The following is a 72,089-nucleotide window of genomic DNA, read 5'->3' as shown; positions in this document are numbered from 1 at the left end:
AATAAAGGGACCAACACTTGTTTATTTCATTACAACATTACACCACTTCTCTCTAAAACTTCTCTCTACATTTATTATATGAGTTTTCAAGGATTATAAGCCATCAATAACATTAAGACAAGTGAATCAAGGATAAGGGAATCATCAAGGATCATCCAAGTCAAGAAATCCAAATGGAGAAAAACTAGGGTTTTGCTCAAAGAGGAGTATTATCAACCAAAGCTTGTTCCTACAACTTCTAAGGTAAGATTCATGATTTTTACATGATGTTTAAGGTATTGGAGAATTAAAATACATGGATTGTAGGAAATGTGGTCAACTAGGTCATGAATGGTGAATAGTGACATTTTGAGGAATAGTTTGAATTGAATTATGAATGTTGTTGTGTTACGATATGAATGTATTATAAATGGTACTAAGATCATGAACTCGACACTTTAGACGAATGGACGAAGTTGGAGGTCATGACCATAAATACGGGAGAATTAGAAGCAAATTGAGAAATCTAGATAATGTGGATGATGTGAATGACTAATGGCCATTGTTATGATATTAATGTAGGTATAGACGCTAGCATTGGAAGGAAACGTGCAAGTGTAGAATAGTCCGACGAAAAGGTATGTAAGGCTAACCCTTCTTTCATAAGGCATGATTCTTGGCCAAACTTCTAATTCCTCTATATGAGTATGTTGTATTCAAGTGATTGACACTCCGAGCTCATAAGCTCACGATCCTTAACATGTACTACGATTGTACTACGCCCCTCATATGACGAGTAAGCCTAAGATATGGATGTAGCAATAATGACGAAGATAGTGATGACGATAATAATAATAATAATGATGCCAAAGGTGCCTACGGGCTATTATACTTATATGTGCCTATGAAGGGCTATAATGATACCCCGAGCTTATGACGCCGGGTAGGATATATGTATATGATTATGTATAAAGAATGTATACGATTACGTAACGCGCGCACACCTCTGCAGATTGTACAGATAACCCTGAAGCCTTGGTAGGGCCAGGTAGAAATAACATTGAGCCTTGGTTGGCTAAGTACGTATGAAACACCGAACCTTATGGTCGGGCACGCTATGTATGTATATAAGTGCATGGCTATGTATATAATATGAATATGAATGTGAAAAGACTATGTATACGAATACAAATAAGGACATGTATGCGAATATGAGCCCAAGTAGGGTACGAGCACTATTATGAAATACGCATGAGAAATGGAAAGTTCCTATGAAAGGTAGGTAAGCGCCACGATGATGACATTATTGTCTTCCCTCATGTGCCACTTCATATATTGTCTATGATGCTTCTATATTGATGTTAATCACACTTTACATACTCAGTACATTCTTCGTACTGACGTCCTTTTGTTTGTGGACGCTGCGTCATGCCCGCAGGTGCACAGGGAGACAGACTTGATCCATAGCTGTCTATTTGGAGATTACATATTGAGCTCCATTTCCTTCGGAGCCATATCTTTTGGGTACTCATTCTTTTGTGTATATAATTATGGGGATAGCGGGGTCCTGTCCCGCTAATGTGATATGTTATACTCTTAGAGGCTCGTAGATATGTGTGTGTGTGGGTAGATGTGTTTGGCCTTGTTGGCCTATGTTTTGTATGTCATTTTGTCGGCCACGTGGGCCCATGTACATTGATGTGGCATAAATGCCTACGATGATATAAATGGGTTGTTGTCCAGATGGGACTAGTTGACGAATGAATGGAAATGCATGTATAATTAAGTGGCTCACCTAGATGTAAGTATAAGAGTAAGCTAAGAGGGTGCTCGGGTGGGTTAACACCGGGTGCTCGTCGCGGCCCCGAGTCGGGTCGTGACAGATTCCAATAATAGTGTGAGTTGTTTTACAAATACAAATACAATACAACACTTTAATCAACAAAAGAAACTAGTCTGATAAAATTAAAGGAGGAGGGATAGACTAGGGGTGTACCAAACCCCTAGTTAACCATTTTTACCCATGGTTGGGCCTTCATGTCATTTTCACCCATGACTGGGCCTTCAATATATTAGCTTCCCTTTCTTTAATCGGACTCAATAATTTTTGAAGGAAATTATCCTACTGGGCCCCTGGCCTAATAGGGTGGCTAGTCTTCGGCCTAAATGGCCATGCAGTAAGAGGGGGAAAGAGAAAAATGACCCAAGTTAGTCTATGTTTTCTGAACCTATCGCGTATATCATTATACATATACACATATATCAAATTTGTTACAAGGGACACAATTAAGGAACTCGACTATCTACTATTGGCCTCACTAATTTGGAACTCATACCATACAAGGGAAAAGGTTAGCACCACTCGTATTCCCGACGCCGCATAAGTTCCAAGGGGTTTCATGAACCCCAGGCATGGCTGGACTTCGGGGAATGGCTAAGACCTATCCTCCTAAACCACCTCAATTGCCCAAACCAGTGTGCCATAGGATATAATCAGAGCCTCAAAATTGTGCATAAGCATCACCACGCACAGAAGTAATTTAATTACAAACAATACTAAAAATAAACTCAAAATCATAATAAAGAGACTGAGGGGGATATGGCAATGTAATGATATGAAAAGTAACATAACAACTTCAAAATATTTAATATAGATGATGCAAACAAAAGCCATCCTCTTTTTCTTTGACCTTTGGGTTTTAATAAAATCTGGCCCATTTCCAATTAAACCTGAACTAGGCTAGGCCCAACTGCTTTCTAAAAGAAAATTCGTTTGAAAGTTTAGAGCTTAGGTGAAGTTTCTATCTCCTTTACTCATGTATACATCCTATCTATAACTGAACTGTTCCTCTGTATACACATATCATACTATCATATACACATGTGATGTGTATATCAAGTGTATACCATGTGTATATCCCTCTTCTTTTTCATTAACCTATGCATATTCTGTGTATGTTCATACTCTATGAGTTTAACTTTTAGACTCAAGATCATTTCACTCACCTAATTAGTCCCTGCCCCTTAGGACAGCGTTCAAAGATAAGACCTAAGCTAATTCAAGTCTAACTTAACTCTTACACATAACAAATAAATGATTCACCAGCTTCACATGTTAGTAGACCTCATAGTAGTAAGTGTGAGAACTGCTTAATGTAATAACAGAAACACAGTAGAGAGATGCAGGTAAAGAGAGAAATTCTACAACTTATGAGCACAAAGAAGGGGTGGAACACTAAGAAATTTGAATTAAAACAACATTAAATGAACTGAAACTGAGCAAATTTAGATTCCCAGAGAAACCCACATAAATGAGCCATTGTTTTAATCAACAGTAGTAAGACCATATACACAACAAGATTTCATGTGAGTTGCCATTTAAGTAAAAAGAGAAAGGAGCAGCTATGCTTATTACCAAGCCTTATAGAAAAAAGAATGACATAAGGTTTCCAACAACTCTTTGTGACTCAGAATTTTCATAACTCCTAAAAAAAGGACACTCATTACTATCAGCCTTAAACTAATCCATTCCCCTTAGAAGGAAAGCAAAACTCACCTTATTGAAATAACCAATTTCTTCTTCCTCATTCCCTAAATTCCCTTAGACATTCAAACAAGTTAACTTTTTCCCACCCTTGATAAAATGGTGAGATCAAAGAAGATCAATGCACCCTCAGGACAGGAATGCCCCCCATGTTCCATAGGCTGTATCATGACACCCCTCATTTGGAGGGTAGGTAATATGGGTCAAGATTCCCTGCTCCCTCTTTGAGATGTCTTTGAAAAGACCACCCTATGCCAAGTGGTTCACAAACAATTTTAAGAGTACTCACAACATCCTCAAATAACAACATTAAACCAGTTTCAGCTTATCACTTATTCATTATTTGAAACAGACTCAGTATCTAGTTATTCCATCCTTCAGTTCTAATCAGGATAGGACTTTAGACACACAATCAATATAGAGACAGACCTCATTAAACAGAGTACACCTTTGTCTTCTCAATCCAAATTACACCACAATGCATATTAAGGTCCAAATGCAGCAGTTAAAGTTCAAAAGCAAGAATTCCCACCAATCTTATCTTAACTAAAAGGTCCTCTTGCTAGATTCAAACTATTTCTAGGACACAACACAGACAGGTCAATTATAAATATATCATATAGGTTTTATTGAACATATTCATTCTTAAACAACACAAAGCAAGCAAGTTTGAACTCTGAAACATAGATATAGGTCCTGATAAATAACTTACTCCCAAAACTTAGTCAATATAGCAGTTTTTAACCCCTTTAATCATGGCAGAAAATGTGACAGACCTTCACACTTTGTTTTAACCTGGTTTTTATTATTACGCCTCTCGTTTTCATCGTAGGAGAACTTATGGTTTCCTAGTTGGGTATGCCTTTGGAATAGAGACCCGTGCCCGAGTTTTGGAGATAGCAAGTGTCTTACCCCGTGCACAAAGGTACGAGCAGGTATTCCTGGTAATTTACAGGATTAGAAGTTGAATGAATCGACGCAATCCGAACTGATTTGGGAAATCTGCAGACATCAGTCAACATCGACAGTCCGTCGACATGTTGACGGACCGTCATTGCGTGTCGTCAATATGTCTCTGTAGTTTCTATTTCGCAAGCGCAGGTCGACGGAGCAAGTCGACAGACCATCGACACGTCGTCGGGTCATCGACCCGCTAGTCAAACCGCCCCACTGGAACTTTCTTGAACCCTCTATATATATGTGATCCATGACTTTATTTCTTATTTTCTCAACTCCAAATCGGAGAAAGCCCTAACATATTTGCTCCCAACACTTTCTATCATATTGGAGGAATTTTAGTAAGATCTGAGCTCGTAAAACCCGAGCTTATGAAGAAGAAGGTTATTCCTGGGGTTTCATTAAAGTTGTGAAGCTTGGGAAGTTGGGGTTGAAGTAGATACTTGGAATTTTAAACCCCTCAAGGTATCTAAATGATTCTTACCTTTGTATTTAAGTTAATTATCAAGAGTTTTAGTAGCTTTAAGTAAAGAGAATATAGTTATGAAAGTTGTAAGTGAATAAGGGTCAAGTTGGACTTGAGGGCTAGTTTGAGGGATGATGTGAAGTAGAATTGATTATATGGTGATATGTAGGAAGTGATATCGTTATTGTGGATATTGTTGTTGATATTTGGGTTTGATTAGAATTGAGGGGTTATTAATCTTATAAAGGAGATGTTGCCCGAACTGCATAAGTTGTAAACTAGATTAAGGTTGGTATATGAGTACGTTCTAGTATAACAATTGGTACTTGGTCTTGTGTTTAGATTTTTCAAGCTCGGGATAGTAGTATAGCTAGCCTAAGAAGCAGATAAGGTATGTTAAGGCCACCTATTTTTTCTTTTGGCATGATCCCATGATATGAACCAGCAAGCGAGTAAACGAGCTTCCATATTACGCTACTCTTAGAAGAATTATGAGTGCTTTAGTCTTTGATGTTCTTATACCCCGTTGATGATTGTTCCTTCTGTTCATCGGTCCAGTTCAATGTATACAGTTTATTCATGCATTACATTCATTCACACACACACACACACACACACACACACACACACACACACATATATATATATATGCATATTGAATTATGACAAGAAGGTGTTATATACGTGAATATTAGATGTATATGGGGTATGGGAAGAGGGATAGGCATTATATACGCATTACCACCTGATCAACTGGTTCACAGTGATGATGATGATATATGGATCAGGCTGTACATTTCTGGGCATTATTAAATGGGATATGGATCGGGCTGAATGTTCCTCAGCACTATGACCTCTATTTATATATGTGAGCATGGTTGTATTGAGAGCATGCATATTATGAGCCCACAGAGGCATTGTCAGAGATACAGACTCATACACATACTTTCATATACTAGTCCATACAAATGCATGCAGATAGTCAGTTTGACTTTTGAGTTTCAGATTCCATTTGTGATTCTTATACATATGTTACTCTTATGCCTTATATACTCAGTGCATTATCCGTACTGACTCCCCTATTGCTCGGGGGGTTGCATCATGCCCGCAGGTTCAGGTAGACCGATAGGTGGTCTAGCTCAGTAAGATATCTATATCCAGCAGTGGTCAGGGTACTCCATTTGACCTGGAGCTGCAGTCAGTTTTGGTATGCCCTTTTTGAGATGTATATGCATATGGGTATGACCGGGCCCTGTGCCGTCCTTTCTACAACTTTATACTCTAGTAGAGGTCCGTAGATAGTTGTATGTATGTGTTAGATGATGTAGCCTTGTCGGCTTCCATTCTTTTGTGTACAGTATACCACCTTGGTTGGCTTACATTGTTCTTTCAACTTGTTTATTTATATATGCATACAGATTGTATATAGTTCATGGTGTGGTCCTTTTATGAGGCAGTATAAGATCCGTTTAAGTTACTTATGGGCCCTTGATGTTCCTTCTTGTCCAGATATGAGTGTAGGGTGTTTGGTCGCTAGAGGTCAGACACTCGTCACGACTCATCGGTTTGGGTCTTGACAAAAGTGGTATCAGAGCAGTTCCGTCTTAGGGTTATCTACAGACCATGTTTAGTAATTCTTGTTTATGGGTGTGTTGTGCACCACACTTATAAACAGGAGGCTAAGGACATTTAGGAAAGTGTGATTCTTTCTCTCCTAGATCATGCGATAGAGCCATGTGTTAAGAGTTCGTTTTCTAATAATTTGTTTCGATTTCAGCTATGCCTCGCAAGAAAGCTACAGCCGCCCAGAAGGGCAAGAGAGTGGCTGGTGAGGCCACTAGCCATACGCAGCGGGCTACCAGGGCTCGAGGTAAGTCTCAGAGTGAGAGCCTATCTCAGACTTCACATACCCCACCTCCAGCACCTGACCCAGTGCCCACAGTTCTTCAGCCAGATGCACCGGACCAGGATGTGCGGGATGCTGTATAGTTATTGACCAGGTTGGTAGCCGCTCAGGCTTAGCAGCAGGGGGTTGGTGTTGATCAGGCAAACCGAGCGGGTAGTGCGAGGGTTAAGACTTTTCTTGGGTTACACCCTCTAGAGTTTTTCGTGTTGAAGCAAAATATGGATCCTCAGGACTTTATTGATAGTATGCAGAGGATGCTGAGGGTTATGCACGCTGATGAGGTTCAGTCAGTGGAGTTAGCTTCGTATAGACTTCGTGATGTTGCGTTGCAGTGGTATCAGGCATGGGAGCTGTCTAGGGGAGAGAATACCCCTCCAGCCATCTGGCGAGAGTTTTCAGATGCTTTTATTCGCCATTACTTGCCACCAGAGGTCCAATAGTCTCGAGCAGATAGGTTCTTGCGTATTGAGCAGGGCAGCATGAGTGTTTAGGAGTATTTTGTACACTTTGATTCTTTGGCTCGATATGCCCCAGCCATGGTGGCTGAGATGGAGGACAGAGTTCATCATTTCGTGGCTGGTCTAGGGCCACATTTGATAGATGAGTGTACGACTGCTGCATTACAGCCGGGCATGGATATTTCCCGTATACAGGCGTATGCACAGAATTTAGAGGATCGTAAGCGCCAGCGGAGGACAGAGCGTGAGCGCAACCGGGGCCATGTTAAGAGGGCAAGATTTTTAGATATGGTGGGTGAGTTCAAGGGAGGATAGATATAAAAGTATCCCCGGTAATCATTTCATTCAGCAGGGAGTGCACCTCCACGGTTTCCAAGACTTAGGTTTTATCGGTCTTCTTATTCAGGAGCAGGCCAGAGCTCCAGAGCATCAGGCTCTCAATACTCACCAGAGTCAGGCCAGGTGAGGCCACCCTTGCCACGGTGTTCTCAGTGCAGTAGGCTACACGCTGGGCAGTGTCAACTGGGATTGGATGGTTGCTATGCTTGTGGTCAGTCATGCCACAAGATGAGGGAGTGTCCTATGAGGGTTGGTACAGGCATCGTTCAGCCTACGGGGTCCATAGTTGGTTCTTCTTCCTCAATACGCCCTTTAAGTCAAGTTTCTCAGACGCCAGCAGGACATGGTAGAGGGAGGTGTGAAGCATCTAGCTCCAATGGGCCTCAGCACCGTGTTTATGCATTAGCTAGTAGACAGGATCGTGAGACGTCTCCTGATGTTATTACAAGTATATCATCAGTTTCCTCCCATGATGTATATGCACTGATTGATCTAGGTTCTACCTTATCAAATGTTACACCATTTGTTGCTGGCAAGTTTGGGATAGAGCCCGAATCGATCAAACCATTTGAGGTGTCTACGCTAGTTGGTGATACAGTCATAGTTAGGCAAGTATACTGAGGCTGTGTAGTGATAGTTTGCAATCTCCATACCCTAGCAGATTTGATTGAGTTGGACATGGTTGATTTCGACGTTATTATGGGCATGGATTGGTTGGCTCCTTGTTATGCTAATGTCGATTGTAGAACAAAGTTAGTTCGATTCCAGTTTCCTGGCGAGCCAGTTCTAGAGTGGAAGGGTAATACTGCTTCACCGAGGGGTAGGTTTATCTCCTACCTTAAGGCAAGGAATATGATCAGAAAGTGATATATCTATCACCTAGTTCGGGTCCAAAATGTGCAAGCAGAGTCACCGACCCTTCAGTCTGTTCCTGTGGTCAATGAGTTTCTGGAAGTGTTTCCAGATGAGCTCTCAAGCATCCCACCAGAGCGGGACATTGATTTTACTATTGATCTATTGCCAGATACTCAGCCAATATCTATTCCTCCTTGTAGGATGGCACCCGCAGAGTTGAAGGAATTGAAGGAGCAATTGAAGGATTTGCTAGAAAAGGGCTTTATTAGGCCTAGTACATCGTCGTGGGGAGCACCGGTATTATTTGTAAGAAAGAAAGATAGATCCTTATGAATGTGTATTGATTATAGGCAATTGAACAAAGTGACTGTAAAGAATAATTATCCGCTCCCGAGGATTGATGACTTATTTGATCAACTACAAGGTGCCAAATACTTCTCGAAGATAGACTTAAGGTCAGGATATCATCAGGTTAGAGTGAAGGAAGAAGATATTCTGAAGACGGCATTCAGCACTAGATATGAGCACTATGAGTTCCGTGTTATGTCATTTGGGATAACTAATGCTTCGGCAGTATTCATGGACTTGATGAATCGTGTATTCAGACCCTTCCTAGATTTGTTCGTCATTGTGTTTATAGATGATATTCTGGTTTATTCACCGTTAGAGGCTGAGCATGCAGAGCATCTACGAGCAGTGCTTGGAGTTCTTCGAAAAAGAGAGCTATATGCGAAGTTTTCCAAGTGTGAGTTCTGGTTGAACTCTGTGGCTTTTCTGGGTCACATTATTTCAGATGAAGGCATTAGGGTAGATGCCCAAAAGATTGAGGTTGTGGAGGATTGCCTAAAGCCCACGACCCCAACGGAGATACGTAAGCAGGATATTATAGAAGGTTCGTGGAAGGACTTTCTTTTCTTTCAGCGCCATTGACTAAGCTGACTCAGAAATCAGCTAAATTCCAATGGACAAATGCATGTGAGCAGAGTTTTAAGATATTGAAGGACAAGTTGACTTCAGCACCTGTTTGACTCATCTAGAAGGAACAGATGACTATGTGATATATTGTGATGCCTCAGGTATTGGCTTGGGCTGAATGTTGATGCAGCATGTAAGGTTGTTGCTTATGCTTCTAGACAACTTAAGAAGCACGAGAAGAATTATCCAACCCATGATCTTGAATTAGCAGCGGTGATTCATGCTTTGAAAATGTGGAGGCACTACTTATACGGTGTCCATGTTGATACCTATACTAGTCATAAGAGCCTCCAGTACATCTTGAAGCAGAAGGACTTGAATTTACGCCAGAGGCGATGGCTAGAGTTGCTAGAAGATTATGATATTGATATTCTCTACCATCCTGGGAAAGCTAATGTAGTAGCCGATGCCCTTAGTCGTAAATCCATAGGTACCCTATCACATGTGCGGCTAGAGAAAAGAGAAATGGTCCTTGAAGTTCGTCAATTAGCTAGCCTCGGAGTTCGATTGTTAGATTTAGGTGATGCAGGAGTTACTATTCAAGAACGGCGGTGTCATCTTTGGTAGCAGAGATAAAGGAACGTCAGCACGAAGATCCTATTCTAGTTCATTACCGAGATACAACACCTCGAAAGGAAAAGACACCCTTCGTAATTACAAGTGATGGAGTACTCAAGTATCGAGGTAGATTATGTGTTCCTGACGTTGCAGGACTTCGTCGGTAGGTTATAGGGGAATCACACTATTCTTACTACTCTATTCATCCAGGCTCAACAAAGATGTATCATGATCTCAAGGAATTTTATTGGTGGGATGGTATGAAAAGCGATATAGCATAATTTGTCGCTCAGTGTCCAAATTGTCACCAGGTCAAGATAGAGCACCAAAAGCCCGGAGGTTTACTGCAGGCTATGGAGATTCCGACTTGGAAATAGGAAGTAATTAATATGAATTTCATTACAGGTTTGCCCCGTACTCAGGGGAAGTATGATTCCATATGGGTTATAGTTGATAGGCTTACCAAGTCAGCCCACTTTCTACCTGTCAGAACTACTTATTCAGCTGAGGATTATGCGAAGCTTTATCTTAAAGAAATTGTACGACTTCATGGCGTTCTTACAGCCATTATTTCAGATAGAGAGGCACAATTTATGGCTAAATTCTAGAAGTCTTTTCAGAATGAATTGGGGACTCAGGTGAGTCTTAGTACTGCATTTCATCCGCAGACAGATGGACAAGCGGAGCGTACTATACAAACCCTTGAGGATGTGCTTAGAGCTTGTTTTCTTGATTTTCAAGGCAGTTGGGATGACCATTTTCCTCTTACTGAGTTTGCATATAATAACAACTACCATTCCAGCATTCAGATGGCTCCTTATGAAGCTTTATATAGGTGGAGATGTAGATCGCCTATAGAGTGGTTTGAGGTTGGAGAAAATCAGCTAATCAGCCCAGATTTGATACAGGAGGCAGTTGACAAGGTGAAAGTTATCCAAGAGAGGTTACTAGTGGCGCAAAGTCTACAGAAATCTTATGCAGATAATCGGCGACGCAAGCTAGAGTTCGAGGTAGGAGATTGGGTTTTTCTAAATATCTTACCTATGAAGGGAGTGATGAGATTTAGCAATAAGGGTAAGTTGAGCCCTCGATACATCGGGCCATATCAAATTATTCGCACAATGGGGAAGGTGGCATATGAGTTAGAGCTACCATCTGAGTTAGAGTCTGTGCACCCGGTATTTTATGTGTTTATGTTCCGTAAGTGTATAGGAGACCCTTCAAGAGTCGTACCAGTAGATGATATTCAGGTGACCGAGAAGTTATCATACAAAGAGTTTCCAGTGGCTATATTAGACAGACAGGTTCGTCGATTGAGAACCAAGGATGTAGCTTCCGTTAAAGTTTTGTGAAGGAATAATAATGTTGAGGAAGTGACTTGGGAAGCGAAAGAGGCAATGAAGATTAAGTACTCGTATTTGTTTCTGGCATTTCAGGAGGTTCAGTCTGAGGCATCATCTTCCCCAAGTATTATTTCATTTTCAATTATCGTGATTGGTCGTGTGAGGCCATGGTATTGTATGTTGTAGTATGCGGCCCTGTGTGGCGTCATTTTGGTTTGTTGTGTTCAGGTTGGATTGGTGTATTTACAGGGGAAATTCTACTGAAATTTTTATAGCCCATGATTTGTTTGAACATTCGAGGACGGATGTTTCTAAGGGGGGAAGAATGCTACGCCTCTCGTTTTCGTCGTAGGAGAACTTATGGTTTCCTAGTTGGGTATGCCTTTGGAATAGAGACCCGTGCCTGAGTTTTAGAAATAGCAAGTGTCTTACCCCGTGCACAAAGGTACCAGCAGGTATTCCTGGTAATTTACAGGATTAGAAGTTGAATGAATCGAATCGACGCAATCCGAACTGATTCGGGAAATCTGCATACAACAGTCAACTTCGACAGGCCATCGATATGTCGACGGACCGTCATTGCGTGTCATTAATATGTCTCTGCAGTTTCTATTTTATAGGTGCAGGTCAACGGAGCAAGTCGACGGGTCATCGACCCGCTCGTCAAACCGCGCCACTGGAACTTTCCTGAACCCTCAATATATATGTGACCCACGAATTTATTTCTCATTTTCTCAACTCCTAATCGGAGAAATCCCTAACATATTTGCTCCCAACACTTTCTATCATATTGTAGGAATTTTAGTAAGATCCGAGCCCGTAAAACCCGAGCTTGTGAAGAAGAAGGTTATTCCTAGGGTTTCATTAAAGTTGTGAAGCTTGGAAAGTTGGGGTTGAAGTATATCCTTGGAATTTTAGACCCCTCAAGGTATGTAAATGATTCTTACCTTTGTATTTAAGTTAATTATCAAGAGTTTTAGTGGCTTTAAGTAAAGAGAATATAGTTATGAAAGTTGTAAGTGAATAAGGGTCAAGTTGGACTTGAGGGCTATTTTGAGGGATGATGTGAAGTAGAATTGATTGTATGGTGATATGTAGGAAGTGATATCATTATTGTGGATATTGTTGTTGATGCTTGGGTTAGATTAGAATTGAGGGGTTATTAAGCTTATAAATGAGATGTTGCCCGAATTGCATAAGTTGTAAACTAGATTAAGGTTGGTATATCAGTATGTTCTAGTCTAATAATTGGTACTTGGTCTTGTGTGTAGATTTGTCAAGCTCGGGATAGTAGCATAGATAGCCTAAGAAGCGGATAACGTATGTTAAGGCTACTTTTTTTTTTATTTTGGCATGATCCCATAATATGAACTAACAAGTAAGTAAACGAGCATCCATATTACTCTACTCTTAGAAGCATTAGGAGTACTTTAGTCTTTGATGTTCCTGTACCCCATTGATGATTGTTCCTTCTATTCATGGGTCCAGTTCTATGTATACAGTTTATTCATGCATTACATTCATTCACATATATATGCATATTGACCCCGTGACCAGAAGGCGTTATATACGTGAATATTAGACGTATGTGGGGTATGTGAAGAGGGATAGGCGTTATATATGCATTACCACCTGATCAGCTGGTGCACAGTGATGATGATGATGATGATGATATATAGATCGGGTCGTACATTCCTTGGCATTATTATATGGGATATGGATCGGGCTGAACGTTCCTCAGCATTATGACCTATATTTATATACGTGAGCATGGTTATTATTGAGAGCATGCATATTATGAGCCCATGGAGGCATGGTCAGAGATACAGACTCATGCACATACTTTCAGATACTAGTCCATACAAATGCATGCAGATAGTCAGTTTGACTTTTAAGTTTCAGATTCCATTTATGATTCTTATACATATGATACTCTTATGCCTTACATACTCAGTACATTATCCGTACTGACTCCCCTATTGCTCGGGGGACTGCGTCATGCCCGCAGGTTCAGGTGGACCGACAGGTAGTCCAGCTCAGTAAGACATCTATATCCAGCAGTGGCCAGTATGCTCCATTTGACCCGGAGCTTCAATTAGTTTTGGTATGTTCCTTTTGAGATATATATGCATATGGGTATGACGGGGCCCTATCCCGTCTTTTCTACAGCTTTATTCTCCAGTAGAGGTCTGTAGACAGTTGTATGTATGTGTTAGATGATGTAGCCTTGTCAGCTTCCATTCTTTTGTGTACGGTATATGTAGCAGCTCGGTTGGCTTACATTGTTCTTTCAGCTTGTTTATTTATATATGCATACAGATTGTACATAGTTCATGGTGTCGTCCTTTTATGAGGCACTATGAGGTCCGTTTAAGTTACTTATGGGCCTTTGATGTTCCTTATTGTCCAGATATGAGTGCAGGGTGTTTGGTCGCTAGAGGTCAGACACTCGTCACGACTCATTGGTTTGGGTCGTGACATTTATTAGCATAAAACCTCAAAGGTACCCCCTAGGCTCTAACCAAACATAAGGCCTCTGTGAATCCCACAGCCATGGGAATCAGGTTTAGGAGAAATGGAAACCTCAGGGTCCTGAAAGAGAAACAGGGTAGGGTGAGGTCATCACCTCCCCATCCCTCTCCTGAGTCTTGCTTTCAGTAAAAATGGAACAAAAGCCCCACTGGTCACTACCTCCAGTTCATGCGTAAGCTCACCTTTTACTCTCCTAAGGCAACCTTAACTTCCTACCTCATCCTTATGCCTAGTGGCAGCCACCAAGACCTTGTGGTTAAGACTAGTTTGATACTGCCTTTAAATCAAGTTCCATCTAAACATCCTAGTTGACCACACAAGTTAACAATTTCAATCAATTCAACCTAGCGTCTCAACTATGCAAACTATTTTGAATTCCCTTTAGACATTACTACTTTGAAAAGATTTGAACATCTTAATCATTATAAGCTGAAGTTTAGACTGAACACCAATACTTAGATTCAAATAGCTCCTTTTACTGGTTGATTAATCATTTTTAACAATCAAAGAGTAATATTAGGGTTCAATTACTATTTCAGTGTCACTGGAGCCCTTTAAAGACTCAAACATGGATCATATACTAAAAGGGAAGGGTCTTGTGACATAAAAATCTAGGCTAGATCCTGTCCTAACAAACAATCATGTCACACAATCATCCTAGTTATATCTAGGTGTTCTAATTAATCTTCAATGGTCTTACAACTTCATAAGCCTACACTAGCCTTTAATGGATCACTTGGGAACATATTATCAAATAAATAAACCTTAGTCTCAACTTTTACTTTTTAGAACTTCTATTTCATATTCTAGAATGCTATTTATTTTATACCTACATTCAGTATATAAGATACAACTAGTCAAGATCATTTTTTAAGCCAATACAAATGCAATCAGACCCCATTTAATCCTACTCTAGTGCCTTGGCCACATGAGACTCATATAAGTACTTAGATTCTTTAAGATTTGTTTCAGTCCAACCATGATCCTTTACTTGTCCTAATCATGACTTATGCTATTTAATTGATATAGGCAGAGTATATAGACTTAGGAAAGCAGATTGAAGATTCAGATTTAACATAGTCTCATCAAGAAAATAGCAACTGCCTTAAATTATTCAAGATGGATTATCACAGTACCTTAGCAATCTCTTACATTCAAATAGGATTAGTATTAGTCTAGAAGTTCACTAAAATTACTATTATTAATCATGTGATCATATTTTGTCATGTTTAAGGGTTTTGCAGCCAAACAGAAACTTCAACATCTAATAAAGCATACAACAATCTGTACATCCCTATTTATAGAACAACATCAATAAATTATTTGGACTCACACATTCAATCCATATTAACAACCATTATTAAGGTTAAACATGTCAGTTATGAAAACAAGAAAGCAATCTATATTTCCAAACATCTAATGAATCTTCAGCATCATTTGGAATAGCACATTACCACTTAATTGAACCAAAGACAATCTAACAACAAACGAACATCAAACAGACCATTATCACATGACAAACTATTGAAAAGTAACATAAATGAGCAACAAGATAGAATGTTACCTTTTTAAAGTGCAGCCGTGGTCAAGATTGAACTTGAAGCCTTTTGTGCTTCCAAAACCCACATCAGCCACACCAGACTCAAATTTTTAGAACTAAGAAAAACCTCAACTTAAGTCAAAGTTTTAAAAATTTATACTGAGAGGCCTGAATTCGAAGTTTCTAGCCTCTTTTTGTTTTTTCAATTTTTCCGACCTTGTTTCATGGTGAGGGTGGGGTTCTATTTATAGAACCCCAAATATTGTTCAAAGCCTCAAAATGATTATGTGGGATAACTAATCTTTCCCAGAAAATTACCTTGTAAAGCAAATCTATGGCTCAAAATGTTTGAAACAGCAAGTGAATCGTCAAATCCGAGCCTCAGGGAACTCTATCCTAACCATTCACCCCCAACCCATGGAAATCGTGTAAAATGAACACAATACAACAAAATAAGACACCAATAATCAACTTTGACTAAATAATTTCAGAAGAAAAGCAAAATAAAAAGGATCTGTTACCGATTTTGGAAAGATCTGGGTAAAAACAACCTTTGAATTAATTCGTTGCATGTAAATAACGCTGCAAAAGCTGTGCATCTTACATTTGTTCTGTGATTTTGCCATTTTTGGGACGAAATAAAAGGATAAAGCAGGCGGCGGCCCTAGGGTTTGCAAGAAAAAGGGATGAGAGAGAAAGGGGTGAGCAAAGGGTCATTTGGTTCTGAATAATGAAAAGGGGATATACCCCTTTAGTTGTACGCGGAATTGGACCAGGTCTTTGGCCTATTTTGGGCTGGACTCGGTCTAAGCCTTAAAAAAAGACTGGCCCCGTTTTATATATACAATGTATACATATACATGTATACCTAATGTATATACGTACGTATAAAGTAAAATAGGTAACTTAATAAACGGATAAATATTAAATATTTGATTGTTGGTAATAATATTCCAATTACAAACAAATTAGGGCATAATTAACCTATTAAAATATTTTCAAAATGGGAAAACTATGTATATATAATGTTAAGGAGAAATATTTACGTAACGTGACGATATTTTTCCTTATTTACAAAACATAACGATATTTTACGAAACATGACGGATTTTCATATATTTTTCATTTTTCAATTTTATTTTCAGAAAATAATTTTTTTTTAAAATATTATTATTTTGTATTTTTTTTTTTTTGCTCAAAGGCTTAAAAAATTACCTCAAATTTTTGTGTATGAAATGTGTATACGTAAGCAAAATTTTTAATATAGTTTTTCATACACAAAATGTGAATGAAATTCTAAGTCTTGAGCGAGATATACACATTTCATACCATTCTCATACATAAAATTTTGAGCGTAATGTTTAAGCCTTGATCGAGATATACACATTTTATACGTTTTTTATACACAAAATTTGAGTGAATTTTTTAAGCCTTGAGCAAGATATACACATTTCATACACAAAATTTAAGCGATTATTTTAAGTCTTGAATGTTGTATTAAAGTTGTATACAATGTTGTTGTAATTGTATTAATTTTAGAGAAATCTAACATGAACTTTATACACGAAAATGTGAGCGAAATTCTAAGCCCTGAGCGAGATATAAATTTCATACCTTTTTCATAGATACAATTTTGAGGTGATTTTTTAAGCCTTGAACGAGATATACACATCTCATACAGTTTTCATTCACTAAATTTTGAGCGAACTTTTTAAGTCTTGAGCGAGATATACACATTTCATACAACTTTCATACATAAATTTTTGAGCCAAAAAAATAAAAAATAAGAAAATAACTTTTTTTAAAAAAATTTACTTTTTTTTTTTAAATTTGTTTTAGGGTTTGAAATGTTATGTTGTGTAAATAGAAAACTATCGTCACGTTTCATAAATATTTCTCCTTAATATGTATATATACGTAATTTACCCTTTAAAAATGACCAACTGCGTAATGGGCTTAATTTTGCGAGTATGGCCCTAATTGATTCTAATCCAACTGATTATTTCAATTATGGCCATATTTGGCCTCATTAGCATATTTTAAAATTAAATTGCATTAATGACCTTAATTAATTTGAGCCAATGAATTTGGTTATTTCAATTAAGGCCACTAAGAGGCTAATTTTATAAAAATCACACCAATTTCTTTAAACCATGAATTGGTTAAGTTAATTGTGGTCATAACAAAATAATCAAATAATTTAAAATTAATTTGCAATAATGACCACCTAATTGATTAATTAAAATATTTATAGATAATTATAAATAATTTTGACAAATTATGCACTTATATAGGAATTAAAGATTAAGGGATGAAATGGTTAGTTATTTTAATTTCTCAAAACTCCTTGAATTGAAAGTGTTTGCTAATTTTGATTTTTGACAATTTAAACAATTGATATAAATGATCATTATTTTTTTAAACAAAAAACCCTTTTTCCTTGATTAAATCTAATAAGTATCTCATGAATGTCATAAAGGGCTCCAACTAATTTCTAAATAATTTGTCATGTCATAAAAATCTTTTTACCAATTTAAAGGAGTAAAATATTGACTTGAACAATTTATATAAAATTATCTAAACCCTTTAAAGTGCACAACTCATTTTATTTATTATCCAAGTATTCTGAGTGATTAAATAAACTACCGGAGGTAAAAAATTAGGTGTCAATGCACCAATGTTTCAAAGAGGAGAATCAATCAACAAACCACTAATTAATCAACAAACTACTATACTTTAACGGAAACTACTATCTGCCATTGTAAGTAGCTGATTTATAAGGACCCCAAATATCAATATGAATCATTTAAAAAAGTTCTTTATTTTTAGCAAAACTGTTAAGAAAAGGCTTTCTAGTCTATCTTGCTGAGGGACAATTACCACAAGAATAATCAAGACAATTTGTAATTAAAATGGAACTGACATTTTTCATTGATATGAAAGGCATATGCCCCAATCTAATGTGCCACAAACTTTACATTAATGATGGAGCTTACAAGAATTGAAATAGAACTAAAAACTGAAGTACAATCACTAAAATTAAAAACTAGACTTAATATCTGCCTTAGAAATAAAGAAGAATTCTGGTTGGTTAGGTGAGGAAAGCAAGTCTCTGTCCTTAGCATTACCAAGAACTAGAGGGGTCTTCACTGAAAGGGTCTGCATTAGACAATAAGAGAAAGAAAACATCAGATTGCAGAACATGTATTCACAAAATTTATGCACTGAGACGAGCTTAATCGTAAAAGAAGGAAAAAAAATAAAACATTGTTTAGGAGTAAATCTGAAAAAAGTGTCACTGTGCCTGGATGAGTCAATTTGACTCTGAAAGAATCGGGCAATTTAATATATAAAAGTGACTTTAAGAGTGTAAGATATTGTCACGACCCAGCTAGGGGCCGTGACGGGTACCCGGGGCTAGCCACCGAGCACCACTCGTGCTACTACTCATCTTGCTCATTTAATGGTCTTTTATCAGCTTTATACTCAAATTGTAGGAAAATCCGATTTTTATATGGAAACATAAATACTTTTATATGCATTTGCCTCTCAGCCATCAAAATAATATATACATATAATAGCATCTTGTGAGACCATCTAACCCACACTGCGCATCTACGAGCCTCTACTAGAGTGCTAAACATAAGGACGGGACAAGACCCCGTCATGCCCAAAAATACATATACATGAATATACACAAAAGAATCGTCATAAGCACCTCCGAACAAAGGAGTGCTTTCAATCAGCTGACAGCTACTGCTGGTCTGGGTCGAGCTCTCCTCCCTGTCTACCTGTGGGCATGATCACAGCGTCCAAAGAAAACAAACATCAGTACGAATATTGTACTGAGTATGAGAGGCATAAACAAGGAAATAAGGCAACGATATACCAGAAGCATCAATATGGAATAACTGTATCTGACTGTCAAGTGTAAAAGAAATAATGCATGCTGGCTTACTCATAGTCATCATCGGGTCATGTGTGCATAAATATATAAGCTGCCCACCCATATAGGTACGGTGTAATAATGTATAAGCTGCCCGTCCATATCAGATCGATGTGATAATCATAACATTAGCCTGCGTCCAGGCCTCCTGCGTCCGGGGTATCATCTCATGCCGCCCACTAGTGGTGTCTGCCCATGCCATTTGGCCATGGTGTATCGTATAGCTGCCTACCTTGGCGGTGACTGCCCGGCCAACTAGGCGCGGTGTCATATCATCATCATACATGCTCATCATAATATGCTTATTGTAACATACTTATCATAATACGTGCATAAGGCTTACGAACAACTTTACTTTATCGGGGTGACGTAAGGTCGTGATCCCCCGATTTCATTATGGAGCAATTATTGACATCCTGCCTCACCTTGAAGGAACTAACATATAAGGTGAGTGTGAGCAATAAATAACATCATGCCATTTTAGGATCATCATATCATATCTCTTATCTTATATTACCATTCATAGATATAGGCTTTTAGCTTTCCGGAATATAGGAACTCATGAAGAGGAAGAAAAATTATGCTATGACATTCATGCCATTAGAAAGAAGGGACTAGCCTCACATACCTTTGACGTTTAACTAAGCTATAGTTCGCTTGTTCTCCTTCGATATCACGTTTCTACCTTCAAAAGAGAATTCGCATTTACGTTAGTTAATCGACTATTAGAACGCGCTACTATTTCTAGGGAAAATTGGGTGGAACTTCCTTTGGTTATACTAATCTTCCCATATTCTATATCAACTCCCACACGCTTACAACAACATTCACAATATCGCAATCAACAATCATCATTTATAGACATTGACCACAGTCCACCATTTCTCTTCAATTTCTCCACATTTATGGTTAGTGCTTACTATCGCGTCTCCTCATATCTAATACTTATTTCATGGCCTAAATTTCATTTATAACGTATTCATAATCACAATACTCCAACATTCATAATCCAACCCAACTACTATCCAACCATGACACTATTCACTCACAAATGACCCATTTCCTATGTCTTTTTACAATTCAAGTATCTTAACCTTCCAATACCTTAAAAAACATGTTTTAGTCATGAAACTTACCTTAGATGATGGTTGAACAAACCTTGAATTGAATTACTCCTTTAGCACCAAAACCCTACTTTACATCCTTTGGGTTTTCTTGAGAAAGATGAATTTTAGTGTGATTCTTACACTTGATTTCGTGGGTTTCATGTAGTTGATCACTAATTTCCTTTGTTTTTCTTGTGATGAAGAGTAGAGAGTATTCTAGAGGCTTCTTGAGAGAAATATCATGGAGTTGAAATGAATTGGATGAGGTTAGGTCTCCTTTTAATGACTTAAAATCTAATCCGGAATGAACAGTGACTGAAGTGCACAGTGGTCGTAAACCCAGTTTACGGTCCATATTCCAGTTTACGGGCCGTTTATCGTGGTCGTATTTAAGCATATCAAAAACAGAAAGGTAAGCTGAGGATCATGGCGATTTACGATCGCAGTTTACGGGCCGTATTTCAATTTACGGTTCGTATTCCAAGTCGTATTTAACCATTTGAACATTTGGCAAAAAGTTGAAGTTTTGTGAGTTGGAATATGACATGGTGTTTACGGGCCGTATACCACTTTACGGTTCGTATTTCACTTTACGGTCGACTGGGCCAAAATGCAAATCTGCAACTTTCAAGTCTTCAAAACCTATAATTAGTCATTGTGGAGCATAACCTTATCCCTTGTTCCCATTGCCTTTGAAATCTTACTTAAGGTCCTCAAACGTCGTTCCCTTCTCATTAAAACATCGTATGCTCGTATTCTTCGTTAGTCTATTCGTTGTACGTTCACGGGGAAATTTCTGAGGTATAACAGATATGTGAAAAATTCTAAGCTAAACGGCATATGCTCAGATGCCCCCGAGTCTATTAGCCAAGACTCAATGTTAGCATGAGCTAAATAGGCAACTAGGTCCATGAAAATGTAACCAGCACATTGAACACCATTAGCATAGATCTCTGAAGAAGAACCTTCAATTTGAACTTCACTGCCAGTCTGCATATGTTGGAGGACATCTATGATCTGGTTGATTTGATCCTGGGAGAAAGATCCCATAGGCTGTGTTCAACTGCTGATGACTGCATTGCCCCTCACATTTTCCTGAGACTTAGTACTTTTAGTAAATTTAAAATCAGGTGGAAAACCTATAATCATGTAGCATTTATCCACACCAAGATCTGGCTTCTTACAATTGGAACAAACTAAATTCTTCTTCCTTGCCTTAAAGTCAAGAATTAGAGTACCACTAACCTGTACCAAACTGTTGAGTAGGCAGAAAAGAACTAGAATCACCACCAAAATTAGGATTCATGTAAGCTTCTCTTTGTTTCAAACAAGGTTGACATTAGGAAGAGGGGATATAATAAGGATATGTCTCCTTACAGGTCCATAAGTAACATTTAAACACATAAGAAATTGCACTAACCTTCATCTTGCAGGGATCTGTTAATCTTTCCTTACCTTTATAAGTACAGGCACAAGAGCAAGTCACTTTGGTATACAAGGTATCCAGCTCATCCCAAATCTTCCTGATTTTAGGATAGTATCCTGCAATGTCAGTTGATCCCTGAACCAAGTCACTAAGTTTCTTTGGTAGGTGGTATAACTTAGCACCATTTGACTGTTCAAATCTTTCTTCAAGGTGCTCCCGCAGATCCTCGGCAGATTTTGAGTAGATTACACTTTCAGGTATCTCATTTGAGAGTGAGTTGAGAAGCCAAAAAGTAACTATGTCATTCCAAGAAGTAACTATGTCATTGCACCTATTCCACAACTTCATATTTGGAGAATAAGAAGCAGGAACAAGGTGTCACGACCCTAATTACCGATCATGCTGGCACCTACCTTATTATCACTAGTAGGCGAACCCTTACCCATTAATCATTAGCAAATTTCAACTTCTTTAATCATTTATTAACAGTCAATAGATAAGTAAATGAATGAATAAATAAAACAAGTCATAACTAATAGATAATATAAATGCGGAAGTCTTAACTATTACACCCCCAGAATCTGAAAGTCATCGTACAACAACTCTAACCAACAATGTCTCAAGAACGAAATATATCTCAAATATAATAACAAATAATGTCTAGAATGAAGACTTCTGGAAAGAGAGATCTTCAGGTGACATGGCATGGGTAGAAGCTCACCCTCGGATCTGATCGAGCAAACTAGCTTCAAGCTAGAGATGCAGCCTGGATGAAATCTCTGGAACACAATCTGCACTCAAAAAGGGTGCAGTAAGGTAGTATCAGTACAAACACTATGTACCGGTAAGCATCATAGGCCGACTAAGATTAGTTCATGCATATAAGCATAAAATCAACAAGACAAATAGATAGGCGCTCAATACTCAAATCCAAGTCACAGAACCTCTCATAACAGAGTCACAGCCTAAGATGAAGCCTCTAAACCACAAGTCTATCAAGTTTCAATAATCTCACCTGATAATCATAAGTCCAAGTTTTGTCCCTAGGTAGAGTCGCTAATCCACAATTAAACTCAGTCAATGGTCATATTGATATCACAATTGGCATTCAACATCCATATCAAAATCAGAACCAAGCGAGCATATAATAATGTAGAATAAAATGTAATGATATGCAATGCAAAATGTGATAATGTGCAATGCAATGCAATGCACTGGCCAATCACTCGAACTGTACACACATGCTAACTGATGTCATCGCTCAATAGTCATGACCTGCAGGGGACCCATGGTGTCCATGTACCACTCGTTTCGGATTCACTCCTCGGACCTGAGCATAAACCTCCGCTCCGAAAAGAACCTCGGACGCAGGCCATATCAATATATCCCTTATTTTCGGAACGAACCTCGAACCACGCGCCATAATCTAGCTCACATATGTGTCTTTCAATATATCTGTACATAACGGTATTTCCTGCCCTTTTATTATCCATGCTCAAATCATCAGGTACTATGTATCAAATAGTATCACAAGTTCAACAAGAATATTATATTAACTTCTTCACTAATTTCATATCACATTGTATGTCTCAACGTATTCCAGTTCATTAGTATGTATGGACTATGAGCAATTAGCAATATCAATGTCAAACACAAGGCGTCATGCCACAAGTCTTCCAAACCATTTCCATCATGCATGAGTATATGAATGCATAAATGAGTGTAAACATGGTAAATCAATCCAAACCAGTAAAGCAATAGTGAAGGTACAAGTCACAAGCCACAAGTCATATCAAGACTTGGATCAACTCAACCATGAAATGAATCATACAAACCGTCTCAACCAATATAAGAGTGTATGCCCCTCTTTACTTCCTCATATAGCAAGTACGCCTCATAACTAAGTCTTGTATCACCATGAAACTGCACTCTTCTATTTATTATCATCAACAGTAAATCATACATCAAGTGTTCATATACGTACTATCATAAATATATAAACCACAATTCAGGTCTAAACTTAGTATACTTTCTTTCTCCGATAATATATGTCACAATAAGAGAGAACTGAGTGCAACACGACAATTTAGGCAATAAGTCTAATCACAATAACAGGGCAACAAGCCACTATCAACAATAATCAACCTAGTAGAAATCCATCCCGAAACGCCACAGAATGAATACAACTAAACCTCATATTTCAATACATAACGTAATGGCGACGAGCCCACAAAATCAGAAGTCATACCAACCTAGCTAATATCCATCCACAACACCATGTCCGACGATCTAATCAGGCTTTCTCCCGTCCATTCTACACAACACATACGTTTCGCTAATCAAAGTCTAACTAAAGTAAGCCATAACCTACCTAGAATGCAGAACAGGAGCCAAGAACTACTCCACACGAGTCTTCTATTTCCGAAGTGCCTCATAACGGTCAAAGTCTAACAATATGATGCTAAGTAAGCAACAAACAATGTATTTAAACAAGAACAACAATTTGGGGAGGAAGACCCACTTACTTCTACCCTCTTCAATGGATGAAACCATCCTTTAATGGTGAATTTATCATAACTTCTATCTCTACATTCATTAACCTTCAATCTATGGGTTTCTAATCAATTTACCCTTCCAAACATATTTTAGGATAAAATTTCCGTTTTTATTAGAACCCTAAGTCTCAACATGCAATTTCAACCATAAGAAATCAAATTAACTTCCTAGAAGGTGATAATCTATACTCCTAGATGACTAATCAACAACAAAATCAATAACCCACCTATTATTTAAGGGTTTACTAATTCTAGGGTTCTAGGATTTTCACCCACCATTGATGGACCTTAAAATAATTATGGAACTTGAAGAAGAAAGGAAAAGGAACAAATAAAGATGGAGACTTACCCTCCAAGATGCTTTCACCAATGAATGGAGTGAAAATTGCCTTTTTCTCTCTTGAAAACTAACTTTGGGGTCTTAGGAATAATGGTTAGGATTTGGAGTATAAAAAAAGAGCATTCTGCCCACGTCAGTCGCTGGCAACGGTCTCCAGACCACTGCAGCGGTACCGCTATAGCGGCCTTTTGGTCGCTGCCAGCGGCCTTTTGGTCGCTGCCAGCGGCCTTTTGGTCGCTGCCAGCGGCCTTTTGGAATAGTCCGTACTAAAATGGTCATATCTCCCTCATACGGAGGACAAACGCGACGATTCTTTTTCCTATAGCTTCGTCATTTCAATAAGGATCTAATGGTTCAAACCTCACCCCAAAAAGGTCGGATGATCAATATGGAGTCGTTTCTATCCACTGTCCTCCGGCGAAAACACTGAATACGAGCGCGACAAAACCCAAACCCATCTGAAACTCTTTGGAACCTCACCAAAAATTATGGACAAGTTTAAAATCATAATAATAACATGTTGGAACTTCCAAAACATTGACACAGGGTCATCCTAACCCAACGTTGACTGTGGTCAACTCTAACTAGCTAACTTAACTAGTTTCTCCCTCAATGACTCAATTTACACTCAAACCTTGCGGAAACTAACCCAATGACTTCATTAAGTCATGTATCATACTAACAGGACTTGGGGAAGGGTCAACGGGTCAAAACACAATAACGACCAAATGGGTCGTTACATTAGATACTAATTTACCCATCGTTCGTCCTCGAACGAAGAAAGGGAGTTCGAAGGTTGACGATAACCCAAAGACACGCATCAGAACCCCACGGAAGCCTCCACGGCAATAAGTGCGCCCTAACCACTATCCGTTCATCTTATCAGACAAAGCTTCTTATAGCTTAGCTAAAAGACCCAGTTTCTATATTTCTGTACTCGAACCTACCACAGGAATTGCTACAACACGTATGTGTCATCTAATATATCGAAGTTTGATCATACTAATATATCGAAGTTTGATCATCTAGACCCTTATGATCACCAATGCAAACAACTACTCTTTCTTAGGTCAGTAAACTAAGATTTCATATCTCAACACGCTTTGTTTAATACTACTATGTCAACCTTTTACCTATCAACCATTCAAGGCAAGTAACAGTTTATCACGGACTTACCCGAACCTCTTTGTTTCTATCACTTACTTAATACTACAAAAGGACCACGTGAAACCCAAAAACCTTTTATATTCCACCAACTCATTTACCCTTTTTCCTCGAGATTAATTCATTAGCACACTTTCATAACATCCCGTCCTATCGGAGCTGTTTAACATCCCTATATTCCTCACATTATGACAAATTTACTATTTATCAAGAAGTCACAACAATATATCAACTCTTAGACCATCTCAACTACCATCATTTTATTACTTATTCCTCATATCTATCTCAACAAACTAGGTTTCATACACTTGCTTCACTAAGTTCATACTTACCCCTTTTCCGACTTAGACAACTAGTTTAACTAAGATCACTATCACTTTAATACGACGGAATTTAACTTAGAGACCGCGGAAATAAGCCTTACCTTGGCAAGATGTCGTACAACTCGGGAACACCAACCAACAAACATATAAGTAAGCTCAATAACCACATAGGTAATTACGAAAATATAATACAATAAATAATATCATCTCTGACCAGCCATAAGTAACACAATCACCACTAAAGTCTTCATTTTTGTTATCCAACCAATGTCCCCTATAGCATATGACATGCTAGAACTTACCAATTCATAACATAACCCTCGAGTCGAGTTCACATTGTACAGCCTCAACATAACTCTCAAATTATTAGCTCTTGTTTCGAACTATCCCCCTTTTTATCCTTAATCAATCTTAGTCTAGATTGGAGTTTAAGCTTATAATTTATTACCTCATGAAATCCCGTCTTACTATAGGCAAGACTCACCAATTAAACTAATATTTAAAGCCTATTATTCAATTCTCAATGCTAAGTCCAACTAGCCCCATACATTTGCACCATTAATTCAAGCCTGAGATGATAGATAATCATAAGATAAGGCAAGGGAACTCACCCCCAGAAGAAACAAATTCAAGTTAAAAAGACGGCTTACTGTTTTCCGTCGACCGCTATTGCGGTCGTTACGCCTCTGCGGCGGTCTCGCTATATCGACCAATTGCCCGCTATAGCAACATCGCCATAGCGGTACATTTCCCGCCATAGTGGACACCCGAATAATAAACGACCGCTGGTGGCGAGGGACTCACTGCTACAGCGGAACCGCCACAGCGGTATACCCTCCGCCACAACGATACTACTGAGGCAGTAGCTCACAATGTTTTCACGTACGATTTTTCACTCCACCACCCAACACTTCATTCGAGGCCTCACACACACAAACAAAACATGCATATTAATGTAAAAACACCATACGGACTCACCCGTGGCCTCGGAATTCCCAACGGTCTAGTTTCCTAAGTCACCCCCCAAATGGACTCAATACAACCAAATTTCAAGTCACAACTAGAAACTGAACTTGGATCATGCATCCGAACCAAGAAGCTGCATTTAGTACCATACTAGGCCATGCCATAACACAAACCGCTCGCATAAGTGTTTATGGGAAGGGTTTTGGCCATTCGTGGCAGAATAAGACAAGGAAGTGCATATACCAATTGGAATCATCTAGATACCAATTTGAATGAAGTAGCACGAAAGAATGAAAGAAGTGAAAGTTTCCTAACTGTCCTATAGCCTCTCGCAGATAGATACGAAGCTCTTTGTATCGATCCACAAGACTCTACTAGACACGTCCTTGTACAATGAGATTTATGAACCTAGGCTCTGATACCAACTGTCACGACCCTAATTACCGATCGTGCGGGCACCTACCTTATTATCACTAGTAAGCGAACCCTTATCCATTAATCATTAGCAAATTTCAACTTCTTTAATTATTTATTAACAGTCAATAGATAAGTAAATGAATGAATAAATAAAACAAGTCATAATTAATAGATAATATAAATATGGAAGTCTTAACTATTACACCCCCAGAATCTGAAAGTCATCGTACAAGGACTCTAACCAACAATGTCTAAAGAATAAAGTATATCTTAAATATAATAACAAATAATGTCTAGAATGAAATTAGACATCTAGAAAGAGAGATCTTCAGGTGGCATGGCATGGGTGGAAGCTCACCCTCAGATCTGATCGAGCAAACTAGCTTTAAGCTAGAGATGTAGCCTGGATGAAATCTCTGGAACACAATCTGCACTAAAAAAGGGTGCAGCAAGGTAGTATCAGTACAAACACTATGTATCAGTAAGCATCATAGGACGACTTAGATTAGTTCACGCATATAAGTATAAAGTCAACAAGATAAACAAATAGGTGCTCAATACTCAAATCCAAGTCACAGAACCTCTCATAACAGAGTCACAACCTAAGATGAAGCCTCTAAACCACAAGTCTATCAAGTTTCAATAATCTCACCTGATAATCATAAGTCCAAGTTTCGTCCCTAGGTAGAGTCACTAATCCACAATTAAACTCAGTCAATAGTCATATTGATATCACAATAGGCATTCAACATCCATATCAAAATCAGAACCAAGCGAACATTTAATAATGCAGAATAAAATGTAATGATATGCAATGAAAAATGTGATAATGTGCAATGCAATGCACTGGCCAATCACTCGAACTGTACACACATGCTAACTGATGTCATTGCGCAGTAGTCATAACCTGCAGGGGACCCATGGTGTCCATGTACCACTCGTTCCGGATTCACTCCTCGGACCTGAGCATAAACCTCCGCTCCGGAAAGAACCTCAAACGCGGGCCATATCAATATATCTCTCATTTTTTGAACGAACCTCGGACCACGAGCCATAATCTAGGTCACATATGTGCCTTTCCATATATCTGTACGTAACGGTATTTCCTACCCTCTTATTATCCATGCTCAAATCATCAAGTACCATGTATCAAATAGTCTCACAAGTTCAACAAGAAGATTATATTAACTTCTTCACTAATTTCACATCACAATGTATGTCTCAACGTATTCCGTTTCATTAGTATGTATGGACTATGAACCATTAGCAATATCAATGTCAAACACTAGGCGTCATGCCACAAGTCTTCCAAACCATTTCTATCATGCATGAGTATATGAATGCATAAATGAGTGTAAACATGGTAAATCAATGCAAACCAGTAAAGCAATAGTGAAGGTACAAGTCCCAAGCCACAAGTCATATCAAGACTTAGATCAACTCAACTATGAAATGAATCATACAAACCGTCTCAACCAATATAAGAGTGTATGCCCCTCTTTACTTCTTCATATAGCAAGTGCACCTCATAACTAAGTCTTGTATCACCAAGAAACTACACTCTTCTATATATTATCATCAACAGTAAATCATGCATCAAGTGTTCATCTACGTACTATCATAAATATATAAACCACAATTCAGGTCTAAACTTAGTATCCTTTCTTTCTCCGATAATATATGTCACAATAAGAGAGAACTGAGTGCAACACAACAATTTAGGCAATAAGTCTAATCACAATAATAAGGCAACAATCCACCATCAGCAATAATCAACCTAGTATAAATCTATCCCGAATCACCACAGTATGAATACAACTACACCTCATATTTCAATACATAATGTAATGGTGACGAGCCCACAAAATCAGAAGTCATACCAACCTAGCTAATATCCAGCCAAAACACCACGTCCGAAGACCCAATCAGGCTTTCTCCCGTCAGTTCTACACAATACATACATTTCGCTAATCAAAGTCTAACTAACGTAAGCCCTAACCTACCTGGAATGCAAAAAAGGAGCCATGAACTACTCCACACGAGTCTTCCATTTCCGAAGCACCTCACAACAGTCAAAGTCTAACAATATGATGCTAAGTAAGAAACAAACCATGTATTTAAACCAGAACAACAATTTGGGAAAGAAGACCCACTTACTTCTACCCTCTTCAATGGATGAAACCATCCTTTAATGGTGAATTGATCATAACTTCTATCTCTACATGTTGACACCCAATTTCGTCCCTCCTTTATTCCAATTCATTTTCTTGAGCTCCTAAGTTATTAATAAATCAAATATCTTATTTTTCGCCCTTACTTTATTATAATTTCTACTACTATATTAATATTGTTAAGTATTAACACGTCGTACATCGCTACTTACTTATTATGTATTGATCATAAGATATAACTTAGGTAATATTTTTACTCTATTATTACTTTGCTTATCTTTGATATACTAATGATAAGATTATTATATTAACGCTAATTACGAAATTTATTATTATTGTTATTATTATTATTATTAATACATAATATATTTGATATAATTTAGAAGCCCAAAATATTAATTCAGCCCATTTTTTTCAACTTACCAGCCCACATCCTAATAACCTAATTCGGCCAGCCCAACTCCAGATCAGCCCATCGCTATTTACCCGACCCGGCCCACCTTCTTTAAGACCTACCCGTCGTCTACAATCAAAAGAAAAGGAAAACCTAAAGAGAAATTGAACGCGCCGCACAGCTCTTTTTCTCTTTTCTCTTTTCTCCCTTCACCATTTTTGGCTACAATGCAACCCTCTTTCACCATCACAGACTGCTACCCCCATTTTCGGATTAAAGCAGCCACGTCTCTCCTCTTTCCCTTCCATTTGTAGACGACTGCCATACCCCCTTTCAACCATGGCAGATCCTTGCCACCCCAGTTTCATGCAAACACTTGCCTCTCTCCTCTTCAACGAGCCAGTCAACACAAATGGCAAAAAAAACTTTTGAAGTTTCTGAAAATATTTACTGTTAAAAGATTCGATTTTCAATTCGAACGGTTGTTGACTCAGAACCAAAATCACTCCAAATCCCGCCCAAAATCAAAAACCCTACTTTCGTCCTATATATACGAGCATTCGGAGTTCATTGAAGGAGGATTTTTCGGGTCTCAAAAACAGTAGCTGTATATTATTCAAAATCATCATATTTTCATACAGTCGAAATTTTGGGTTTATTTTTGGGGGGAACCATTACTTATACTTGAAATTATTTGAGATAAACGGAATGTCTTTTTTTCAAACAAGAGTATACTGTTTCTGCTGATATCGAGATTTTCGATTCGAAAGATTTTTTCGAGTTCGAGTTTGTCGTATTCGAGCATAGATTCGAGACTCCCACACCCAGTTCACTGTACCCAAAACAGGTCGGCATTGTCCCTCTTTTGCTCTATTTGTTCTAAATAACGTACTCTAGTATGAATGTAATTTACTTGGGTTTAGATATGATGAAATGATTATACCACATGTCGACGTTGTTTGTTGATTTGATTTGGTCTCTAGTTTATGTTCAGTGTTCAGTTCTGTTAGCAGCCATGTATCAGACCTAGTTCTATTTTCAATTCGTTAGTATGTTTATGTGAAAATAAATATGTCTTAGACCCTGATGCCGGTTGTATCCGACTATTTTGTTTGTGATGTTCATGAAATAAATCATGTCAAGGCTATTTCTGGTGATCTGTTAAGTTGTTTCAATGGGTTCAAATGCTAGTTTATTTTCCGCTTTAGAATCTCATCCTGCTAATCTGTTTATAATTTGTGCAAATTAGTCTTAGTTTCAATCCCGCTTGAAATGAAAGGACTAGTTTTCCTTTTAACTCATTTGTATGAATATGCAAAGATAATTGTCTGGTCCTGTTTTGGTCCTATTTGAATCAAGTTTGAAGCTTTTGAGTAATTGCCCTCAAGTGAATCAGTCACTAACAAATTTGCTCCCCAACTTTACAGAAGAATGCTTCTCTTTAAGTCTATAACAAGTGTTGTTCACTGGATGCTTTCCCTTTATGAGTTGATAAAGTTCTAGACGAGTTCTCTCTTGTTTGGTCTCCAACTTGAACATTTTTTTTTGAAATTGTTAGTTGTATTAGCATATGCAGTACCTGGAAAATGAATTTGAAGCAAATTGTTACCTTTTTGTGAATCTGTTACTTTGCCTGCCATAGCTTTAGGGTATCCTGGCAGCAAACTGGAAGAACCCACAATGTAATTTCTAGGACAAGATGCAATCTGAACTTTACTCATCCATCAACTTTGCCAACTAAATATGACATCAGACATTCACCTGTGATTTGGTTGCAAGAAAAGTATAAAGGTGCAGCTTTGGCATATGCTCTCCCAAAATCACCTAACAATCCTCAAAACAAAAGCAGAGACATACCTCTACACCCCACACAACTGTTCGTACCCTATTAACTAAGGGGAACTAACATAGAAAGAGAACTTATAAAGAGTATATATCAGTCTGAATTGGATAGTCTTCCCTTGTACCAGCTTAAGTATTAGTTGCAGCTTAGTTGTTTCAAAACTGTAGTAGATTAGTATTATTAGTTTAGTCCTAAATACTTCATCCTCCATCTTTAAAGAACTATTTGTTTAAGTGTTCAATTATGTGTTTACCTTTTCCCTATATGTTTGACTGACTGTTTTTGCAAGAGGAAAGGAAAAATTTTCAAGTTTGGTTTTAGTTGGAATAAGTTGAGTCTTACCTCCACTTCATATTATACACACTCCTAAACAAGACCCTCCTGCCTCTTGAATTATTTTTTTTAGCATAAGTCCTTTAATTTTCTTCTTTATCCTCTATAATTATTTTAATCGGGTTTTCTTCCTAATCCTTTTCATTTCTCTTTTGTTTTGCATGAACTCTGGAGCCTAAGAGTCTCATTTTTGAGACTCGACTACACCATCACTGAACGATGCCTACACGTTCTGGTCCAGCCTTTTATATCGCCCATACAACAACTATTAAAGATAAAGTCTTTTTCGAGTCTGAACATGGATCCGAATTGTTTTCCATACTATTGTGCATTGTTGTCTACCTGTTGTGTGACTAACCCTTATTCCATATTTGGTGTATTTGACTATTAAGAAGTAAGCTGCTATATAGTACAGTCGAATTTCACTTAAGATTTTGTTGTAGTTAATAATGGGTTACGTAGGTTTTGCATGAAATACGACATTTAGAATGTAGTGAAAATTGAGCAGGTAATTGGTTATTTTCATTCACCTTTAGGTTGGTGTTGGGTTAAATATTTTCACTGAAAGGATTTAGATTGCAAGTCAGCCCTCATTTTTTTACAAACAAATATAGTCTTCCTTTGAATACAAATTGATCTTCAAGTTAATTAGACGTTGCATTCATTTAATGGAAAAGAGGCTTTTGTGGCTATAGGATCGTTTCAGTTTCTGTGCGTCTGGCTAATATATACTTTCATAAAAAATGTTTTCCCAAGTATCGATTGAAAACATAATCTGAATTATCAGCTTTTTGTACATAATTTTTACAACTTACACTTAGCCTTAATTAATTAACATAAGTCCGGTCGGTTAACCATTGTTAATGGGTCTTAAAGGATGCCTAATACCGTCCCTTTAGACTAATTGAACCGTTACCTAGATCTTCGGTTTCGTAGAATTTAAAATAGAGTTGACTTTATATAATTACTTTAATTAACCTTAGGTGCCCTAATTCACCATAAATAATTAGGTGGTGACTCCCTTAACTTTAATTAACCCCGGAATTACCGGGATGTTGTAAACTATTTTGACTTCGGTTAAAATAGGGTATGCCACTACATTCATTAACCTTCAATCTATGGGTTTCTAATCAATTTACCCTTCCAAACAGATTTTAGGACAAAATTTCCGTTTTTATTAGAACCCTAAGTTTCAACATGCAATTTCAACCATAAGAAATCAAATTCACTTCCTAGAAAGTGATAATCTATACTCCTAGATGATTAATCAACAACAAAATCAACAACCCACCAATTATTTAAGGATTTACTAATTCTAGGGTTCTAGGATTTTCACCCACCATTGATGGACCTTAAAATAATTATGGAACTTGAAGAAGAAAGGAAAAGGAACAAATAAAGATGGGGACTTACCCTCCAAGATGCTTTCACCAATGAATGGAGTGAATTTTGCCTCTTTCTCTCTTGAAAACTGACTTTGGGGTCTTGGGAATAATGGTTAGGAGTTGCCCGTCGGTCGCTGGCAACGGTCTCCATACCACTGCAACGGTACCGCTATAGCGGCCTTTTGGGCGCTGCCAGCGGCCTTTTGGAACAGTCCGTACTAAAATGGTCATATCTCCCTCATACGGAGGAGAAACGCGACGATTCTTTTTCCTATAGCTTCGTAATTTCAATACGGATCTAATGGTTTAAACCTCACCCAAAACAAAGGTTGGATAATCAATCTGGAGCCGTTTCTATCCATTGACCTCCGGCGAAAACACTGAATACGAGCGCGACAAAACCCAAACCCATTTGAAACTCTTTGGAACCTCACCAAAACTTGTGGACAAGTTCAAAATCATCATAATAGCATGTTGGAACTTCCAAAATATTGACATGAGGTCATCCCAACCCGACGTTGATCGTGGTCAACTCTAACACGCTAACTTAACTAGCTTCTCCCTCAATGACTCAATTTACACTCAAACCTTGCGGAAACCAACCCAATGACTTCATTAAGTCATAGGTCATACTAACGGGACTTGGGGAAGGGTCAACGGGTCAAAACACTATAATGACCAAACGGGTCGTTACACCAGGCAACTACCATCAATATATCCAAGTTTCTTTTTGCCTGAGAGAGCTTTGGGCATGGATCTCCTCCATCTTTCATAGCCTTAGACCATCAAAAAATGATGAAACAGGGATCATACCGCGTGAGACTGAAGCATAATGGAAATAGCTGCTGGAAGAGTCTAAGACTCCAGTTCCTACCTTCCCAGAGCTTGCAGAAAGAGAGGAAGTTTCAAATGGATTAACCATTGGATTGAAAAGGAAAAAGACTGACGAACAAGGATAAGATCAAGGTCTCAAACCTACTCTGATACAATATGGAAAAGCAAAGTAAAAGAAAGGAATTGTGGAAATTTTGTGTGTTTTCTTCTATTCACAATGTATCAATTTATACATTAATTTGCAGCCACAAAACAAAAGGAAAAAAATATTCTTTGTACAACTGGTTGTTTCCTGTTGGTAGCCTAATAAAAAACTATATTTGAATAAATTTCTACGCTATTCTATTTTGTATTCTACTGATTTCCATACGTATATTTGTACAACTGTTTGGTAAATTCTATGCAGCTCATGCATTGGGCCTCATCATCTATGATTTTGGGCAATTCACATGAATGTCGCAATCTTGGGGTGGTCTTTAAGTTTTGCCCCTCGAATGGTTGGTCTTTAACAAAAAAGTGGCTGAAAATTGTTAGGATATATACTATTAACCATGTATTTGGATATAGTATTTATTATAGAACAATTATTTATTCAATTTTTAATAAAGAGTTAAATAGATCATATACTAGTATGTGTATCCTTACTTATATAGTAGATGCTTTAGTGTATAGAGTTTAGCTTATACACGGTAGATTAAATATAAAGTTTATGTTCACAATTTACTTATATCGGTTCTTATAAGTATAAAGTTTATGTTCACAATTTAAGATGGAATCTGGACAAAGCCATCGGTATGATTGTAGCAGAAGATTAATCTAATGTATCTTAATTATGAGAACGGTATAGTTCCGTCTTCTTGTGCTAGTACATTTTGTGTGTATTGAACGGACCGAGTAGAGATAAGTGTTCTTGTGTTGAATATATAAAACAAATTCTCTAGTTCATTAAATGCACTAATACTCTTAATCTTGATATAATTATTATGATCAACGTGGTTTGTTCATTATTTTGATTTATTAAAAGGTACGACTCAATTGCTGGTCTATGTATTCATGGCAAATTGGATAATGGCAAAATACATTTGTGAAATAATAATTAGTTGATAGAATCCATGTCTCGACTTTGAGATTGATGATACCCCTTTATGAATGCTTATAAGTCTCATGTGAAAACCCTGTAGGTGGATTTTGTATCCGTCACATGATCTAAGTTAAGCGGAAATATGAAGGATTCAATTAGTCAATGAATTAAATTGTTAGTAATTTAATTGATTAGTATCTGTAATCTTAACATAGGGAGTTAAATAAGATTTAATGAAAGATTTCGAAATTGAACTGAGGAGTGCAGTTACGATTTTTTAGTGGAATAATTCGTAATTTATTATGGTAGGATTAATTCAGATATTTCGAATTAATTCCATAATAGGAAGCCTCGTTAATTAAATTATCTGGTCCCTGCTGTGCCCGAATAATAAAGAATTAGATGGAATATTATTTCTTGATGGAAACTAAAGACTCAGCAGGTTTTGGAAAAGGGTGAAAACCCTAAAGCCTGTAGTTATAAAACAAGGGGTCTTATTCCATAAGGAAAAAAAAAGGGTTTTACAAGTTTCTACACTTATTCCGTAGAAATTCGCCCACACGAATTTCGCAGATTCTGGTATTATTTGGGTTACACAGTAGAAGACCGTGGAACAGGAGGACAATCACGTGGATGGCTTTTACTCGTGCTTGAAGGCTAAATTTGAGGTTGCATTCACGCTTCAAGAGATAAGTATCAATTTTATGTTTGATTAATATCTTGATTATGTGTTGTCTATATTACATGCAAGATCGATCCTGGCTATCTGCTTTCGCTGCATATGTCTGTATTCCATCAAAAATACCTCTGACATTAAAAAAACAAAAAAGAAATTCAGATCTATGACCTATTTTCGCAAGGCAAAGTTTCATAGAAATCTTTTCGGGCAAAGTTTCATAGAAACTATGCCTTGTCGGGCAAAGTTACATAGAAACTATGCCTTGTCTGGCATAGTTTCGTAGAAATTGAGTTATGCGGCATAACTTTATTTTTACAGAACTTATGCCCGACAAGGAAAAGCTTCATTTCTACAGAACTTATGTTGGATAAGGAAAAGTTTCTATAAACGTATGCCGAGCGAATTAATTACAATATAACTTATCCCAGATAACTCAATTTCAACAGACTGTGCCGACAACGCATAGTTTCTGTGTAACTTTGCCCAACAGGGCATAATTTCTATGAAACTTTGCATTGCGATTTTTTTTTTTTTACTCTACTGGGGATCGAACCCAGAATCTCTAGTTTTGTAAACCAACGAATAAGGGTACTTTGACTCACAAATTTCATTGATTGAGAAGAAAGGGCAAAAATTAAAGACCATCAATTTGAGGGTTAAAGCGGAAGGAGGGAGCATTTTCTAAAAGGTAATATAGTCTCTCAACTTTAAAAGGTTATTAATTTGATCCTTCAACATTTTACTTTGGAGTTACCACTTTTATATTAGTATAGATATATCTCGAGATACATATACATATACATTAGAAACAAAATATAAGTATTTTTAGTATTTATTTTTATTTTGTATAATGTTGACTTGAGCTAATTTTAAATGAAGAAATATAGCAGGTAAATTTTTATATAGTCAACCCCAATTTGTTTGCTGAGGCGTGGAAGAAGTTGTTGTTGTTGTAGTAGTATTACAGCACAGTTCAAGAAGCCAAGCTATGTGTTGCTCAATAGAAAAGAACATATAAAAGAATTGGATGAATGAGATAATTTTTATTATAAAAGAATTGGATGAATGAGATAATTTTTATTGAAATGAAGGAGCAAAAATAGAGAGGTAAAACAAAATAGTCCAATTAATGGACAAAATAAAAAGAAGAGGAAAAAGAAATACATAATTAAGGGTATATGTGATTAATTACATTACACCTTCATCATGCCAGGCTCATAGGGAACATCAGCCTTTGGAAGCCAGGTTTCTTCGGAGTTAAGAAATTTACTGGGAGTGAATTTATTAATCTCGTCTCCTGAAATGCCCTTCTTGTAACCTCCCCAGTTAGATACCCTTTTGTCAAGTGCTGCACCTGGACCTCTATTCTGATACTCAGTGTAATAACATGTGTGTAGTCCAAAATCACTTTGGTTCCATGGTGCCCATCCTGTTGGATCAATGAACCCATCGATAAATGATTGCATGATAATGGTCCTTGAATACTCCTTCCATGGACGTCCAAGATATGCCTTGATTGGTGGTTGTGTGCTAGTAAATGCTGGCTCAGCCTTGATCTCACAATTCTGGATAACAAATGCACCTGATGACTTTAGGTCAACCCTTCCTTGAGCAGTGATCATGACAGCTTGGTTATGACCTGGTTTCCTCACAATCAACTTGCAGTTTTGGAACACAGCAGATGCATCGCCAAAGATGAAGTCGATGGTTCCTGATATGGTACAGTCACGGTAGAACTGTCTATAGCCATGAGCGTATAAGGTATCTTGGTGCCCATCTATTTTGCAGTTGTAGATCACTGAGCGATCAGCATTCACCCTCAGTGCAACAGCTTGTTCTTTCTCTGGTCCTGCAGTGTTCTCGATTCCCATATTCATAATCACCGCACCCCCTCCAGCCACGCAAAGTGAGCAAGTATGGTAAGTCGTCATGTTTCCACCATTCTTTACCCCCAGGTTACCAGTTATTATGGTCTTGGTTGGGCCTTCACCAATCAGCGCAATATTTGTCATGCTGTTCTCGACTGAAACGTGCTCCTTATATGTACCGGCCTTGATGAAGATAACGTAAGGTTCTACATTCTTCTTTGGCACGGCATTAACTGCAGCCTGAATGGTGTTGTATTGTCCGCTCCCATCTAGAGCAACCACAGCATTTGGCTTGGCACTAGAAATTTGAAGGAGCTTACGGTTCCTGGCTTCGACAAATTCATCATGACTACTGGTTGTTAACAATTTGCGGCTAAGGTCTGTAGTTTGACTGATCAATTCACCGAAGCTGTCGACCATGTGAAGCCCATTGATACTCAGCTCCCGAGTTGTGTTCAGTAGCTTCACCATTTTCGCACGGGTTTCACCTTGTTCTGTTTTGCTAAAAGCATCCAAGCAAGTTTCTTCATAAGTAACCACTGCGCTAAGCCACGTCTTTATATCATCCACAATATCCTTGATCTTGGTGAAATCAATGTTATCCATTTTCAAAACAGAGTTCCTTAGATCATCAACGGCAATATTAAACATCTCTTCACAAGCGAGAAGAGCGTCTTTCGTGTAAGGATCACTGGCAGCTTTCTTGATTGTTTCAGTGTTCATGATGACATTCTTTATGTCTGACACAGTTGCTTCGAATGCCACCTTGATGTAATCCTTTGGGTCAGTGACATTCTTGGCTGCTGAGAGGGTTTTCTCACAAGTTTGTTTGTATGGGGTGGGTTGGCACATGGATTCAACTGACTTTGTGGAAGTTCCAACTTCTTTTGATGATGAGTTTTCATCGTGTCTGGTCAGGGTGACACATGCTGCCACCACACAAGCCACCACAAGAACTGAAGCTATACCACCAATAAACACCTTTTTTCCCATTTTTTAGTTTTTCTTGTTTTCTTCTTCCTTTTTTTTTTTTTTTTTTTTTGGGCTGAATTTTAAGGGGGGATTCCCTATTATACAACCCCTTTGGTTCTTCTCCTTAGTGAAGAACTCAGAGGGGTTATTGAAGGCTGTGTTTATTTGCTTTTGTTTTTGCCTTGTGATTTGTGTCTTATTTATAGTGAGGAGGAGCGACAAGTTTGTGTGGATTACCTTAATTTTCTTGTTGGAATACGATGGACGATACCGCAATGAACTGCTTTCCTCTCGGTATGCTTTTACTTTGTCAACACTGTCGCATGATTTGTTCCCTCCCTTTAGTTTTCCACAAAACTTGAGCTCCCATTCCTTCCTTAGCGAACCCCTATTCGTTCGTCTCAAATTAAATGAAACAATTTTGTACATATAAACAAAGTTATTTTTGTTAAATCTTCAATATGGACTTCCCTCTATAATACTACTCCCTCCGTTCCAAAAAAATTGTCTTACTTTCCTTATTAATTTGTCCCCAAAAGATTGACACATTTCTATATTTAGAAAAAAAATTAACTTTATGAGATGATTTACAGCCACACAGATATCTAAACCTTGTTTTAGACCACATACTTCAAAAGTTTTCATTTAATTCTCAAACTCCGTGTCAAGTCAAACTAAGACAATCTTTTTTGTGACGGAGGGAGTGATACTTGTGTTTTCAGAATATTACAAAAAACGCTGTTAATTGATTATAAGTTCCAACTACAGTAGCTTCTAAAAGATATTCAAAACTATCCCGAGTAAAATAATCATAGGATAAATTCATAAGTCAACAAGGGATTTAAATCATTTTAGTGATCGATGGACTCAATGCTATTTCCTTTTAAAGAATCACCAATAACAAAGATGAATCTAGTTAAGCCAAAAATAGGGTAAGGAAACAACAATGCAATTTGGTTTCGGCAGGATCAGTGAATTGAATGCTCTATATGTACTCGTTATTAATTGTAAGCACTTAAATATAAGCCGTTTGGTTACTGTCTTGCTGGTATCAGCTTGATATCACTATAAATGTTATACCAAAATTATCTTGGTATATAGGAGTATTATTATCCCACATTGGTTGTGGAATAATAGTACTTCGTACTAAGATTAGCTAAAATCATTATCATGACTGAAATATGTAAGATAAAAATTAAGTAAATAATTTATCTAAGTTTACTCAACTTCAGGTCAAACACATATTGTTTTAGCTTATATATAGTATATCTCTTTTTTAATGCAATAACTGGAAGAAGAAAAAAACTAGTCAGGACTAAATTAATATATATATTATTCATTTAATATTATAATTGCAATATTATAATTCTTGCATAACTCTCTAGATGAACCAGATGACTCCAAGTAGGAGTGAGCATAAATACCGTAAAATAGTACTAAACTAAATTAATTCGGTTCTTTGATTTCAATTTTGAGTACTTCGGTCCGCTCTCATTTTTTATTTTTATAAAATTCGATATTCAGTTTGGTATCTGATTTTACGGTCGCTGTATTTGGGTACTTTTTCTCCCCTAAGTCTTGTATTATTATGTCCTCCTACCATAGCAATTTTTTAAGAACATGAAATGGTGATAGGGTAACTATCCAAGCAAACTCTGCTCAGACACAGAATGAATCTATTTGCTGGAGTTTAAGGCGTAAACACGAAAATATTCATTCCTATTGCAAAAGTATTGCATTTACTTTCAATTTCAGTTATTTATAAAATCTTCGTTCTAGGGGGAAAAAAAAGGAGCAATATGAATAAGAGATATAGAAAAGGAAGAGAACTTTTTTTAATTCATGTATATCTCCCATGGAGCAAAGAATTCCTTATTTATAGGACACAAAATACATGAAAGATTACAAGAATACATCCCAAAGGTTACAAGCATTAAGTGATGACTTAACTAAATCATCTCAAATGGTTCATGGAATATATGTATAGGGAAACTAAATGGAGCACCCCTGAAAATTTTCAAAATATTTAAAGGCTATTAAGAAATTCTACACGTGCTAACTACCTTAATTTGCATGTGAACAAGGGCGAATGATACACAATATATCACGTGGACTTGATGATAAGTATACGATGTATATTGAAAGAGATTTAGGGTCTAAGCAGAATCCTAGGGTCAAAGTATCAAACCAAGTTGAAAACTACTCTATGAAAAAAGAAGAAGTTTCGAATGAGTGAACAGTAGTCCTAACTTTAAATGAACATAACTCATGGTACACAAAGAGTTATGGTGTGTACCATATATCAAATTAAAGCTCTTTCGAATCTAGTTTCTAACAGTTCAAATTGTTCATCACTTGACATTCCTACAAGGAGTTATGACCATTTTATCAAAGATTAGCAGTGTTGTCACAGGCCATGCGACGCATAGCCATAGCACCAGATTTTCAGGTCTATATAATGATCAATTCGAGACAAAATTGAATTTTGAAAAAAGAGTTAGGTTGGGGAGCTTGAAGGAGGCGACTTTTAGCTCCAACTATGTCCAGCCAACCAAGTAAGTTATTAATGGGGATTTGAGTTTATTTCACTCAACATATATGGATTCTAACACCACTTGTCCATACAAATCACTAGATGTTTTCATGATATCTTCAAGAACTCAAAAATCACCAAAGATGTGATTTTCAAGTTTAGACTTCAAAAAGGTAATCTCGACACGTGAAACTCATATACATGATGTAGTTGAGTATGGGTAGATATTTTATGAATTTGATTTGAAGTTTGAGATGAACCTTAAAGCGAGTCTTGCAAAAGAGATGATGAAACCTAGGGCTAAGGAATAATTTGGACAATGATTCTAATGGCTCTAATGAGTTGTCAATACCAAGTGTAGTTAGCAAATCGACCTAAAGTATGAGAGTAATGGAAAATAAGAGATTGGGTGGCTGAGGTTGATTGTGAACTCGAAATGGGTTATGTTGCAGTGTATGAACTTATACTGACAAGCTCCATTATAATTAATGTAGTTGAATATAACAAGACGCATTGAAGCATGGTCACTACCCAGTGTAATCCCACAATAGTGGGGTCTGGGGAGGGTAAGATGTACGCAGCCTTACCCCTACCTGGGTAGGGAGGCTGTTTCCGATTGACCCTCGGCAACCCTCCTCCTTTATCCGGGCTTGGGACCGGCAATGTGAGCGAGCTCACACAGGCGGATTGAAGCATATTTAGATGTATTGAGGATGTTGGAGGGTTGAGAAAGAAGTTGGGCTGTCGTAGTATTACGTTTGGAGCTCCGAGTACTTGAAGTAAGTTAGGCTTACTCTTCTTAAGGGATTTTTCTCTAAATGCATAATTCAAATCAGTATGTGTGATCGTTAGTAAATTTGCATCAATGATTGTGGGGATAAACCGGTAGAGATGTCACCATGTGTTAAAAGTATTATTGCATATGAAGTGTCATTTGATTTTATAAATAAATTATTAGTAAGAAAATTTTGTTTGAAATTTGTTGATGGAATGACACTTGATACAGATGTTATAAGTTTATAAAAAATTATGTTGATGATTAAAACATGAATGGTGATTTGGATAGATATTTCAATTTGCTTTTATAAAGTATTGTATCAAAATTGTTATTTGTTTTGAATAAATTATTTTCATTTGTATTTATGTTTTAAGATTTGGTTTGAAAATACCACTTGTTGAATACATTTGTGTTTTAAATTCACATTTGCTAATTATTTTAGTATATTTAAAAAGAGGTTTACATTTGCATTGTTCTGCACGTCCTACGTTCTATCCTAGTCAAAACTAGATTTTTGCCTATAGGATAGAATATGTTACCCTGTTGTTCCACGCTAGTGTTTACAGAATAATAAAGTAGAGTAAAGTAAAAGACACAACAATTTTACATTGAAACCACCCGGCTCACAAGGGTGAAAAACCACAACCTACGTCTTTGTAGGATTTTTTCCAAACTCCACTACGACTGTGAACCTATGCAAATTCAAGTTACAAACTATGTAACCTAGGAACTAACCTCTAATTCCTATCTCACTAATCTCCCTAAACTAGTACTCTTCAAGTTATCCCAACTTGAAGTTGAATTTGACTAACAATTTATACCCAAGATTTATGCTTCTATGAAAGCGGATAAAGGTACAACTCGATAAAAAAACCTAATACTCAAAACTAGACTCAAGAACTGTAACACATAAACTCTATGAAATAACTTCTTCAATCATCTTCTTTGTATTAGGTAGCACATCAGTAATCAGAAACCTCTAGTTACTGCATCAACAGTGTTGCTTAATATTCTGATTTTCTCTCTTTATGAATGTGCAAACTTTCTTCTTGGTAGGACTTGGATATATATAGCATTGAGTGCGCAGCAGTCGTCATAACCTGAACCCTTTGTAAATCGGCCTATTAGTTGTAATAGGGTTTTAGTTGACTTAGGCTTCTTGCCTTTCTATGCGGCTTCATTGTCCTTGTAGGAGTATGAAGTATGTTTATAATTATGGCAAGGAATACTGCAAATCTTGACCGCTAAGTCTTCACCATAAAAAAAAATCTTACTCCGAGTAGGATTGTGATTTGGAATACATTTACAAACCTATTTCATCCTCTTGGTTTGTCCATCTCTGAATCTCTGCACTGTCTGAGATGGAACATGTTCATGGACTTGTTTCATCAACCAACTCTTGTTCATTCTTCTGCGTCAGCTTTAAGACTGCTTCTGAAATGGGTGATGCAACATGTTTACAGACATGTTTCATTCATCATGCTCTGTGTCTGTATCTTTCTTCTGAATTGATCAATCAACTTACACACTCCTTCCCCCTATCTTCTGTACTTGCTCACTATTGCATATCCTAGTTTTCTTGCTTTTTCTTCATTTTCTTTTCTCAATCATCAAAACTCACATGAGTTATGCTAACAAATTCCCCCCTTTGATGAAGACAAACTCAGCAACTGTCTAACCTGTTTGAAACAACTTATATTCTAAACAAATGAACATTATGAATGAACAGTCTGTCTTAGAACTTAAACCAGGTTAGTCATACACATTACACAGTACGGTATTTCCCTTTTTGGCATCATTAAAAAGTTGTCCAGTTAAGTTAAGCATTAAGCAATATAAAATTCATGGCGACTAGGGCAATCAAATGTACACATGATAAAACCTTGCTCAAATTTTATCTGTCTTGAATATTGTAAGCACCAAAATAGCATAGAAATATAAGAGAGTAAACTACATTCCATCATCAGTAATTAAGAACATTATCCAAGTGATTAGACAAACATACATACCAATAAGGAAGCAAAAAAAAATGAGATGGACTGAACACAATGGGTACCAGGAAAGATTAGAAGGATGGTTTGGAGGTGGAAGAGGGATCATTAGTAGGGATGCAACCAAGGCCTGAATGTTCTTTGTATTTTCTTCCCTCTCCTTATCCAGTGCTGTCTCTAGAGATACTAGCTGAGCATGTAGGACCCCGTTCTCACATTCATACTTTGCATGCAGCATACACAATTCATAGTGATGCATCTATTCCAGTGCTACACACTCAGCCTCTTTGGCTGCAAGCTGATCCCTCATGATTTGCATCTCTTCTTCAATATCATCTACTGGAACTGGTTGATTGACCTAATCCACACTACCAATAGCTTTCTTCGTTATCTGATACTGCCAGACTTGAATGGGCACTTTGAAGTAATCAAACACTTCAGCTAACCAGAATCCATATGCCTGCCCATGAGCTTTGTTCTCCTATAAAGAGATCCTCTGCATATGTTGAATCATGAGACTGGGCAAATTCATTTGGGTGCCAGTGTCAAGAAGCGCCATGAGTGCTATGTCCAAGAAGCTTTCCTTTGCCCTTTCTTCCTTTCTAGGAACTATCATGCGATGAACCACTTCGAAGTACAGTTGATAAAGCTTTGGCATCTCTCTGTCTAAAACCCTCTTATGCTTTATGATAGCTGGGTTATTCGATGTCATATCCACAACACTTCCCTTAAAGTGATGGCCATTTATTCTTTGCATGCCTTGCCCATCCCTCAGAGGGCACATGCAGAATTTCTCCCAACTTCTGTGCATTCAGCACTCCAACACAGTGTTAATGAGTTGCTCACCCTTAAAAATTGCATTGACATAGAACCCAGTAACATGCTCCTTGCACATCTTCCTGTTCACGTCTCTTGGAAGGAATATATTACTCCATCCTTGGTGATCAATATTTTACAAGAGTGTGACCATTTCATGTCCTCCATGAACAATAATTATCCTTCCTCTTAGAATTGATTGCCTTTTGATCATCAGGATTCTCCTATTGGATGGATCTTTTAAATCCTCAGAGTCATAATAGTTATCAATGTCCTTGAAGTCTTAGTCTTCTAACTCAGAAGATTCATCTTTTTCACTTTCAGTTGACTCATCCACCAATTTATACTCCATTTTTTCCTTTACTGAACCAGATCTTCTCACTTTTTTCTTTGTTACACTTGGTCTTGACTTTGAGGTGACCACGTCCTTACCATTTCTTTTTCTTTCCCTCTCAGCAACCTCTTCTTCATCAGCTGATTTAGTCATGGATGCTAACACAGGCTTAGTAACCCTGGTACTTGGAGCATTGCTTCTTTTGCTAGCCTCCACTGCCTCTTTCAGCTCTTCCTCAGCTTTTCTCTTTTGTCCTGTGGTATGTGGGATCTTTCATACAGTTGAGGATTTTTCTTCCTTATCCATTTCCTCTTTAAGCTTTAGAACAGGCTTACCAGATGCCTTTCTGAGCCTAGTCCTGACTTCCTTTACAACAAACTTAGTAATAAGCAAATCATCGTCATTATTATTTCCTTTTTTAGTACTTACTTCTTCTGGAACAGGTTGAGATGATTGATCAAGCGAAGGATCCTTTTCTGTTGATTGACCAGGTTCATCAACTTTTTCTATGGACACCTCAATATTTGATTTTTGTGGTTCTTCTGGCGCACCAACTGAGGGTTCATGATTTTGATCTATTTTAATTTCTCTTACATCACTTTCTCCCAGACTCTCCAATACCTCAACCACCATTTCTTCTATAGATTTTATCATTTCCACCAAGTCCTCCACCACCCTTGTCCTGTTTCCAACTCCAGTAACACTTGCTCTATCTTCAACATCATTTGTTCCTAAAAAAGACTCCGCTCCCTCAGTGTTTTTTTCGCAGCTTTCCCCCTTTCTGCATGCTTCATTGATTTCTTCCTCTGCCTTCTCCTGTTCAGCCACTAATTCCTCAATGGATTTTACCACATGAGCCACTCCTATCTCTTTACTACTATGATTTTTAGAACAATGGCTAGTGAAATCTGTTCTAGTGGTCTTGTACTCCAAAGAGATCACCGGATGTTTCAAGAATATCAGAATGGTCAGAAAAGACTATTAACGATGGGCGAATTGGGAATCATCATAGAATATTAGTTCATCCGTGCGAAATTCTCTAGCTTTGGTTTTCCTAGGGTTTTAATTTTGTGGGTTAGGAATTTGACCCTTTCTAGTGGGTGTTTCAGTGTTGGATGATTTAGAGATCCTTGGGTTAGGCATTGTGTTGGTGGTGGTGGTTATGGGGTTGAGGATGATTAGAGTAGTCGTTTGAGCATTTTGAGGGATAGAGGGAGTTGATGATTGTCATTCCATTTAAGAGTTAAAGGAGGTTGTACTTCTTCTTTTGAGAATAATCTTGTGATGGTGAGATTTTGAAACTCAGAGATAGTGCACGGGGTGGTTTCAATGGTTTAAGTAGGAAGGGAGAGATTTAGTGCTGGAGGTGAGTGGGTTACTTGTTTCAAGGCAATTTAGATCGTGTAGGAGAAGAGGAAAGTGATTGACTTGATAATTTCTAAAAAGGTCATTCTTAAGAAAAAAAATTCTATGGATAATGAAGGCTGCACACTTTGTTTTTGGCTTAAAGATATAAAATGCTACTGTTACATGGTCTGCACATTTACTTAAAACACAAGACTGGTGAGCATACCCTTCTTTGATGAATCCTTGCACATCTCAACATCCATGCCACTTTCTGTGACATTCAACAATCAATAGAATTCAATAGAGGGTTATCTATCATGATACATGACATAAAAGTGAATGTATAAAACTGAGTTGAATATTGTTTACTTTTCTATTACTCCATCCATGACCCTTTTTGCACTTTATTACAGGAATACTTGTTTTTGTTTTCCTCCTTTTTTTCTTTTCAAGGATTTTACTTTTCTTAGAAAATTCTAGGATATGTTCCCCCTATCATCTTGTCCTTCTTCTCTTTGCATATTTTCTTCTCTCACTCATCCCTGCAAAACAGTCAAACGTTAGTCTTAAGCGCCCATGATAGCTTAGGTCCTTTCCGCTGATCGATGGGATGAATTAACTCCTTTTTTGTCCACTTTGGCAAGTTTCCTGGAGACCTGTTCGTTCAACCTGTTTTAGACCTACTATCAGACCTAGTTTTTTTTTTTTTGCGCCTTTCAGATTTCCTTTCTTACGCTTCATGTTCACTGGGCGTCTAAGTTGTTTATCACTAATCTCAACAGATCTGGTCTTGGTGGTTAGCTTGATGAATTCAGATTTGAGAGTCAAATGGTAGAGCTTTGTTGAGTAACATGTTCCTTTAAAGACCAATTTTACTTTTCAACCTTTTCCTTATTAACTTTAACCTCCATGGATTTGTTCTTCACACTAGATAGAGCATTGAATGAATCGACTCTTTTTATGCTCATGTCATGATGTTCTTCAAGGAGGGTGATCATTAATGACATGGTCCTTTTCTTAGAGAGGATATTCAGCTTGTCTTTTAAATTTTGAACTCTTACAAGTAAGTACTCTTTTTGGTTAAGGCTTGATTCCTCGATTGCTATGAGTGTTGAGTGATCACCTTCTTTCTCTGACTCATTATCTGAAACACAGGCTGCTACCATAGCCTTCCCTACCTCTTTGTTTGTCTTGACATGAACTGGTTCCTTCTTCCTTTCTTTCTCAGCTCTTTCTTGCTTACATTCTATTTCCCATAGTGGACAATCCCTAATCATGTGATCAGTTTTCTTGCACTTGAAAAATCCTCAAGCTTGTTGTTTTTCAACTCCCCTTCCCTTTTCAGATGTGTTTGAACTTCCAACTTGTTTTGCCCTTTTGAGCAACTTCTTGAAGTTTTTGGTGATCAAGTCTAATTCGTCCTCATCATTTGTTCTAGTGCTTTTGAATGTCAGGGACTTTCCTTTGCTTGTTTCCTCTTTATTGGAATCCTCCATATCCATCTTAAAGGTCTTCAGATTCCCTACCAGTTCGTCCATATATATGGTTTCGATGTCTTTTGCGTCCCTTATGGCAGTGACTTTCATCTTAAAAGCTTTTGGAGTGGTTCTTAAGATTTTGTCCACGGAGTCTTCCGTGGTGATAGCTTTTCCAAGTGAGGCCAACTCATTTGCGATGGAGGTGTATCTGGTAAACATCTTAGAGGTTGACTCTATGTGCTTCATTTTGAAATTCTCAAAGTCAGTTGCCAACATGGCCCTAAACTTTCTTACTTGAATAGTTCCTTCATGAGCATTCTTCAGGGCATCTTACATTTGTTTGGCAGTCGTACAACCTAAGATCCTATTGTATTCATCTTGTCCAAGACCATAGGTCAAGACATTATTGGCTTTTGCATTCTTTTCCAGCATTTTGTAATCACTTTCCACATACTCTCTCTTTTCCTTCTTCACTTATGTTCCATCATCAGCCTTCTTCATGGGATATTTTGGTCCTAATAACCCTGTTCAACAGTTCGTAATCTTCAGCTTGTAGATGATCCTCCATGCGCGCTTTCAACCATCCATGATATTGTACGTTGAACAGTGGTGGTCTTCTAGGAGAATACCTTCACTGTGTTCAAGAGGTGGTGCAATATTCATTATGTTTCTTTCTTGAGGTGTCAACCTTTTAAAGAAAGCCTGCTCGGATACCACTTGTTGTGTTGCACGCCCTATGTTATATCCTAGTCAATATTAGATTTTCGCCTATAGGATAGAACATGTTACTCTACATGTTCCATGCTAGCATTTGCAGAATAATAAAGAACAATAAAGTAAAAGACACAATAATTTTACGTGGAAACCACCTGCCTCACTTGGGTGAAAAAACCATGACCTACACCTCTGTAGGATTTTCCTAAAGTCCACTACAACTGTGAACCTATGCAAATTCAAGTTACTAATTCTGTAACCTAGAAACTAACCTCTAATTCCTATCTCACAAACCTCCCTAGACTAGTAAACACCCTTCAAGTTATCACAGCTTGAATTTGAATTTGACTAACAATTTATACCTATGATTTATGCTTCTAGGAAAGCGGATAAAGGTACAACTCCATAAACAAACCTAATACACAAAAATAGACTCAAGAACTGTAACACATAAACTCCATGAAACAACTTCAATCTTCTTCGTTGTATTAGGTGGCACTTCAGTAATCAGAACCCTCTAGTTATTGCATCAACAGTGTTTCTCAATAATCTTCTTTTCTTTCTTCATAAATGTGCAAACGTTCTTCTTGGTAGGACTTGAGTATATATAGCATTGAGTGCGTAGCAGTCGTCAAAACCTAAACCCTTTGTGAATCGGCCTGTTAGCTATAATAAGGTTTTAGTGGACTTAGGAGTCTTGCCTTTTCATGTGGCTTCATTATCCTTGTATGAGTCTGAAGTATCTTGATAATTATGGCAAGGAATCCTGCAAATCTTGACCGCCAATTCTTTACCATAAAACATAAATCCTACTTCGAGTAGGGCTGTGATCTAGAATATGCTTACGAACTTATTTCATCCTTTTGGTTTGTTCGTCTCTGAATCTCTACACGGTCTGAGATGGAACATGTTCATGGACTTGTTTCATCAACCAAATCTCGTTCATTCTTTTGGATAAGTTTTAAGCCTGCTTGTAAGATAGGATGATGTAACAAGTTTACAGACCTATTTCATTCATCATGCTCTGTGTCTGTATCTTTCTTATGAGTTGATTCAATCAACTCACACACTCCTTCCTCATGTCTCATGTACTTGTTCACTTTTGCATATCTTGGTTTACTTGCTTTTCTTCATTCGCTTTTGTCAATCATCAAAACTCACATGAGCTATGCCAATAATTTGATTATGTTCAAATGAGTGAGATTGGCTATGAATGTCATGATATGATAAAAATAACAGTGGATGATAGTTGAACATGTTATTATCTGTTGTTGATTGCGCGTGCTTATTCAACAGTACTTGATATTTGAAATAACTAATTTAGCAGTTGTAATACTTGTTTATTATTTGCACTGTATTACTTGTGAGCAAGACATTTATCTAATGATTCCACGTATCTTCTCTTAGGTTGGCATCTTATTTCATTAGTAGATTGTGACTCGACAATGCTGAGCGCTTATCGGGTAAGACGGGTAGTTGATGCACCTCACCGTGCGGGTTAGACAGATGCCTTACACATGAAGACAGGTAAAAGATGTGGGCTAAACAACCCATTTTTCCGTATAATTTATTTAGTAGCAACGACATGATGTTTATCTATTTAGAATTAGTCCAGTAGTTTAAGCTTATCTGTTCAACGTATTTGATATGCGACTTAGATGCTTGCCTCTATAATAATTTATACTTGTTAAAGTTGTTATTATGTCATTGTTGACACCTAATTTTTGCCCTCGAATATTTTTATTTAATTGCCCATAGTTCTTGGATCTCAAACAGAGTGAATATGTATTTTATAAACCAAAATAATTTTTATAAAATTATTTCGACAATATTTTTCCATTTTATTTGGAAAAATGAGTTCAAACATATATTGTAAGTCATTTAAAAATACTTTGCATATTTTTTCATTAATATTAAAGTATTTGTCTAGATTAAATAAAAAATAGTTCAAAATAATTATTCAATTAATTGCTAATTATTGACAAATATTTTACTCCGTTGACTCAATAAAATTGATTAATTAAATAAAATAATATTTTTACCTCTCAATTCTACAAGTTATATATCATATTGCATATGTGCTTAATTATGGTTACATTTAAATTTATTTGCTATGTGGTAATTATGGCAATGATGAAAATGGCCAATTGCATGATTTAAGTCAATTAGGCTATATTTTGCAAAATTAGTCATTTTATGGACATGGACATTTTTTAAAATTAAGTAATTGGGTAATTATTGTTAATTTGGCCCTAATTGGAATGTTCAATTAATGGACACCTTTTAATTTGGGCTATTTGTGAAAAATGACATTACATACATACATACATACATGCATATGTATATATATATATATATATATATATATATATATATATATATATATATATATATATATATACATATAGATACGTGTATACATGTATATATATACATACGTGTATACATACATATACATATACATACGTGTATACATACATATATATATACATACGTGTATACATACATATCTATATCTATATATATATATATATATATATATATATATGAACTTGTATGCAGCACTTGTACGGAGCATAAAGGTTTGGAACTCTTTTCTTATCTGAATCTTAAGGACAGGACCCTATGTATAAATTTTGGGCCACCTTATCTTCCCTCTTATATTCGGCCGGTCCAGCCCAATAAGGACTGACCTGGCCCATTTCCCCATTCTCCACGAACATATACACTCAATGTATATGCTAACCATCCTCTCCACGTGTAGAAGAGGGTTTCTCCTGCAGAAACCCTAGCCGCCACTCCTTTTTTCCTCTCTCCTCACGTCATCATAGCCGCAAATGGCAACAAGTCAGACGTACTATGCTTTTCGCAGGCCTGGCATGGCTGATCGAGGCAAACATTAAACCGTGATTCAACCAAGCGAGGTATTAACCCTCCTCTTTCTTACTTTTCTGCATTTCTAAGGTAAAAAATGAGTACAAACCTTAATTGTTTTTTTCTCATTCTGAATTTGAATCCTCGATTTTCATTGGATAGTATTGGTTTGAGAGGGAATTCAACAGAATTCCCCCTCAAAGTCCCTTAGTAACACCTCGAAGTTAACGTTTAGTGGGGATCTATATAAAGAACCCCATATCTCACTTCAACATAGACATACACAAGTATACACACCCAAAAAGTCTCTAATCAGAGCAAAAAGATTCAACATACTTAGGGATCTCTGGAACCTTTAACTTATTGAACTCATTAGTTAAAATTTTAATTTGGTTTCTCTTTGCTTGTGACTGAGCTTTGGAGAAAAAGAATCTTCTCAACACCATTTTCGACCTAGGCTGCACTCAGAAAATGTAAATGGCCTCTCATGTAGTTATTTTTATTATTTTATGTGCTTAAGTTTATGTTTATGTGATTAGTATATGTTATTTAATTGTAACACCCCGTAAACTTGAACTAGGCGTGAATGTGTAAAACTCTAGTGTTAAGATGATATTTTATCTATATGAATCCATTCGGGATGAATTCGGGTGGAAGGTAGTTGTTTTGAAGTCAAACCAACTAGTGAAGTTCTTAAGGGCTCTTAATCTCGCCTAAGTTTCAGTAGGTCTGTCTTCTAAGCGATTTTCGTGAAAATGTGTTGAGAATTTGGAAACGCCTCTTTGATGAAAGTTGTAGACCTTTGAAATAACTTTCCAACGGTAGGTCGCCCAGGACAAGAAAAGTTACGTACAAAGAGTTATGCCCATTTTACTGAAGCCTATCTTTGCTGGAATTTTGGTCCACGTTACGGTGAGGCGTTACGGACTGTAACACCATACCGTAATGTCAACATTTTTCACCAAACATTCTGGAAATTTTGGTCACGTTACGGTGAGGTGTTACAGTCTGTAACACGCGTTACGGGACTGTAACACGCTACCGTAACGTCAATTGTTTCACCAAAAAATTATAAATAATTCAGTTATTTTATTCATTCCTTCACTTTCTGAAAAATCCTAAGAACGAAAACCATTCCTCCAAGTCTTCAACTCAAAGGTAAGAACATCTTTATCATTATTAATCCATCCTAGCATCAAACCCATGATTCTTAACATAATTCTTGTAACAAAAACCTAGGGTTTGCAAAGTAATCCTTCTCAAAGTGACTCAAGCTAGGGTTTTGGGTGTTCTTCATTAGAAAAGTGAATTGTTAAACTTTGTTTAACATATTAAGGTATGTCTCTCTCTTTGAAAACTTATTTTGAATGAAAATCACCTTTTGAAACTATTGTTGGAAGTATAAATTTCATTCAAGGTTCTTTAATGAATGAAAAGAAAAGTAACATTTTCATGTTTCTTGAACTCTAATTCATGTCTAAATGGTGGTTGATGTGTGTGGGGGGACAAACTCACATTAAACCTAGATTGTAACAAACCCTATATATGTGTATGATATTATGAATGTTTTCCTCTATAAGAGATGCTTAATAATGATGGTTAAGGGTTGGAAATGATATTTTCATTGATGAATTAGGACATGGAAATCTTTCGTAAAGAAGTTAAACGTTTTCAAAACATTGATTGGAATGACTTATTCTTTCAATATGGCATAATGAACCTTAATGGCAATTGATGATATGACTACATTACAAATGAATTATGAATTGGCTTCCATGCTATAAAAACTGGTTGTTGTGTTTTGCCTAGATACTCAGGAGGAAGGGTAGCCACTATGGATCTTAGCGTGATAATGCCTACCCATTCGGGAGGAAGAGTGGCCACTTCTGGGTTCGCTACCTGGGGTGTGATTATGCCTAGCTATTCGGGAGGAAGGATAGCCACCATTGAATTTCATACTCCGGTGTGACGCACTGCTATGATTAGGGAACCTTAAAGGTGATCCCTTCGTTATAATTGATTTTTGGGCCTGTATCGACAAGTGTGATATTCCTATCTTTTAATGTAACTGTTGTTAATAATCATGATCAACTTAAATGTCATATTTGGAGGTTGGAACTTGACAAGGACTTTATAACCTGTTTTGATAATTGTCTTTCATTGAGATAAACAAGCTGAATAATTGTTTCCATGTTGTGTCATGCTATCCTCATAACTGATTTCTTTATATGTTATTACACTTTATTTTCATATCACTTATTGTTCCCGAGGCATTCACTAAGTACGAAGTACTCACGCATACCATTATTGTTTTTTATGGTATGTTAGGTAACGAAAAAGAGCAGGTTCGTGACATTCAGAACGTTTAGGAGAATTTGCTGATGCTGCTGATTTGGTGAGCCCACATACTTGTTCGTGGGACTCCCCAATTATGGATTCCATTTATTTATATTATTTTTCGGGCTGTGTCCCGATGAGTTAGACGCTTATTCCTTATTTTTAGAAGCTCCTTAGTGTACATTCGAATGTGGGTAGAAGAAGAGTTGTTGTTTAACACTTTCGGGCACACTATCATGTTTTTGGTTGAATTATTTAAAATTATAAAGACTTTCGCTGATTGTTTTCTTACATCATGACTTGTTTAAATTTATTTTATAAACTGGTGGAGGTGATTATTGAACTTGGCGGGTTCAAGTGTCATTGTGTATCTTTTAGGTTCTTCTGATGTTGTTCATGACGTCGGATACCGGTCACGTCTGGAGTGGGTTTTGAGGCGTGACAAGCTTGGTATCAGAGCCTAGGTTTAAATACATCCTAGGATTATTGTCGGTGTCTGTGGAGCTGTGTCTAGTGGATTTTTCTTTTTGCAACTTGATCACCTGCATGACTGAGAAATCCCAGGGCATTCATAGGTGTTTCCTATTCTTCTTGATTCTAGATTTTGTTGTAGAGCTTAAAGTCCTTTTAGGATCATTATAATTCGCTCGTTAATACGTGCCTTGCAGAAATGGATCTGACGCGATCCAAAAATGGTAATCGAGGACGCCCCGCGGGAGTTAATCGAAATCTTGGGGGCGCGAATGCTGGTAATGGAAACAATGTTGGGAATCAAGCACCGCCTACTCCTGCTGTTCCTATTGTGGGTGTGCCAGAGATTGGTACTATGCAAACGGCTATTCAAATGTTGACTGCATTGGTTGCGGCTTAGCAGCAGCGTGGAGGTGTGGGACCTCACGGTGGAGGCAGACTTAAGCAATTCCTCGACTTGAAGTCACCAGAGTTCTTCGGGTCACGAGAGGTGGATGACCCCCAACATTTTTTTAGATGAGACCTTCAAGGAATTGAGGGCAATGGATGCCCAGGATTCTGAAGCTGTGAGGCTTGCTTCTTATCAGTTGAAGGATGTTACTCACGCATGGTTTGAGATATGGGAGTCTGAAAGGGGTAACACTGCTTTAGCTCCGGCGTGGGCTGAATTTGAAGAGGCATTCATGGAAAGGTTTTTGTCTAATGAGGAGAGATTTTCTATGGCTACGAAATTTGAAAAGCTGGAACAGGGCAACAAGTCGGTTCGTGAGTATAGTTTGGAGTTCACCCGTTTGTCAAAGTATGCTTTATACATGATTCCGACTAAAAAGCATTAGTTGACTGGTTTTGTTAAATGCTTGGTACCACGTATCAAGTGTGCATGTGCTGCTGTTGCTATGTCTCCTACTTGCACTTTCTCATCTCTGGTTGGGTTTGCTGAACAGCAGGAGAGTTGGAAAAACGAGGAGAGGGTGGATCGAGACCAGAACAAAAAGACCCGATCTGCGGGTGGTTTTAGTGGTAACAACTATAATGGAGGGCAGAAGAGAGGGTATTCTGCACCTACTCAGTCTGGTTCTTATTCCCATGCTAGTGTGCCTTCTAGTAGGCAAGGCCAGAAAAATAATAATAATAATAATAATAGTAAGTTTTCATAGGGAAGTAGTCGTCCGCCAGTGTGGGAAAAACGTATCTATCGTCATTGTGGGATTAGAGGCCACATTAAGAGGGAATACAGAAAGTGACTACGTGAGATGGCTGCTATGAATAACCAAAAGAATGATTCGCCTGCTTCTGCATCTGCTAAAAATCCGCCTGCTGGTAATGCTAACAATAATAATCAAAATGCTCGTAATAACGGTAAAGGAAAGGAAGTTGCTAATACTTCTGGTGGAGGGACAACTCGACTTTATGGGTTGACTTGTAAGGAGGGACAACTCGACTTTATGGGTTACCATCTGTCATGATGTTACTCATTGATTGATCCGGGTTCAAATTTATCCTATGTAACCCCTTATTTTGCTCTTAATATGGGTATGAAACTCAAACCTTTGTTGGAACCTTTTGCTGTTGATACACCTTCTGGTGTTCCTGTTATTGCTTCTAAAGTGTATAGAAATTCTGTTATTGTGATTAAGGAACGTGAGACCGTGGCTAATTTGTATGAACTTGAGATGGCGATTTTGATGTAATTATGGGGATGGACTGGTTGTCCGCGTGTTATGCTAATGTGGATTGTCTCCATAAGTTAGTTCATTTTTCCTTTCCCGATGAGCCTGTTATCGTGTGGGAGGGTGAAATCGCTAAGCCAAGGGGTAGATTTTTTTCTTATCTTAAGGCTTATAAGATGATTACTAAGGGGTGGATTTACCATTTGGTTTCTTTTAATGATACAAAAGTCGTAGTACCTGAATTTGCATCTGTTCCCATAGTTAGTGATTATCCCAAAGTGTTTCCCGAAGATCTCCCTGGTATCCCTCCTGATAGGGTTATTGATTTTGGGATTGATGTTATTCCCCACACCCAACCTATTTCTATTCCACCTTATCATATGGCTCCAGCGGAGCTAAGGGAGTTAAAGGATCAGTTGAAGGACTTGTTGGATAAAGGTTTCATCCAACCAAGTTCCTCACCTTGGCGTGCTTCAGTCTTGTTTGTTAGAAAGAAAGATGGTTCCCTTAGGATGTGTGTTGATTACCGTCAACTTAATAAAGTGACCATTAAGAATAAATATCCTTTGCCTAGGATAGATGATCTATTTGACCAACTTCAGGGTGCTAAGTTCTTTTCAAAGATTTACTTGAGGTCTAGGTATCACCAATTGAAGATAAAGGAAAAGGATATCCTGAAAACTGCTTTTCGTACTCGTTATGGGCACTTTGAATTTCTAGTCATGCCCTTTAGGTTGACTAATGCGCCTGCTACATTCATGAATTTGATGAATCGTGTGTTTAAGCCTTATCTAGACCGCCTCATTATTGTGTTTATTGATGATATTTTGGTGTATTTTAAAAGTCACGAGGATCATGCAAATCACTTGAGGAGAACGATCTTTACGCAAAATTCTCTAAGTGAGAATTCTGGCTTGAGTTTGTGGCTTTCTTAGGTCATGTGGTGACTGGTGACGGCATTAAAGTAGACCCTCAGAAAATTTCAGCGGTTAAGGATTGGCCTAGACCAACTAGTGCGACGGAAATTCGTAGTTTCTTGGGTTTGGAAAATTATTACCGAAAGTTTGTGGAAGGCTTTTCATCAATAGCCTTTCCATTGACTAAATTGACACAGAAGAGTGCTAAGTTTCAGTGGTCCAAAGCTTGTGAAAAGAGTTTCCAAGAACTTAAGACAAAGTTGACTTTGGCTCCTATTTTGACTTTACCTTCTGGGTCTGGTGGATATGTGGTGTATTGTGATTCTTCCAGAATTGGTTTGGGTTGTGTATTAATGCAGAACGGTAAGGTGATTGCTTATGATTCGCGACAGTTAAAGAAGCATGAGAAGAATTACCCGACTCACGACTTGGAGTTGGCTGCCGTGGTATTTGCCTTGAAAATTTGGCGTCATTATTTGCATAGTGAGCATTGTGATTTTTATACTGACCATAAAAGCTTGCAATACATCTTCAAATAGCGAGATTTGAATCTCAGACATAGGAGGTGGTTAGAGTTGTTAAAAGATTATGACTTGAACATTTTGTATCATCCTGGTAAGGCTAATGTGGTTGCTGATGCTTTGAGTAGGAGTTCTATGGCCACGTTAGCTTATTTGTATGCACATGACATGCCTATACGAAGGGAAATTTGAAGACTTGCTAGTCTTGGGGTCAGACTTGATGAAACTGAAGATGGGGAGTTAGTGGGAATCACACTATCACGGTCTGACATGGTGGAAAGGATAAAATCCAAGCAATATGATGATGAACTTTTGGCAAAGCTGAGAGATGGAATGGAAAGGGGTGAGTACACTTCATTTACTATTGGCACTGGTGATAGTGTTCTGCGGTTGCAAGGACAATTGTGTGTTCCTAATGTTGATGGTCTTTGACAAGAATTAATGATGGAAGCTCATAGTTCCAAGTATTCAGTTCATCCGGGATCCACCAAAATATATAAGGACTTGAAGCAACACTATTGGTGGAGAAGCATGAAGGTCGATATTTCTAACTTTGTGGCTAAGTGTTTGAATTGTCAACAGGTAAAGGCTGAACATCAAATACCTGGTGGTCTGCCTCAGAATATCGAGATTCCGCAGTGGAAATGAGAGGTGATCCATATGGATTTTGTTGTGGGTTTACGCCGCACAAAGGTCAAATTTGATTCGATTTGAGTGATCGTGGATAGACTCACAAAGTCTGCCTATTTTCTCCCAAAGAAGATGTCATATACCGCGGCGGAGTACTCCAAGTTATTTCTAAAAGAGATAGTTAGATTAGACGGTGTTTCGACATCGATTATATCTGACATAGGTATGCAATTTACTGCTCACTTTTGGAAATCCTTTCAGGAAGGTTTGGGTACTAGAGTAAATTTGAGTACTGCTTTTCATCCTCAAACTAATGGGCAAGTATACAGGACTATTAAGACTTTGGAGGATATGTTTCGTGCTTGTGCAATTTATTTTGGAGGAAGTTGGGATGAACACCTACCTCTAGTGGAATTCGCTTACAACAATAGTTATCAAGAGAGTATTCAGATGGCTCCTTATGAGGCTCTTTCTGGGAGGCGTTGCAGATCTCCAATTGGGTGGTTTGAACCGACTAAAGTACAATTATTGGGTTATGATTTAGTTCATGTGAAAAGGTAAATCTTATTGTGCAACGACTGAAGACCGCTCAGAGTAGACAAAAGTCTTATACGGACATGAGGCGTAGAGAATTGAAATTTGCTGTTAGTGACAAGGTTTTCTTGAAAGTGTCACCTATGAAGGGGGTAATGCGTTTTTGGCAGAATGGGCAAGCTTAGTCCTCACTATATTGGTCCTTATGAGATTACTAAAAGAGTTGGGAAGGTAGCTTATGAGTTGAGATTACCGGCTGAGATGTCCATGGTTCATCCGGTGTTTCACATTTCGATGTTGAGGTTGTATAAACCTGATCCTTCTCATGTGTGAACTATGAAGAGGTTGAGATTGATGAATCCTTGGCTTATGAAGAAGAACCAGTTCAGATTTTGGATCGCCAAGTTAGAAAGTTGAGAACAAAAGATGTTGTGTCGGTTAAAGTGTTGTGGAAAAACCATAATACTGAGGAAGCTCCTTGGGAAGCAGAAGAGGACATGAAGAAGAGATATCCTTACTTGTTCCCTATTTCAGGTATAAGTTAATTTTCGAGCTATTTGTTCATAAGGGGATTGCATGGTTAAAATTCTTGGTGGTTAGTGACCTTCATAGAATGCAATTCTCATTCGAGGACGAATGATCTTAAGGGGGGGGGGGGGGGGGGGGGGATAATGTAACACCCGGTAAACTGGAACTAGGTGTGAATGTGTAAAAATCTAGTGTTAAGATGATATTTTATCTATATGAATCCATTCGGGATGAATTTGTGTGGAAGGTAGTTGTTTTGAAGTCAAACCAACTAGTGAAGTTCTTAAGGGCTCTTAATCTCGCCTAAGTTTCGGTAGGTCTGTCTTCTGGGCTATTTTTGTGAAAATTTGTTGAGAATTTGGAAACACCTCCTTGATTAAAGTTGTAGTTATTTGAAATAGATTTCCAACAGTACGTCGCCTAGCCCAAGAAAATTTACGTACAAAAAGTTATGACAATTTTACCGAAGCCTGTCTTTGCTGGAATTTTGGTCCACGTTACGGTGAGGCGTTACGGACCGTAACACCATACTGTAACGTCAACTATTTTCACCAAACATTCTGGAAATTTTGGTCACGTTACAGTGAGATGTTACAGTCCGTAACACGCTACCGTAACGTCAATTTTTTCACCCGAAAATTATAAATAGTTCAGTTATTTTATTCACTCCTCCACTTTCTGAAAAATCCTGAGAACGAAAACCATTCCTCCAAGTCTTCAACTCAAAGGTAAGAACATCTTTATCATTATTAACCCATCCTAGCATCAAACCCATGATTCATAACATAATTCTTGTAACAAAAACCTAGGATTTGCAAAGTAATCCTTCTCAAAATGACTCAAGCTAGGGTTTTGGGTGTTTTTCTGTTACACCCCGGAAAATTTCGCGTTACTAAGGTTGCAGACGGCTTAATGTGAGCTCAAGGAGGAGCAAATACTACAAGTATAAAGGATGAAATTCTGCTATATTAGCATGAGGATAGCACGAGTATGATATTTGGAATTCGTACAATATGATTGGAATGATACTTTAAAAGATATACACCCCTCATAACTGTAAGCTGAAGTGGGGCCCATGTTATATCCCGTATTTTTGCACGTTTGGATAAATCGAAATAATTGTGACTAGTAAGAGATAAGGCAATATTTTGACCTTACTTAATATATAAGTTGTTCATGAAAAATATTGATGCGGAAATATTGGGGAAGGCTAAGGGCAAAAATTGGAAATTTGGAAAATAGTTTCATGAATTACAAAATATTAGTTATAAGTAATTGGGCTTGGAAAAAAATCAAAAAAAAAAAGAAAAGAGAAAAGGCCCAAAGGGGGCCGGCCATAGGGGGATGGGCCAAGGCCCATGTGGAACTTAAATCCTAGTAAATAAAAAGAGAAAAAGGGCCACTATTATTCATCTTCAAGAACATTCAAGAGAAAGAGAACTTGAGAGCCAAAAAAATAGGCCATTCGGCCAAGAAAAGGAAAGAAGAAAAAAATTGAAGCCTTCAATCTTTGATTCAAAAAAATTGATTCTTCTAGTATTCTTACTAATTCAAAGACCCTCTTTAACGTGGTATAATTATTTAAGCAAGAAAACCACTCTTGGTGGCAAGTGGGAAATTGAAGAAAAGGTAAGAATTTCTCTTCTTTTATATGTTATGGAAGGTTTATGTATGTTGTAGTAAGTAGAATTGAATGAAAATCATGGAAATATTATGTGTTGTGTGTGGGCCGTGTGGGTGTGTGTGTGTTTGTGGTCGTGTGATGTTGTATGGTGAAGGGAAGATGAGTAAATTTTATTTAGCATGTTAGTTGTGTTGTTGTGGCCTTTATGATGTAAATGGAGGTTAAATGGTTCAAGTCGGCATTGAAATTTGTTGTAGGAATTAATGTGATTTTAATATGGTTTTATGTAATTGTGGAAATGGAGTTGCTAAAGTGTACATTGTTGTGATAGTTATGAATTTGAAAGAAGAAAATGTGACGTTGTAGTTTTGTTGCATTTGAAGAGATTTCGGGTGAAGTAGAATGTTATGTGAATTGTTTGGAGTATTCTTGAATCATGTTAGAAAGATTTCGGATTAGTACTTGAATGTGAGATCATTGGTATTGACTTGATTACATGTGATTGAATTGAATATAAATGGAATGCCGTCGGATTGTGTAGAAAGAATTGTTAATGTTAGAATGTATTTTGAAATAATTGTTGAAGTTAGAGATATGATTGTTGACATTGTTGTTGATAATTTGGCCGAGTTGCATTCTCGGGTTTGTTGTTGTTAAAATTGACCGAGTTAGATTCTCGGGGATGGTGTATTTACAGGGGAAGTGCTGCCGAAATTTCGGCAGATTATAAGCGAGTTTACTTGAAAAATTAAGATAAGTATATGTCAATGAATCTAATGATTATGTGAATTCTTTTGTATGTAGACTAGCAAGCTTGGATAAATAAGCATAGCTAATAGGACGTGGAGCAGGTATGTAAGGCTTACCCTTTTCTTTCTTTTGGCATGATCTTGTGAAACGAGCATACGGTATGTATATGATTCCAAAGAAACTTCTATTCTTAGAGCCACTAGGATGGCTAACATTCGTGACTTCCATAAACTGTTTCATATGGTTCTGATGCGTATCTGTGATGTCCAAGTCCTGTTTGATATGTTTCCGGATGGCATCGAAAGATGAGTGATATGACTAAAGTTTGATCCCTAAATGCTAGCATGTTCGATTTTTCCATTGAGTCTCTGATATATTCCGATATGTACATATGGTTCCAAAGGTATATTTGATTTGATCTATAACAATATCCGAAAGATACTTGATATGGTTATTGCTTTGATTTCCCAGAAATAACTCCTGAAACGCTTTTTGAAGGTTTTGTACTTCAAAAGCTCATAACTTTCGTTTACTAGTTCCGATTGACCCGAAACCTGTTTCTGGGCCTTCAGATGTCGGTAAATATATTTGTCCATCAAGTCTTGAAATTTATTTATTTACGTGCATACATTTTCTCACTACTCTGCTCGTGCATATGTTGTGATCTCTTTTGTCGAGTCCCGGGCCGGTATGTATCGTGCGCATGGTTTGCCGGGGCCCTTGCTTGAGGGCCGGGTGCCATATATGTATTCCGGAGTATGATGTGTTATGGGGTTATGATGTGTTCATGGTTCGCCGAACCATATTTGTGTATATGTATATTCTGATCTTATGATGTGATATTATGATGTGTGACGGAGATTTCGGAGCAAAACTTCTGGAGTATGATGTGTGTGGCGCCAAAGGCAGGGTGGCCACGTTCCCCCGGTCCCGTAAGGGGCCGGATACCGTTCTTGGCATGCATGATTCGTGTTTCCAGTAAGTTGTTTTTATTATTCTGCATATCGTGCTTAATGTCTGTACTAACCTTCTGCACGTGCCACAACAATATAACATGTGTATATGGATCGGGCTACACGTTCCGCAGCAAATACATTTGTGGATCGGGCCGAACGTTCCTCGGCACTAATATGTTATATATGGGATCGGGCCGTACATTCCTCGGCACTATTATGTTACATATGAATCAGTTATGTGTATATGTATATGATGACATACGCTGTTGGCACGCACGGGCTGTGTTTGGAAAGTACGCATTTTGGCACTCTGGATGATCTACTTATTTTCTGTACTTCTTCTGACTCATGACATCGGTATACACGACTTGCATTCTGAAAAATAAGTATTTTGAGTATTTTGAAAATGTACTTACTTTTGTACTGTTTGTTTCGATTATGGTTCTGTTTTCTGTATTCCATGCTTTACATACTCAGTACACATTCCGTACTGACCCCCTTTTCTTCGGGGGCTGCGTTTCATGCCACGCAGGTACACCCAGATGAGTAAAGGACATTGCTATAAGATGCTTCAGCTGGATTGGCAACTCCATTTGCTCCTAGAGTGTTGCCGAGTCAGAGTATAGGTGCTATGATGTTTTGTTCGAAGCTAGAGACTTTGCAGACAGAGTCGTGGGTATAGAATGTCAGTTTTGTAAGCGGCTCCATCAGCCGATATGTCATTCTGTGTTATGCCATAAATTCTACATGATTTAGATTTTGTTGATTTGAAAATAATGATGAAAAGAAAGATTTTGAAAGCCTACTATGTATTTCACTTTTATTTGATTTCAGAGTCCGAAGAGATTATGTATGTAATAAGAGTCTGTGGGTTCGCTCGGCCCTAAGTAAGGGTCGGGTGTCCATCACACCCTAGGGAGATTATGGTGTGACAGCCCACATGATGGGGTTTTTATAAAGGACGTATGACAAGTTATATGGACAATATATGTGAAGTTAAACACAACTCAAGAAGGACCCTTGAGCCAAATCCAAGTGTAAGCCCTCCAAACAAATGTTTTTAAGTTACGTTTTCGGGTGACCTGACTTCGGGAGGCCATTACCCCATCATTATTTGGGCATTTTGGAAAACTCCAAATATAAAAGTTGTAGATAATTGAAATACCTTTCCAACCATAGGTTGTGGGCCTTCACACGACATAGGGATAAAAAGTTATAGACGTTTAAAGACAGAAAGGTCAAGCTGGGCAGTGGGCTCGGCCCAACCCGACTCATGGTCGGTGGGAACCGACCCAAGACCCCTATATAAAGGCCAAATTCGTGCAATATCTTCACATTTAACCCCAAAAAGACCTGAATATTTTAGAGAGAGGGAAGAGAGCCCTTAGAGAGAGAAACCAAGTTTTGATCAATTTCGAGGTCCCGAATTCCGAGGCTCGTGAAGAGTAAAGTGTAGTACAAGTTGTTGCCGTTGTTTTAAGCTAAAAGTTGAACTTGGGGGATGTTGGTTTCGTGGTAGCTTCTAATATAAGGTATTTTTAAGATGTTAATGATGTTGTTACTATGATCATTGATAGATTTGACGGGTTACAATAGAGAAAATGACGTTGAAAGTTCGGTTATCATTTTTGGATATCAAATAACTTGGGGGATGTTTTGGTATGATTAAATGGATAGAATTAGTTGGATATTGATATAAAATGATTGTTGATATTGTTGTTGATAAGTTGTTGTTCTTGAATTTGGGAGAATAAAGTGTATGAAGATATCGTATACAAAGCGTATACCGGGCTGTTTTGGTGTATATCTTTGGGAGTTGATGCTTTGAGTTTAAAAAGGCTTATATGAGATGGTTCTTGTTGTTGTTAGTTGTTGATTGTGTTGTTAAATTGAATTGGAATTAGAGGGAAGCGAAGATTATAGGGAAAATGCTACCCGAATTTACGGAAGTTAATTACGAGCTTAGAGAAGTATATGAACCTCTTTCAAGTTTTCTACGGTGTCCTTTACCTTGATTATAGATTGGCCAGTGTTTGGAAGCATAAGTTAAGCTAATCACGTAAGCGACAAGGTATGTTAAGGCTATTCCTTCTTTCATTTTGGCATGATTGTTGTTGTTGTTCACTTTATATGTACTCCATATGATTCCATTCTTAGATAAGTAAGGTCTAAATGTTTCTTGTGATGGATTATTGATATTGTACTCCTATTCTGTTCTGAAGGGAATACCCATAAGGTGCCAAGTTGAGTTATGTATATGGTTTTACTAACGATTTCAAGGAAATGAGTTTTATACTAAAGGAAACATAAAGTTTGAATTTCAAAACCACTCCAAAGGGGTGCGAGATTTTACTACTTCATTTCATTTATGTTTACATTCCATAGTATCATCCCTTTGTATTGATATGGTCATTTATTCTTTAGGTAGGGCAATAAGATGAAATTGAGTAGAATATAAGTAATAAGAATTTCATAACAATTCTACCCTCAAACCTGGAAGTATGTCCTCCTAAGTCTAGTGAGATACAAATTTGATAACTTCTTATGAAAGACTAAGGCTAATAAATGGATTGTGATGAATTGATTAGTGACTTATGATATGAATTGAAATTGACATTTGTGGATTGAGTTTGTGTTGATATGATAGTGATATTAAGCCGGAAGCGGCTGCCCGAAGGGGCCATCATTATTATGCCGGAAGCGGCCGTCCGAACGGACTATTGTGATACTAGCCAAAAGCGGCTGTCTGAAGGGACCATTCTATTAACATGTCGGAAGCAGCATGTGTGTTGGATTGCATTATTTACTTAAAGATTGTTTTGAGACTTCGTGTGCACATTTATGTTTCTTCCAGCGAAGGCTGCAGGTATTGAGTTAGATTATGATTTCTTCTCTCCTGAGTCGAATTATGATTATGATTGGTTACCACCTTACATACTCAGTACATTGTCCGTACTGACGTCCTTTTGCCTAGGGACGTTGCGTTTATGCCCGCAGCCCCAGATTGTTTGACAGGTCAAGTGTATAGCTGGAAGGCTTGGACATTAGCTGGGATTGGCAAGTTCCACCTCATTGTGGAGCTATGCTGAGTCATGTATAGATATGTATGATTACGGGTATGTCAGGGCCATATCCTGACTCATAATGTTCAGTTTACTTCTTAAAGACTTTTGCAGACAGTGTCCTATGGTATGCTTGTCGAGATGTTGACAAAGTGATGTCAGTTGAGTCACTTGTGGATTTTAAAAGAGTATGTATTTTAGATGATTTCAATTGGTTTAACGTACTTAGTTTATTGAAAATTTTCATAATCTTTATAAGGATAATGATTTCTATTGGGAAAAGTTTTATGTTCTTAAAAGTTTTTGAAATGACAGGTTTTGATAGAGTGTATGTCTGAGGGTTCGCTCGACTCATGAGAGTCGAGTGCCCATCATGACCTACCATTGTTAGGGTGTGACATTTTCATTAGAAAAGTGAATTGTTAAACTTTATTTAACATATTAAGGTATGTCTCTCTTTTGAAAATTTATTTTGAATGAAAATCACTTTTTGAAACTATTGTTGGAAGTATAAATTTCATTCAAGGTTCTTTAATGAATGAAAAGAAAAGTAATCTTTTCATGTTTGTTGAACTCTGATTCATGTCTAAATGGTGATTAATGTGTGTGAGGGGACAAACCCACATTAAACCTAGATTGTAACAAACCCTATATATGTGTATGATATTATGAACGTTTTCCTCTATAAGAGATGCTTACTAATGATGGTTAAGGATTGGAAATGATATTCTCATTGATGAATTAGGACATGGAAATCTTTCGTAAAGAAGTTAAATGTTTTCAAAACATTGATTGGAATGACTTATTCTTTCAATATGGCATAATGAACCTTAATGGCAATTGATGATGTGACTACATTAAACATGAATTATGAATTGGCTTATATGCTATGAAAACTGGTTGTTGTGTTTTGCCTAGCTACTCAGGAGGAAGGGTAGCCACTGTGGAGCCTAGTGTGATAATGCCTAGCCATTCGGGAGGAAGAGTGGCCACTTCCGGGTTCGCTACCTGGGGTGCGATTATGCCTAGCTATTCGGGAGGAAGGAAAGCCACCGTTGAATTTCATATTCCGGTGTGATGTGTTGCTATGATTAGGGAACCTCAAAGGTCATCCCTTCGTTATGATTGATTTTTGGGCCTGTATTGGCAAGTATGATATTCTTATCTTTTAATATAACTGTTGTTAATAATCATGATCAACATAAATGGCATATTTGGAGGATGGAACTTGACAAGGACATTATAACCTGTTTTGATAATTGTCTTTCATTGAGATAAACAAGCTGAATAATTGTCTCTATGTTGTGTCACGCTATCCTCAGAACTGATTTCTTTATATGTTATTACACTTTATTTTCATATCACTTATTGTTCCCGAGGCATTCACTAAGTACGAAGTACTCACGCATACCATTATTGTTTTTGATGGTATGTTATGTAACGAAGAAGAGCGGGTTCATGACATTCAGAACGTTTAGGAGAACTTGCTGATGCTGCTGATTTAGTGAGCCCACATGCTTGTTCGTGGGACACCCCATTTATTGATTCCATTTATTTATATTAGTTTTCGGGATGCGTCCCGATGAGTTAGACGCTTATTCCTTATTCTTAGAAGCTCCTTAGTATACATTCGAATGTGGGTAGAAGAAGAGTTGTTGTTTAACTCTTTCGGGCACACTATCATGTTTTGGGTTGAATTATTTAAATTATAAAGACTTTCACTGATTTTTTTCTTACATCATGACTTGTTTAAATTTATTTTATAAACTGTTGGAGGTGGTTATTGAACCTGGCGGGTTCAAGTGTTATTGTGCATCTTTTAGGTTCTTCCGATGTTGTTCATGACGTCGGATGCCGGTCACGTCTAGGGTGGGTTTTGGGGCGTGACATTAATGCTTCATTGTTTAGTTTAGTCATTTACCTGTGTAAGTGCTTGTCTAAGCTTGTTTTGCTTATTGTTAGATAATAGTTGTCACGACCCGATTTAGCTAAGTCGTGCGGGCACATGCCTTTCCCATCTTGGTAAGCGAACCCTCAACCCAACATTAGTAAAAATGTAAATAAATAACTAAATAAGCGGAAGAGAATAAATCACGTAAGTCTGACGATAACAATATAGAACAAGTGCGGAAATAAGGAAATACACCCTAGAGTCTAGTCTAATCCATACAAGAGCATCTAGCTAGAAATATACAAGTGTAGAAATATAATGATACATCAATTCTGAATATGTCTCAGAATGGAATGTAAGAGATAGATAAGAGGAGTCTTCAAGGCAGCGAACGTCTCGTGCTCACCCTGTAAACTCGAAGCTGTACTTATAGCGACTATCAGCCACGGGAGATGGAAGTACTGATAGCGACAATCAGCCACGGGAGGTGGAAGTAGATCCAACCTGGAACTCTGCATGTATAAAAGAATGCAGCTGGTGCAGGTCAGTACAAAACCACAGTACTTGTAGGTATCATAAGCCGACTAAGCATAGCTAACATAATTCAGATAATAAAACAAGATAATCATATAAATTAATAGATATAAGTCAACCACAATCAGGACCAAGTACACGTCATCACCTAGGTGGAAGCATCTAAACCCAAGTGTGTCAAGTCTCAAAATATCCAATCTCAACCCAAACGACACAAGTAAATCACCAGATCATCACAATAAAAGCCATAATGCAATGCAATGCAATAATGTATAAATGCAAGTGCAATGCAATGTTGTGTACACATGTACTTCGGACGGAAGTATCGACCTCTCGGTAGCATAACCCATGGGGGACCCGTGAAGTCCGTGTACCTTATGGTTCCGGCACAAACCTCAGCAACCATGTCACTCAATCCACAATTTTGGGACAACTATCGGATATCGAACTCTCACATCACTCTCATGCCAACTGAGTCCAGCTCATTGCAATGTTTCCTCAAGTATCATTAATGTATCAACAGCATATCATGAAGGATGAGAATGCGTGCAATGTATGAGTCAACATCAATAATCAGATCAATATCACAAGTACCAAGCATGGGTACCCCAACCATATTATGAAAGACTACATAAGTCTTATAGCATACTATCCTCGAATCAACATGAAGAAGTGAGGTACCACCATATCATGAACAAGATATATCAATAGTCTCCAATATCTACTATTGCGATGCCACATCAAGCCAATAAAAATAGAGCAATCAAGTCACAACACAATGGGGTGGCTAGCCCTAATCACACAATAGGGCCCAACCTAAGACAATATCCAACCCAACTTCATACCCGAAAGTTTACATACATTCTACGACAATATCATCTAAATATATGATTTGCTAAATGAAGTCTCACCAAGGGTAAGCCATAACCTACCTGGATGCCGAACAACAATAACACCAACAATCACTCCTTAGCCTTCCCTTTCCGCTGAGTCTCAAGATCAGGAAATTCTATGCTTATTCGAAATCTAGATTAGAAATCATGAAGATCGATACTTAAATTGCTATCATTCAAATTAGGTTAAGACCAACCCTAAAATTTAGGGAAATGGGGCCCACAAGGTCAAAACGAGAAATTCGGGGGCAAAATATCCAATTAAACACTAGCTGATCAAAACTCATCAACTAATTGCTAAGTTAACTCAAGGATTCATCCAATTTCCAAAATCCAAGTAAAACACCCAATTTTGGGTAGAAACCCTAACTCTTTAAATTCAAGAATTCAATACTAATAATGAAAGGTATATGATTAACAACTTTGGATACATCATAATCTAGCATAAACCCAACCAACAAATCTTGATTTAGAAGCCTAGATAGAATATCCATTAAACCCACTTTAATCTTCCATTACTAATGAACTAACAAGGAAAAGGGATTCTAAGATGATTAGGAATAATGGAATAGCAAAGAGATTAGAAGGACTTACCACTAAGAATCTTCTCCAAAATTCCTCTAGAATAGTTCCCAAGAGCTCAATTTTCGGAATGGTAATAAATGATAGACTAAGGGCTTTTAATACACACTTAATGAATATAATAGGCCCAATACCGATACAGCGACATCGGGACCACTGCGACAGTACCGCTCCGACGTGCACTCAGACCGTCGAGACAGTCAGGCCACAAAAGAACTTGGCAGCCCCAGCCGCCATCCCACCGCTATGGCGGTGCCGCTGGGACGGTCCTGGTGTCGCACTGGCGGACACTAACACCAGAAAGCGGCACTGGTGCCGCCCTGGCGAACACCAGCACCAGAAATCCCAAAAATTATTTCAATCTCAACCGAAATCTGACTAACTCCTGAGGCCATCTGCTCACAAACCATATACATAGACACACATAAAAACACACTACGAACGCATTCGTGGCCTTGGAATTCCCAATAAAGGTCTCGTTGACCGAGTCAATTCCCGATACCTCAATTCCAACTTCTCAACTCTCAAGTGCCAAAATGCACCCAAGTGTATTGGGAACCAAACCAGATATACACACAAGTTCTAAAAGACCATCTGAACCTCTCGGAATCGATGAATTTTCAAAAAAGGTTCGTTTACCCAAAAGTCAACTTTGAGTTGACTCTTTTTTGCGAAATACTCTTTTTTGCTTAAGCCCACATTTCGCAAAAAGTCACCTGAATCAAATTTAGACACCTCAAGAAGTGTGTCAACAATCTCCTCGGGTAAAAAGTGAGCTAACCAAGCTCGAAAAGGGGCAAAAGGGCCGGAAAGACTATAACAACCAAGCGGGTCGTTACAATAGTAGTGTAAAATGATTGTTAGTTTAGGTATAGTTGTCGTTTAGTTGAATATGTTGTATATTAATCATTACTGTACTTAGTTTTGATTGCTTTAAATGCTCATTACTGTTTTGGTTTGATTTAATATAGTTAATCTATAAGTTTTGGTAATTCTAGACTAAACATTCTGTTATAATCAAGTGAGAGTCTTCCTGTGATAGGATAACTTGTGTATTGATTGTTTTTAGCTAAGAACAAATGTTAAAATCCTGTTTTTGATCAGTATTCACCTATTCAAAATGTTAGTATGCTTGCAGCCTAGTTCAGTTGCTTCTTAAACAAAAATGATACCAAACCAGAATACTTGGCTTATAGGGCTTTTCTAGCTCCCATTTTCACTCAAACTAGGTATTTATTTGGCTTATCAGTAGTGTTCTTAGATTAGTCTAATCATGTCACCATTTTTGTTCAACCGGATTCATCTGTTAGTATTCAAATATATGAAGGATTGATTATTTATGACCCTATCTCATACATGGTGACACTGCAAATCTGTGCCCATTGGCCTAACCTAGTCCAACTGCTATTTTTAACTAAAATATGAGTCGAGTCAATTTTAATGTCATCATTAGCTTGCCCCCTAAATATGTTCAGCTTAAATATTGTCTAAGTACATACTCATTTGAAACTAGTCAATCTATTTAGCTTTTCTGAATGCTTCCCACACTCGGTTTGGAATAATCACATATCACTATTACCCTGATGCTTAGATTATTGTTTAATCTCATGTCTGTCAGCTCAAATGGGAACTTACTTGGATGTTAGACAGCTACTGCTGTGCGTGCAATTGTGAGAATGCTCACTTGTTGGTGGTTTGTATATGCCTAAGCTTAACAAGTATGCACATGTTTGTCGTGTTAAAAGAATTGACCAAGGTCATGTCAATGAATCATTGAGTTTGTGGAAGAGGACTGATAGTGGTTAAGGATCTTAAGGGGTAAACTACTGAACATTTTTCATGTATCTGAACCAATGGTGCCTATTTGAGGTAAAAAGAGAAATTTGTTCACCTAATTGTAAAAAGGGTCAAGATGTTGTCACTTAAGCATGGTAAAGCAATGAGTGACTTACCCAGGGCTAGGGAAAGGTGTGGAAAAGCTTTGAGTTCACACTCAGCATAGTACAACCAATCCTAGGCTACTGGGGTTCCTCTTTGTTGGACCATGTTTCTATGGGACTCTCTTATGT

General features: G+C 37.6%; 1 protein-coding gene and 1 long non-coding RNA gene across 2 annotated transcripts; one reads left to right on the top strand and one right to left on the bottom strand.

The window, feature by feature from the left end:
• Positions 1–37,455: 37,455 nt before the first annotated feature.
• LOC132626686 (pectinesterase-like) lies at positions 37,456–39,430 on the bottom strand. Its single transcript, XM_060341631.1, has one exon. The coding sequence runs from the start codon at positions 39,274–39,276 to the stop codon at positions 37,609–37,611; it is 1,668 nt and encodes a 555-aa protein (XP_060197614.1). The 5' UTR covers positions 39,277–39,430; the 3' UTR covers positions 37,456–37,608.
• A 2,029-nt stretch (positions 39,431–41,459) lies between these two features.
• LOC132621114 (uncharacterized) lies at positions 41,460–51,105 on the top strand. Its single transcript, XR_009575419.1, has 3 exons — positions 41,460–41,810; positions 41,891–41,961; positions 50,654–51,105. It is a non-coding gene; the product is annotated as an uncharacterized LOC132621114 (long non-coding RNA).
• Positions 51,106–72,089: the final 20,984 nt, after the last annotated feature.

Source organism: Lycium barbarum, chromosome 2 (genome assembly GCF_019175385.1).
Source record: "Lycium barbarum isolate Lr01 chromosome 2, ASM1917538v2, whole genome shotgun sequence".
NCBI lineage: Eukaryota > Viridiplantae > Streptophyta > Magnoliopsida > Solanales > Solanaceae > Lycium > Lycium barbarum.
Note: the sequence above shows the minus strand (reverse complement) of the source record. Positions and strands in the feature narration are given on the sequence as shown.

Excerpts from the sequence above, each read along its gene's own strand:
- LOC132626686 (XM_060341631.1), bottom strand. The coding sequence starts at position 39,276 with ATGGGAAAAAAGGTGTTTATTGGTGGTATAGCTTCAGTTCTTGTGGTG.